The sequence below is a fragment of the Gymnodraco acuticeps genome, unplaced genomic scaffold (genome assembly GCF_902827175.1).
Source record: "Gymnodraco acuticeps unplaced genomic scaffold, fGymAcu1.1, whole genome shotgun sequence".
Lineage (NCBI taxonomy): Eukaryota > Metazoa > Chordata > Actinopteri > Perciformes > Bathydraconidae > Gymnodraco > Gymnodraco acuticeps.
In genome coordinates, this window is record NW_022990513.1 from 1,122,921 (window position 1) to 1,195,009 (window position 72,089).

The 72,089-nt window shown below is 43.2% G+C and overlaps 1 protein-coding gene across 6 annotated transcripts; it reads left to right on the forward strand.

Annotated features, from left to right (window-relative positions):
* The first annotated feature begins 22,703 nt into the window (after positions 1–22,703).
* arntl1a (aryl hydrocarbon receptor nuclear translocator-like 1a) lies at positions 22,704–58,333 on the forward strand. 6 transcript variants are annotated; one of them, XM_034227102.1, is made up of 21 exons: positions 22,778–22,833; positions 31,745–31,816; positions 35,667–35,824; positions 37,106–37,169; positions 38,592–38,739; positions 39,106–39,126; positions 39,345–39,377; positions 40,478–40,507; positions 40,984–41,141; positions 42,244–42,323; positions 43,074–43,166; positions 43,656–43,773; positions 49,722–49,871; positions 51,722–51,968; positions 52,421–52,527; positions 52,610–52,760; positions 52,841–52,920; positions 53,560–53,668; positions 54,131–54,224; positions 57,192–57,285; positions 57,359–57,516. In XM_034227102.1, the coding sequence occupies exons 4-21, from the start codon at positions 37,124–37,126 to the stop codon at positions 57,514–57,516; spliced, it is 1,917 nt and encodes a 638-aa protein (XP_034082993.1). In that variant the 5' UTR covers positions 22,778–22,833; positions 31,745–31,816; positions 35,667–35,824; positions 37,106–37,123. The 6 variants fall into 6 exon arrangements, with proteins under 6 accessions (XP_034082996.1, XP_034082992.1, XP_034082990.1 ...); XM_034227105.1 differs by lacking the exon at positions 31,745–31,816 and having other exon boundaries at positions 22,704–22,833; positions 38,592–38,827; positions 57,359–58,333; XM_034227101.1 differs by lacking the exon at positions 31,745–31,816 and having other exon boundaries at positions 22,704–22,833.
* The last annotated feature ends 13,756 nt before the right edge of the window (positions 58,334–72,089 follow it).

A 72,089-nucleotide genomic window follows, 5' to 3' on the forward strand; every position in this document is an offset into this window, starting at 1 on the left:
ATCGAGTTTAATTCATGTTGTAGGCCTATGTGCTTTGTCCTCTGAACCGAACTCATTTACGGTAAAAAAAAAACTGATTGTTGGTTCCGACGTGCGACATAATAACGTGAGAGAGGCAGAGAGCTGCCTGCAAAATAAATGATGGCTCAAAGTTCACTAATGAACTTTGTTTTGTTTTTTAAAAGCCAGACTGCAAGAAGAGCCCCCACTGCCCTCATCAAGCAGCGATCTATACGATCATTTTCTGATAACGATGAAATAGCCCCGCCTCCCTCTCCCCACCTCTCCTGCTGCTGGGCTGTCAGAAGAAAAACAATGTTAACGGAAACTCTGCCGCACGGTTCCCTCGTCCCTTGGAAAAGGCGGAGAGGTGGGTGTTTTCATCTGCTGGTGGACAGTCCGGAGAGATACACACAGGGTTGGGTTGTAACGGAATACATGTAACGGCGTTACGTAATCAGAATACAAACATCAAGTGTATTCAGCTGGCATCCGCGTTACATTTGAAAAACGAGTAATCTGATGACAGTTACTTTCGTAAACCTGAAGTGAATACATTTTGGAATACTTTGGTGGAAAAGTTTCCTCACAAAATGTAATATTCATTAGATGCAGCGTGTCTGTGAGGCACCGCCCCCGCACGCAGATCGTCGTCCTCGGCCGCAGCAGCAAGAGCGTCTGCTCTCCGCTTCCTGTCGCCCGAGGGGAGACGGGCACAGTGTGTGCATGCTACCTGTTGGTTTAGAGCCGCATACGCGTGCTCTGACCCCAGGCAGGATTCACATACTGCTTTTATCTGTGCTGGTCATAACTCATTATGAACCCAGAGCCACATGAGGGACAATCTCTCACACAATTGTTACTCATGTTTACTCTTGTGCTTCAGTAACGGTGTGCTGAAGAAAAGAGGGAGCAGATTGTCGGGCCTCCTTCCTATTTATAGCGGAAGGGAGCCCGAGGGTGGGGCCCACCTTGCGGGTGGGCGTGGACTACAAATGTTTCAGTGCTGCGCCATATACGAAATAGAACGGGCCGACTATCACTGCCAGTCCCTTAAACCCCTGTTAGTGTTTGTTTATACTGTGTGTGTCTCTCTCTCCCCCCACCTGCCTGCTGGTCTGCTCTACACGGCTAAAGCATTACTTTAGATCCCCTCCCTCTAAATATATCAATAAACATTAGAAAGTGATGCTCCTGACTACCATACAAGTTTAAGAAGATAATATTGGTTTTAAAGAATTCAAAGCTATAAATAAACAGCAACAGGCTCTTTATCCAAGGCACTGTTAGCCTAACATGTAAACTCCTTGTTCACACTAATCCTAATATTATCACTTAATATTAGCAAATTCTATTTTATTTTTTAAAACATATTGATGTAAATACATAAACATATCGATTTGTTGTATAAATATTGCAAATCAAAACCTTTATTCACTAATAATTACCAAAAATCGTAGTTCTATCTCCTGTTATCAATGCATTCACATTGCCCGCCATGAACTTCCGGGGAACGATCCTCGTCTACATGAACCACGTGACGATAACCGTTTTTGGACTTCCGTTGTCGTAACTCTTCTATCTATATGGCGCTGGCCTCAGTACATTGGATACTCGACAGATGTCTTTGATTTACAGTATAAACCATTTAGGACCCAACACTGACCCCTGGTGGACATCACAAGCAATGTCCAAACATGAAGAACAGTCATTTCCCATCTTTACATACTGCTGTCTATTGCTTAAATAGCTTTTAATCCAGTCTAGAACTAAACCCCTGATACCATACCTTTCTAATTGATATACTAGGATGTCATGGTTGATTGTGTCAAAAGCTTTTTTCAATATCTATAAAAATCCCTACTGCATATTTGTTGTGTTCAAGGGAATCTGTGATATCCTCAATTGATTCCATAATTGCCAGTGATGTTGATCTGTTTGATCTGAATCCGTATTGACTGTCCGTGATTAATTTGTGCTTTTCTATGAATGCGTCCAGTCTGTTGTTAAATACTTTTTCTAGTATTTTGGAAGACTAAATGCACTTTTCCTAAATGGGATGGGGCAGTCTCCCCTAGCCGCACCTCTAGTAGCCCTGGTTGAGGTGGACTTTAGGCTGATGAAGCCAGCCAGAGGAGGAGGAGCCAACCCACGAGTGGTTTTATAAACTAAGCAGACATTTTTGTAAACTATGAGATTTTCCCAGTTGAACAGATTATACTTTTTAACAATGTGGCAATGATGATACCGGAATGGCTTTTTGTCTAGTGTTTTGAGTGCTTTTTTATAAAGTGATTCCAGTGGTTTTAGAGCTGTAGAGTGTGCATTAGACCAGCTTATCAGACAGTAGTTGATGTGGGAGAGGACCATTGAGTGAAGGTATAGCTTAGCTGCTGCAGTTGATAGGAAGTTTCTAATGTATCTGCTTTTCTCAGTTCCCTTGTTCCCTTGTTTCTTAGCCTTGCAAATATATGTCTATCATGGGACATCTTTGATTTTATGGCAGTTTTTAAGGCACTGTCCCGCTGCTTCTTTACATTTCTGACATGTCCGTTCATCCAAGGGAGAGTCTGTTTCTGGTTTTTATGTTTTATCATGATTGAAAATTCATTGATTGTGGCCTGTAGTTTTCCCGTAAAATTTTGACTGGTTACTTCTATATCATTTTCAAGTACTAGATCTTCCCAATCTAAGTTTTGTATAGTTGATCTGAAGTCTTCTTGCTTGTTTTTTGGGATGCCATATGCATCTTCTTTATTACCTGCATATGTAGTGAACCGTTTGCCAGTTCGTTTTCTAGATATTATAACCCGGAAGTTGTACGGCAGCAGATGGGGAGTTGTCCATAGGCCACGTTTCTGTTAAACCAAGGTAATCTAAATTAGACTCTAGTAACATATTCTTTATCTGGGAGGCGTGTGGTGCAGTGGACTAGTGTGTTGGTGTTCGGTTTCAGGGGGGCACAGGTTCAAACCCCTCTGCAGTCAGCATGTCGTTGTGTCCCTGAGACACTTCACCCCAAATGCCTCCTGTGGGGATTGCCCACAGTATTGAGTATGTAAGTCGCTTTGGATAAAAGCGTCTAACAAGTAATATGTAATCTGGTCAATTTGTAGACAAGATTTTAGGCTTCGTATCAGGGTTTCCGTTAGCCGGTAATTACCAGTTTTTAGCTGGTAAAATGTATTAAAAACCGGAAAATTCAAAACCTGTCGGTCAAAACGTCTGGTAATAATTAGGGATGCTCCGATCGATCAGCTGCCGGTCATTATCGGCCGATATTCCCTCTTAATAGTTTGATCGGTGCTCTCTATAAAGGCCGATCAGGAGAGCTGGATCTGATCGATATGGACATAAACGCGAGTGAAGTATAACCGGACGCGAGAGAGAGATCAGAGATCTGAGGCCTGGGTTGCGTTCCGATAATCCAAAAATTAGCTCCTAAATTCTAACCCTATCTCCTATTCCTTGACCTCTGAGTGAAACGTCACGGGGTTAAGGGATAGTGGATAGGAGAATTCAAAAGGACTTAGGAGAAGAGACTGCGGTACTTTAGAGAATCGAATGCACTTTCACTATCCGACGTGTTTATGATGCTCCAGCGGACGTCATGAATGTGCGTCTGCTGCTGTGGGGAAACTATGGAAACTACAGTTTTCTATACAGCGGACTACAACATGGATGTTTAATAAGAACGAGGGACTACTGTAAACTCATCTAGAGACTCTGCACCGTGCTCTGATGCTGTTGCTTTATGCTTTATGAACGTGGACAACAGAGAAACATATTCTTCATGACCAAAGTTGGAATTGAAATAAAAAAGGAAAGTGAAACTTATGCTCGTCACCCTCTCCCTCCGGTCCACATTAATACAAATGATCCCAATACGTATGATTGTATGAACTATGAAAATATCTTAAAAATAAATACAGATGTATTTATTATAAACGTTAGTCCTTAACATCTATCACTGTGTATATCACCATTCAAACATCTTTTAAAAGTTGAACAAACCCCACACAGCTCAGTAAAGACTGTGAAATGTTGACTTTATTTGATCATTTCAGTAAAAACTAACGTTCATATTTCTCTTTTTGATTATAATACTGATGAACGTTCAAAACAAAGCACTTTGGCCACTTACCACATACGTTTAAAAATGCTTAATAAGCACCGTAACTTTCATGATATCATTTCTCCGTCATAATCGGTTGTTTCCGTGAACGGCCGACTGTTGTGTGACGTCAAATGCTGCGGCTGCAATGCATTGTGGGGCAGCATTTTCTCCTCTCCTTTCGGTAAGGGAGGTCCAGTGGTTCCTAAGCTAAAGGAGGTTATAAAAGAAGTTTGAAACCTCCTTTCCTTTCATTTGGAGAATTGGAACGGCACTTAACATGGCTGCCACTGACGTACTTCCGGGTCATTTCACTTGGTTAGGAAGGTTCCTAAGCTAAATGGACTATTGGAATGCAACCTTGTACTACGAAGCAGGATTTTCGCCTAGCCGGCTAACTTCAGGGAAAACTCGGGGTTTCCGGTCCTACGAAGCTGGTTCTCTTTTTATCAGGCTAGATCTCCATGGTAATTTATGCTGAGCGGCTAACCTGGGGACTATACTACGAATCAGGATTTTCGTTTAGCAAGCTAACTTCAGGAATTTCCGGTCCTACGAAGCTGGTTCACTTTTTAGCGGGCTAGATAACTTATTCTGAACGGCTAGCCTGCGCCGGAGCAGGATAGGTTCCAGGATAAGAGATCAACTGTGCGGAGTTCTTCTTCTTCTTTGCTTTAATGGCAAATCGCTTCTATGTGGCTTTTATCCTGGATAAAGTGTTTAAGTCATGGATGTTTAAAGTTTAACTTCTTCATATTTGACTAATATTATAGTTGACTTTTCATTCAGGAAGTATGACGCTGCGCTGTCAGTACGCTTCTCCATGTTTGTGATTGGTCGAATGCTCCAGATACCACCCCTTTTATGTGAACGCGCACCTAACTAGATAGGACACGGCTGGCTTGAGCGAACGAGTTGATAGCCAGCGTTGTAGGACAGTTTAGCGAGAGTGGCTTTGTTTTGGATTAAGTCAACCGGATAACTCAAAACATATCCAGGATATGTTGAACTAGATTCGTAGTATAAGCCCCTGCCCCGGAGCAGGGGCCTATACTACGAATCAGGATTGAACAGGATTCTGGACAGCTCTCTGGACAGCTCTCTCATCTGCAGAAGATAACTTCTGGGATTTCCGGTCCTACGAAGCTGGTTCACTTTTTAGCGGGCTAGATAACTTATTCTGAACGGCTAGCCTGCTCCGGAGCAGGATAGGTTCCAGGATAAGAGATCAACTGTGCAGAGTTCTTCTTCTTCTTTGCTTTACTGGCGAATCGCTTCCACTTGGAGCATATCGCCACTATACTGTTGATTTATTTAATGTATAAACTGTGCATATTGTTCATATAGAACAGTGTTCACGTAAGCCTGCACATTGATTTTATTTTTCATTGAATATAACCATTTCAATAAGCAGGGGTGCACATAACTTTTTTGCCCTGGTTCTCAAAGGAGCACCTGGAGATGTTGCTTGGTGCTCATCCTTAAAATGAAATAAACCGTAACTTTTGAGGGGGTCTTGACTTTATTTGCCAGACACACGGCACAGAACACACATGCAGAGGTGAACACAGAACACACATGCAGAGGTGAACACAGAACACACATGCAGAGGTGAACACAGAACACACATGCAGAGGTGAACACAGAACACACATGCAGAGGTGAACACAGAACACACATGCAGAGGTGAACACAGAACACACGTGCAGAGGTGAACACAGAACACACATGCAGAGGTGAACACAGAACACACGTGCAGAGGTGAACACAGAACACACGTGCAGAGGTGAACACAGAACACACATGCAGAGGTGAACACAGAACATGCAGAGGTGAACACAGAACACACATGCAGAGGTGAACACAGAACATGCAGAGGTGAACACAGAACACACATGCAGAGGTGAACACAGAACACACATGCAGAGGTGAACACAGGACACACGTGCAGAGGTGAACACAGAACACACATGCAGAGGTAAACACAGAACATGCAGAGGTGAACACAGAACACACATGCAGAGGTGAACACAAGACAACATTAGCACGACCAGTAATCCTACAAGCTGTCATAACTACCCTCCTGACTGTTCTCCTCACTGTCTTCCTCTCTGTCAGACATGGTAGCTGATGATGTAGGCCTACTTCTTCCTCTCTGGTTGAGTCTGCGATTAGCTGCTTGCATCCACAAGTCAACAGCTGGGTTTGGGTCGAAAGTCTCTGTTGTCATCTTAGACAAGTGGATGTAATCAAATAAGTATGTGAACATAACCAATAACCTACCATAGCCAACAACAAATGAATGTAACTTATTTTATTTGTGTTGTTCATTCATATCTTATTTTACCTTAACATGTATTTATTTATGCATTTTTTTTTTAATCTCTCCAGTTTTAAAGGATATGTTTGGTTACTGTCTTATAGTATACATTGGAATGATTTCACACCTGTTTATCCCAATAATTATAAAGGAGTGCCTTGGAAATATGTAAATTGTGACCAAACCGTTTGAACTTAGACTAAAGTGAACTATCTAAACACTCAGAGTCCTTTACCTCACTGAGCTGTAGTTATCAGCCTCTCAGTCTGACTGGAGAGGACTCTCCCTCCACATTATTGTAGAAACATCTTCTTCTTACATCCGTTAGAGCAGCTAGCACCAGATTCTAATAACAACAGCGCCGGCGCCCGAGGCGAACATCTAAAACGCCAGTGCTAGGGCCGGCCCTGAGTTCATATGCAACTCACAAATATCTTTCTCTCTCTCTCTTCTCTCCTCTCTTTTCTCTTCTCCCTTCTCTCTCTCCCTCTCTCAATTTTGGTACGCAAATGCGCCTTTTTTCAAATGACCAGGTGCTCTTTTTTTGTCGGAGGTGCGCATGCGCACCTGCGCACCAGTTATGTGCAGCCCTGTCAATAAGGATACATCTGTTACAGGTTGAGGTAGAAACCATGGTGGAACAGCTGATAACAACAGTGTGCAGAGTTTAAAGCGATCAAGTCATATTAAACTGTATTTCCTTTAAACATTTTCAGAATGTTGCTTTGAAAATGTTCTTCATTTGTTATCATGTAACATTGAGGGAACGTTTTATAAAGAACATCTTTAATGTGTTACCCAGCAACGTCCAAAACACATCATTAGAATGTTGCAGGCAAAATGTTCCACCTTTGTTAACATATCACATTAAAGGAACGTTTTATAAAAACACTTTCTGTCATCTCAGGCCTCAATAACATCCTCAAAACATCCTCTGAATGTCTTAGTTAACCTAAAACCTTACAGGAACATTATTTGAAAAAATAAACATCCTAAAAAGGTTCTTTGAACATCAGATTAAAACGTTTCTTTAAAACCTTATTATAACCAATAGGTAACGTTAGCCAAAGTTGTGAGAACGTTCCCCGCTAGCTGGGTTATTCGCTGTTTTTGATGTATTTTGTGTAATTACCCCCCACTTACAGGCCCGGCATATGTACTACAGCGTCTCCAGATTTTTCAAGCTTTTTCGTGTGGACGGAAGACTTTTTTGATGTCGACTTCGGTTCGTTTTCGTCTCCGTTTCGTCTCCGAGTTATGACAACAAGCTTTACATGAGTATGTGCTTTTTACTGCCTCTCTCAAACACTTGTGCTGTTGAGACAGACCTGTGAAAAAGGGAAACAAAAGAAAAAAGGTGTATGTTACTTATCATGTAGCTACCACACAAACTGGCAGGTCAGTCTTCATCCAGGCTGTAATTATAAAGATAATTTACTCATAGTAATAATAATAAATATTATACTGCCTCTCCCAAACAAGTGTGCTATTAACACAGACTGGGACAAAGGTTGGAGAAGTACTCAGATTTGTGTAGGAAATTGTGTAGGAATACTCTGTTACAAGTAAACCTTCTGCATTGCACATGTTACTCAAGTAAAAGTAGAAAAGTATTTATTTAAATGTTCTATATATATATATATATATATATATAGTTAAGCAGCAAAAGTCAAAGTAGTCATTGTACAGATTGGTCCATTTCAGAATAATATATATGATATGTTTTATAATGATTGATCATGAAAGTGTTCTCAAAGCTGGTAAAGGTGCAGCTAGTTTGAAGTACTTTGTATACTGCAGGGTAGCTGGTGGATTTACTCCAGGTGGAACTAAAGTCTGATTTAACACTTGATTATATTTCATATCATTATTCAAAATCTGTAAGTAACAAAAAGCACAAAATAAATGTACAGTAGTGGGGTAAAAGTACAATACTCAAGTAAAGTACAAGTATCTCAAAATGGTTCTTAAGTACAGTACTTGAGTACATGTAGTTACTTTACACCTATGGACTGGGAAAATTGTAATTTTCTTTAGGCAATTATAATGCATCTTGTTTATCATCATGCAAAGGAAACTAGATTAATTAGAATGTATAAAATAAACAAATTGACTGCTAGAAATGGCAGATTTTGACTTCAGTGGCACCCATGCCCGGTTCTACGGGGGTGCATAAGGGTGCATTGCACCCTCAGTTGAGTTTTATGCACCCTCATTTGAAAAATGAAAAGTAAAAAAAAAAAAGTGAAAAAAAAAAGGGAAAAATATTACATATATAACAACAATAATAATAATAATAAGAAGAAGAAAGAAGAAGACAGAGAAAGAAGAATAGCAGAAGGAAGAAAAGAAGAAAGAAGAAAGAGGAAGAAGACGGAAGAAGAAGAAAGAACGAGAAGAAGAGAAGAAGAAGAGAAGAAGAAGAGAAAGAAGAAAGAAAGAAGAAGAGAAGAAAGAAAGCAAGAAGAAGAAGAAGAATATAGTTGAAATCAATAAATTGTGGTTAATACATTTGTCTGCTGCATTTATTTGGTCAATTTAAACGGTAAGTAACGTTATTATGTCAGGTGCGCGTGACCTGTGCCGCTGCACGTTTGTCATCTGCAAGGTGCTTACACAGCAGTCAATGATGGACATCAGAAAATGATTAAAACAACCAGCCCTAATCGCCCGCAGTAATACTGCATCTACTGCAGGTAATAACAGTTCAGATCATGAGTGCATTACGTTACCCGCGGCCACTTGATTGATTGATTGAAAAGTTTATTAACAGCTTGTATATTGGGTACAGTACAGTACAGCTCAAAACATACAATTGTTAAGGGGATGCAGACCAGAGAAAGACTTTCGTCTTGTTTACATCAGGGTCCCCCATTTCCAATTCATCATGTCATTTAAGACATATAAGACATATTTGACATACAGATGGCTTATTTACAATTTACATACAGGTGGGTTTTTTACATACAGATTGCTTGTTTACAATTTTCATTTTAGATTTCGTTCTAATACATCCTAACCGGACATTTAAGACATACCAAGTCTACAGATATACAGTTAGTAACAGAGTCTAAAATGCGAGTATATACATAGATGGGGGGGGGAAGCTGTCCATTGAACGACAGGTTGAGATTTGTACCATTACCGGGGCCAGTTTTGCAATGCTCTCCCCCGAAGGTGCTCTTTAAGAGAGGTTTTGAAGGTAAGTATAGTTTTACTTTCCTTTACAGTTGTGGGAAGAGCGTTCCACCTTGATGTGGCATAATTGCGAAACGTGTATTCCCCCTTTTTTGTGCCAAATCTGGGTTTCACATGATTTGTGGAGCTCCCTCTGGTGTTATGATCATGGTATTCCTTGACCTTTGGGAAGAATTTTGACATGTACATGGGTACCATAGAGATGTAGTGGATCTTGTAGACCAGGCCCATTGCAAGTAGCTGTACTCTGTCGTCTACTCTAAGCCATCCTAGGTTATCAAAGTGGGCAGAGGTGAGGTGGGTTCTAGATGAAAGGTCAAGCAGTAGTCTGACCAGTTTATTTTGCGATGTTTGAAGTTTTATTTTTAGCGCCTTGGAGGTGCTATGGTACCATGACGTGCAAGCATAGTCATAGTACCCTTGAATGAGTGCTCCTGCCAGAGTTTTCAGGGTATTCTTGTTTACCAGAGAGGAGATCCGGTATAGGAATTTAGTTCTTTGATTGACTTTTTTTATTACATTGGATGCCATTTTGTCACAGGAGAGGTTTGCCTCAAGAATAGATCCTAGGTATGTAATTTCCTTCTTACTTGTGACAATAATGTCGCCCACTGCAACTGAGAAGTCGTCGGATTTGCTGAGATTATGTTTCGAACCGAAGAGAATGGACTCTGTTTTACCCAGGTGTAATGATAATTTATTATCGGCGAGCCAGGTGCAGATTCTGCCGAGCTCGGAGCTGAGGGTTTTTTCAACCTGCAACCTGTTCCTGTCAGAGACCAGCAGGGCTGAGTCGTCCGCGAACAGGAACAAGTTGCAGTCACATGCTGATGACATGTCATTTACATAAATTAGGAACAGTAACGGACCTAATATGCTTCCTTATGGAACACCACAGCTCACTGGGAGGGGGGGGGACAGAGTACCGTTTACCTCCACCATCTGTTCTCTCCCCTCCAGGTAGGATTGCATCCAGCTCACCGATAGTTTATCAAAACCAATTGCTTTTAGCTTGTCAATCAGAATGGGGTGATTGACAGTGTCGAAAGCCTTTTGTAGGTCCAGCATCACCATGCCGCAGTACTTGCCCTCGTCCACCTCTTGTTTGATGTGGTCGCTCAAATAAAGAAGGCATGTGTCAGTGGAGTGGGATGTTCTAAAGCCAGATTGAAATTCATAGATTAGTTTCATTTCCGCGAGGTACTTTTCGACCTGTTCATATACTATTTTTTCCATGACTTTCGAGATGGAGGTAAGTATAGAAACAGGGCGGTAGTTGCCTGGGTCCAATTTGCTGCCCTTTTTGTCGTGGACACTAACGTCCTCCTGCCTGACGGAGGCGGAGCAGCCGGCAAAACAGAGCCTGCCCGGGTATATGAAAAAAAGTACCCAACTCGCTCATTTTGCAGCTCATGGTTTCAAAACTGGAATATTAATGTAAAAAAGATGCCATCTACTGCTATAGAGTGGCGAAGTCACGTCCATCGGACCTTATTTCGGAAAAATTATGTATTGAAGTCAATGGAGAGAGAAAACTTATCTTTTGATCCCGTTTGAATTGTGCCATGAATTACACATATGATGTTTGTCAATCTTAAAAAATAATTTCCATGTCAAAAAAGTCACAGTTTGTCGTAAAACTGTTGAAATATAAGACTATGCAAAATACGCAACTAGAAAGACTACAAATCCCAGAGTCGCGTAAGTGATGTCATAACTGTTTTCCTCCACTAAGAGATAGCTAAAATCAGCGCCATATCTATCTATATGGCGCTGGCTAAGATAAGATAACTTTAACAAGATGCCTGTGTGCTTAGTACCAGGTTGTTATCATACCAGCAATGGGTCTTGCTCGTTCTTTCGCTTCCCGTCTGATGAAAGGACCAGGAGTGGCTGGATCAAGTTAGCTACCTAGCTAGTAGCAAGCACATTAGTTAGCATTACAGCCTTGTCATTTTTATCAGCCTTAACATGAAGTAACATTAAGTAACCCAAAATGTTAAACAGTAAGAGTAGTAGTCATATTTCGTGAACCCTTTGAAGAGTAGGGGAGACCGGGGCTTGTTCGCCCCCGGGGCACGTTCGCCACTCGCGTTTTTTTCGAAAACCAGAGCCTCGCGATGAATTCCCGCACTTTAGCCTTGTCACGTGATCCAGTCCGCGTGCACTGACCAACGTCAGCCACGACGTCCACGCCCTGTTAGTTTTCTGGCGTAAACAATCGATTTTCTACCCATGTAAGTGAAATTTTCATACGATTTTGAAGTTTAGTTGTTGACCTTGTACCTATAGATTCTGAATATCATCTATATGCACCGTAAATGTTGACATACTTGTAAATCACATTTCAAGTAAAAAAATATATGTGCATGCACAGGTTTTGCCACATCGTCACCAATGCAGGAAATGGTCTTGTGGGGCAGGTTCGCCCACCAACCTACGGGGCACGTTCGCCTTGGGGGGCGTACGTGCCCCGATGCAATTGGTCTTGAAAAAACTTTGTAGGCATGGTCTTTTGAAGGCTTAATGGTAGTTCTGACATGGGTTTAGGATGCATATTATACGGGGGGCTATGGTTATCGCTTTTCAGTTCCTCCCCCTATCATTTGGCTGATCTCTAGCCCTTATATTCCCAATCACTTTTTCTTCTTTTAACCACTCAAAAGTTTGTCCACAAGGCGAGAGCTAAACAAGACTTTATTGTGCGTTTTATATTGCAGAATGGTACGTAAATATGTCAGAAGAACCGACCGGGCTACTAAAGTCCCCCCGGACGTCGTGAGACAGGCTGTCGATCACTACTTAAAAAGCAAAGATGGAACCAAGACAACCGCGGACATGTTCCAAGTCCCTCGATCAACCCTCAGAGGTTACATCGCCAAGATGAGGGCCGCACCGACCGAGGGTTCCACTTCATCGCTTCATGTAGGCTATGTGAGCCATAGACACATTTTCACCGAGGATCAAGAGAAAGAACTTGAAAAATATCTTAAAGCAGCTGCAGATATATACTTTGGGCTCAGCCCGTTTGAAATCCGCGCGTTGGCATATCAGTGTGCCAAACATTATGGTTTGTCAATGCCCCCCTCATGGGCTGAAAAGGAGAGGGCGGGTGCCGACTGGTTCACCGGTTTTCTGAAGAGGCACCCGGCACTGGCAATACGAACTCCCGAAGCCACCAGTATCGGCAGAGCGACGGCATTCAACAGGGCCAATGTAAAGGATTTCTTCACCAAGCTGTCTACTGTTATGCATCGACATAGTTTTGCTGCGAAAGATATTTGGAACGTCGACGAGACTGGGGTCACCACTGTGCAAAAACCGCCAAAGGTGGTTGCATCTACAGGTGTTAAGCAAATAGGGTCTCTGACATCAGCTGAGAGAGGGCAGCTGGTCATATTCTGCGCTGCTATCTCAGCTGGCGGTCAAACGATTCCCCCATTTTTCGTATTCCCAAGAGTGAAATACAGAGACCATTTTGTGAATGGAGGTCCCACTGGGTCCGCTGGAGTGGCACACAAGTCTGGATGGATGACGGAGGAAAACTTCTTCGTGTTCCTTCGTCACTTCGTGGAACACGTCAAGCCGACCAAAGCCGCCCCTGTCTTGCTCCTACTAGACAACCATGACTCCCATCTTTCGATAGATGTCCTGGACTATGCTTCAGATAACGGGGTGGTAATGTTATCCTTTCCCCCTCACTGCTCACATAAACTTCAACCATTGGACTTGTCAGTGTTTGGACCATTCAAAACTAGAATTGCTCAAGCTCAAAGTATTTGGCTAAGAAACAACCCTGGCAAGTCGATGACCATTTATGATATACCTGGTTTGATTAGCCAACCATGGCAAGATTCCTTTACCATTGGCAATATAACGGCAGGGTTTAGGAAGGGAGGTGTATATCCCTATAACCCTGACATCTTTACTGATTTTGATTTTGCCCCATCTGCTGTCACTGACCGACCAAATCCTTCCGAAAACATCATCAGATCTGAACAGCTGGCCACAGCCCATGATGACACAATGACCACTGGTAGCTCGACTGTGAACCATGTAGTTTCAAATGGTTGCCTAGAATCATTGCCGGGTGAGATTGTCGAGGTAAGAGGTGATGGGCATTGCCTTTTATATGCAGCTGTAGCTGCGATAAATGCAGCAGAGGGTGTCCAAAGACACCAAAGGCTCACAATTTCGCAGGCAATCATCAGGGAGGTCTCTATTAACCAGACATATTATGAAGATTTCTCATCTGCAGGCACCAACATCATAAAAGAAGTGAAGGACTACGTCTATAGAAAGATGTACAATACTGATACAAGTGATATCATTCTGACAGTGATATGTAATGCTCTGGGGGTCACAGCCTACGTCTATCAAAAAGTGCATGGTAGCGTGGGTTACCGGGAGACCATGATCACGCCCGGACGTCCAGGAGTTATGTCTCATTTGAACATACGTCTGTATCTAACAGGTGATGGAGTTGCTTCGCACTATACTGCAGTCATTGGTCCATCGCATAGACCCTCCTCACCTCTGCCATGCCCAGATGAACATGATGAAGGACCAGCTCCCACTACTCCAGGATTGAGGTCTCCTCCTCCCGAAGAGAGCCAAGGAATAGGCTTACCATCTCAGCCATGCCCTGATAATGTTGATGAAGGACCAGCTCCCGCTACTCCAGGATCGAGGTCTCCTCCTCCCGAAGAGAGCCAAGGAATAGGCTTAACATCTCAGCCATGCCCTGATAATGCTGATGAAGGACCAGCTCCCGCTACTCCAGGATCGAGGTCTCCTCCTCCCGAAGAGAGCCAAGGAATAGGCTTACCATCTCAGCCATGCCCTGATAATGCTGATGAAGGACCAGCTCCCGCTACTCCAGGATCGAGGTCTCCTCCTCCCGAAGAGAGCCAAGGAATAGGCTTACCATCTCAGCCATGCCCTGATAATGCTGATGAAGGACCAGCTCCCGCTACTCCAGGATCGAGGTCTCCTCCTCCCGAAGAGAGCCAAGGAATAGGCTTACCATCTCAGCCATGCCCTGATAATGCTGATGAAGGACCAGCTCCCGCCACTCCAGGATCGAGGTCTCCACCTTCACATATCCCAGATTTACCATCTTCCCCCATGACAGGACAGGGTCAGGATACTGCACCGGTGTTTTCCCCAGAGACTTTGAGACCTCATCCTAAGGCACCCCCCAGGTCTTCAACGAACAGCAGGAAACGGAGGAGGACAGCAATTCTCACTGACACACCCGAAAAGGAGGCACTGCGTGAGGAGCAAATAAATAGAAAAAAGAAGAAAGCCGGGCAGAAAGTCAAAGACCAAGGCAAGACTTCCAGGAGGGAGCCTAAGACGAAGAAACCAAAGAAGAAAGTTAATGCCAAAAAAGCCAAAAGAAGTTTACAATATGCAGATGATGACACTGAATGCATTGTGTGCATGGGCAAGTGGTCCGAGAGCCTACCAAATGAACTGTGGGTAGAATGTGAGGTCTGTAGAGGTTGGTCGCACGAAGAGTGTGTCTGTCTGGGTGCCGGTAGCAGTTACACTTGCCATCATTGTGACACAGATGAATCTATCTACGCCAGGTAGAATAGTAGATCCATATGTTAACATGTAGGCTTAAGAGGTCCTCAAGGTTTTGCTTATTTTTACTGTTCAAATGTAGCATGTTTGTGTTGTTTTTCCATTGTTGTAACCTGTTATTGTTGTTCTCCATTTATTTCCAACCTGCAAATGTTCAAAATGTTATTAAAATGTTATTTGTATTCATTAAAAGTAAGTAAAATTATAAGATTGTTCCAATCAGGTTTATTGACGGTGAACTTGCCCCGAGGGGGTGGCGAACTTACCCCGGTGCGGGGCAGGTTCGCCTACTTCGACCTTCTTTTTTCAACAACGTATTACTCATAGAAATCAAGGAACTCAGACAAATTACAATACGCTAGCTTATAGCCAAGACCCAGAGCTATGATACAAAAGCATCTGGAAGCTATTTGCTTCTGTATTAACTGCAATATAGCCATTTTAGTGAAAAAGGGGCGAACTAGCCCCGGTCTCCCCTACTGTCACACCGGTGTGATCATTCTATAATACACCATTTAAGTCCGGGGGAGAAATGCTAACGCTACATTAGCATTGGCGATCTTTTCTACTTCATGCTATCTGCACAAATGGTTGACATTAAACATTAAAAAGAGAGAGAATCAAAGGCAGGCAGGCAGGCAGGCAGGCAGGCAGGCAGGCAGGCAGGCAGGCAGGCAGGCAGGCAGGCAGGCAGGCAGGCAGGCAGGCAGGCAGGCAGGCAGGCAGGCAGGCAGGCAGGCAGGCAGGCAGGCAGGCAGGCAGGCAGGCAGCTTGACATTCTTCTGGACGTGTTTCACATACATGCCAACCTTTCCAAATCCAAAAGTCCCAAATGAGGTAATCAGAAGAAATGGAACCCCAGGAATTACATATATAAACCATGTATTTAACATATATTGCATCATTTTATGCATTTTTCAGAAAAAGTGGTAGTTTGGCATCAACGACATGTTTGGTCTGTAAAATGCCAGAAAAGTAAAAGAATGGGAGATAAATATCCCAAAGTCTCCACATTTGATTATATTTGTAATGTGTTTCTGGTCCTCTTTCAGTTGAGACAGTAGATGAAGGATGTGTCAGGATGTAGAACTCTTGTGTGAACATTGGATAAAGCCAGGTTCATATTCTTGTTTCATGTTGTTGACATATTAGAGTCAAAGGTTTGCACAGAGCGAAATATCTTTGTGTTGCGCCATACATCAGAAAATACTGCATTAAAAAAGTCATTTCCTGCATTTTTCTACTGATAAAGTGTGATATAAATAATGTACAGGCTTTCAGATTGCTGTAGTTCACTAAACAGAGACATTAACGACATGTTTGGTGTTAAAAATGTCAGAAAAAGTGAAAGAATGGGAGATAAATATCCCCAAATCTCAAAATGGTATAATATTTTGTGTGTGTTTGTGGTCCTCTTTCAGTTGAGACACTGTAGGTGAAGGATGCTTCAGGAAAAGACCAAACACTGGATGTCTTTCAGTCGCCAACATGTGTTTTCGAGAAACTGATATTAACGGGGAAACCCATGCAGGACTCAAATGCCTCCTTAAACTAATTTGGGAGTGATTACCCATCAGCCCTGGGGGTAACGCTGCCTTTCCTCTGCACGTTGTTTCTCTTTCAGAAAAGATAACTGTTTGTATGATGAGATCACAGACACGCTGCAAACGGTGTCCACCAAAAGTCGAGACCAGTGTCTATGTAGTGTAATTTTTATTTGTTATAGTTTGGGAAGATTGAAAATCGGTAGGGACAGTCAGCTAAAGGTAGGCGGTAGAAACATGTCCAAAGCGGTAGACTATCGCCCAAATCGGTAGGGTTGGCAGGTATGGTTTCATTGTGTTGATAATGAGGGTAGTCAATCCCTTTTTTGGCAAGACAGTAGTGACGGCCATCTTGGTGACGTTTGTTGTTGTGCAAGAGATGTAGTTCATTGAGCGTTTCACAAAAAAAAACGTGTTACTTCACAGTTTTACGACACATTTTTTTTGTTTTGACTTGCAAAATTATCTTTTAAATTGACAAACATCATATGTGTAATTTGTTGCACAATTCAAACGGGATCGAAAGATAATCTTTCTCTCTCCATTGACTTCAATACATGATTTTTCCGAAATAAGGTCCCATGGAGGTCCCCGGAAGGGGAGGGACTTCGCCCCTCTATGCATGTAGACATCTCGGTCTTAAAAGGGGAGTGATTTGTAAAATATCCATAAAGAAAAAGTAAATCTGTTAACAGTTCTGTTTCATATGGGTGTTGAGATGTATCCATAGATCTCAAAGTGCACCAGATTGATGCTTTTAACTTCAATATTTAAAAAAATATCTAGACCCCCCTAGAGGAGGTGAGGACCCCCCTAGAGGGTGTTAGGTCCACTCCCCACTTATAAAAATAGCACTTTACCACTGCACCCTCTCTAATCTCAGATGCCCCCTTGAGTCATTTTGTTCTGGAACCGGGCCTGGTGGCACCACAAACCAGTGTCTAAACCAGGGGTGGGGAACCTTTTTCCTCTCAAGGGCCATTTCAATTTTTACAATATCCTCCGAGGGCCGTATACAAGTTATTGACCTCTGCTTAAAAATACTAAAATCACAGATTCATTTTGCCTTTCTTTCATGCTGTGCAAAGAAAACTTAACCTCTTAATCCAGATATCTTACCATGACTCGCGCACGCACGCACGCATGCATGCACGTGCACGGTTGTGGCATGACCACCAAAACAGAAATATATGGACACAAGATGTGTGCAAAAGTATTTAGTTTCCTATCCATGTGGACATGATTTAACCTCCTCTAGGGGGGTCCGGGGGCATGCTTTGCTGGAAGTTAAAAGCATCAATCTGGTGCACTTTGAGAGCAACAATAGGAGATCTATGGATACATCTCTCAACACCCATATGAAACAGAACTGTAAGCAGAGTTATTTTTCTTTATGGATATTTTACAAATCACTCCCCTTTCAAACTGTATTCTTGTTTGTTAATAACAACTGTTATTTACTGTCATATAGTATTTTATACCTGTTTACTTTATTCTCTTGTTTTTTTATAACTATAATGATCATATAAAGATGTGCCTTTACCTCACTGTTTAGAGAAAAAGCTTCTTATATTCGTTAGCATAGCTAGCTGACCAGATGCTAATAACAACAAAGTTATTGACTGTATGATCAGTATGATAGATGAACAGATCTTTCAGCTAAAGACACAGCCACGCAAAAACTGCGGCATGTGTAAGGCTCCTTATCGGTACTGCAATTTCTGAAGTGCCGGAGCCGCGTTCTTGTGCTCTCCGTCAGAACTGCACCCCTGTCAGACGTGTCAGACACCACGTGATGACCCGTTAGTCTCGTGTTGTGTTCAAGGACCCTGACCTTGGCCAGGAAAAACAGGCACTCGCTGGTTTAATTTTGTTGCGGTCTAGATTTCTCTAATTTTTTTCTTTTTTGCGTGTGTTTATAAATTACCTCCAGGGCCCAATCCCAAACCGCCCCCTACACCCTACCCCTCCGTTTGCGCGTTCACGCGGAGGGTCCGCCATATTGAGGGCTGTTCCAAACCAACGAGTGTGGAGGGGGAGTGGGCTATCAAGCCCTCAAACAGCGAGTCTGCAGCGGTGCTGACTTGAGACGGGTCTCTACCATGGATGTATAATAAGAACTGGATACAGCGTGGGAGGCGGGGCCTCATTAATTCCTATGAGAGCTGCTCATTAGCGCATGATGATAAAATGGCCCAACTTTTGAGAGAGTGAAACGTCACAGATTACCCAGCATGCCTGAGAAGTACCCGTATGTGCACTCATAGAGCATGCGCAACTTTAACCAAAATGCTCGTTCACATCAAGCACGTCAATTTGCGTACACGTAACAGCACCGCGCGTTCATGACAGCATGGTAATGGATTTGTTGTTATCATGGATTTGATATGAACGAGGCGGCAGTTAGCAGCTAGCTAGTAATGATGCTAATGTACACATCAATCGTTATGTACTTATATTACGCTGTAACAGGATCTAGTGATATCCAACAGAGCTTCATTTAGCATGAAATAATTATTGCACTGTATATATATATATATATATTTATATACAGTGCAATAAGCTTCTTAGTGCAATACGAAGCTACAGGGACGTTAATAATGTCGGTAATATTAACTTTATTTAATACAACATTTACGGTACAAGATTTAATCATACAGCCCATGTAGTATGATAATGAATTACAGCAAACATGTGCAATATATCCATTATTACAGCTCCGTGGGATGGCAGTAAGACGATATGGGTCCGTTCTTATTGTGCATCCATGGGTAAAGATAAACGCAACTCACATTGGTTTCTCATACAGCATCTCTGTAAACTACGTGTATTCACTGAATTTCACTCTGCCTTTAACGGCTCGTTGTAGCTCCAATAGCTCCAGCCCCACCCTCCCTGGGAGCACAGTGTGCTCTGATTGGTCGGGACACGTAACATGAACGTGCCGGGCGGCGCGGTCCCGTGGGTTAGATGCGCGTTCATAATGCAGAGGGAAATAACTCTCAGAATAACTTTATTAGCACATTTTTACAACTTGAGGAACGAATGTTTTTAATAAGGGCTATACAAGTGTTCATACTGGATAGTTTATTTAGTTTAAAAAAAATTATCCAACGAGTTACAGACCACTCTTTCCCCATGTAAGTCAATGGGAAAAAGTGTTTCCGGGCCTGGCAACCAAACGGAAGTGTAGTACCGCCGTTTGGCCAGCACGAATATTTTCATCTGAGTCCGGCGCACTTCCTGGGGGCTTGGGTCTCTACCTGACCGGAGTCACGCTGTGTGTGTCCGTCAGGAAACACGCTGTTTACAAGTAGTTCCAGCAAACATCCACTGATAAACTGCGATGTTAACAACCTCATGATAACCTCATATGTTTTAACGTAGGATCATACCTGTGTTTAGTCTAGAAAAAGGTAAATGTGTGCTTTTTATTATAAAGTTGTGTATATTTACAGACTGTTGCAAAAACTAAGAAGCTAAACATCAGGTTTAAAACTAAAAGAGCTTTACAAAAAAGTAACTCAATGAAAGATGTTTGGAGTTTTATTTGAGTTATTAATTTACATTTTTTGTCAAAGAGATGCTGATTTGAAACCGTTGTTACATACAGTTACAGCATTTCCTGTTTCTGCCGGAGAGAGGGGAGGCCGTCCCAAAGCTTGCTGCTGTATTCACTCCCTCCATCTGACAGGAGGGAGCCTCATGTGTCACTCCACGGAGTTCACTCCATCACGGAGGGGGAGTGTGTAGGGTGTAGGGGGCGGTTTGGGATTGGGCCTTAATTCTCTAATTTCCCCTCCTCGACTCTCCTCCTCGACTCTCCTCCTCGACTCCTATCCTCGTGTCTTCGACGTCCATTAATGATGACAGGAGGCACAGCAGCCCTCTGTCTGATGGACAGATGTGTTCATGATGACTTATATATTTACTTTTAATTAATTGACAGTGCGGTATAATGAGACAATAACAGGCTACAGATCAGTGGCGGCGCCAGAGATTTTCTCTAGGGGGTGCTGTGGGGTAGCTTGACGTTTCATAGAGGGTGCTCAAAAATTAAGGGTTTCCCATTAATGCACCAGCACTACAGTTGCATTTTCTACTGCAACACTCCCCACACGCACACAGTGTACCCACGACTGTTACAATGAAGGCTCGATAATCAGCTCACGGCATATAGGTGTAAGCAGGGGTAAAGTGCTATTTTTACAAGTGGGGGGTGGACCTCACCTCCTCTAGTGGGGTCCGAGGGCATGCTTCCCCGGGAAGATTTTTTTTTAATATTGAAGTTAAAAGCATCAATCTGGTGCACTTTGAGAGCAACATTAAGAGATCTATGGATACATCTCTCAACAACATCCATATGAAACAGAACTGTAAACAGATTTTCTATTTCTTTATAGATATTTTACAAATCACTCCCCTTTTAAAACAAACCGTTTGAGACCCACTGAGATAACTAGACTAAAGTTAACTATCTAAACACTGAGAGTCCTTTACTTCACCTGAGCTGAGGTTATCTGAGACTCTCAGTCTGACAGGAGAGAGTTCTCCCTCCACCTTATTGTTGAAAAAGCTCCTTATATCCGTTAGCTTGGCTATCTAGCACCAGATGCTAACCACAACGATCTCCAGTAGATACCCACCGGTGCACACAAAATGGCTTGTGCCACACACACACACAGCAGAGCTTGAATGAAACACAGAGACCCAGAAGTAAGCTACTTGTACTCACGAGGCTATTATGTGCAGAATCCCTCTCGCTTTCAGGTGGTTTTTATTGAATGTCCACACGTGGACGTTTAAGGACAAAAAACAATCAATTTTTCACTTTACTGTTAGCAAATAATTTGGCGCTCTAGCTAATCAAGTGTCACAAAGTAATTTAGTTTGTTTCACATTTGCATTGATGTAATCAATCATTTTTCTAATTTAATTTAATAAAAATAATTATTATTATTTTCGAAAAAAAACAAAACATATTTCTTGGGGGTGCTTAGGGGGTGCTTTGGCAATCCTTGGGGGTGCTTCAGCACCCCTAGCTACCCCCTGGCGCCGCCCCTGCCTCTGAGTGAAACGTCAAGGGGTTAAGGGATAGTGGATAGGAGAATTCAAAAGGACTTAGGAGAAGAGACTGCGGTACTTTAGAGCAGTGGTTCTCAAACTTTTTTCAATAATGTACCCCCTTTGAAAAAAAGATTCAGCCAAGTACCCCCTGATCAGCGCAACAACTATTTGTTAAGGAAAACATGCCTATATAAAGAGGTACAGTACAGCGCTGCACCATCATTGTCTGATTTATTAAAACAACAACCTTGTAACTGAGAAACACTTAAATGCCACATTTCAAATGTTTACAATCCATCACTAAATTCATGGCAAACCAATTTTAACATCATGCAATAACACTAAGACAACATTACAGTACATATATATAATAACAGTTGCATTGAACTGATCTTTTTAATAAGTTGTACTTACAATGTAGTGAGAAACATGTGGTTGTGCTTCACTGAGGATCTTTGTCATGCTGACAGGGAGGCAAACTGCAGTTATTACACTTCGCGTTTTGAAATATGTGTAACTCTGTTAATATAAAACCCACACTGCTCAAACTTTGTTACTTTTCCTAAAATTGGTATATTTATTTATTTTGGGGCGTGGGGAATGAAGAGAAACAAATATATGAGCATTTTATGAGCATGGGATTTATTTTCTTTTTTTAAAGAATTTTTTTATTGCAGAAATGTATTGTACCAACCGCATTGGTATAATGACTCACAACACAAGTAGCCTCTGTATTCCGTTCGACACTAGCAATCATTGGTCAACTAGCACGTCCATCATAGTTTCCCAGCCTGAACTATTGTGTGATTGGTTGGAGGGGCAACTACGGCGGTAGCACAAACGCTATTGGTTGAAAAACTAGGTTAGTGGTCCGACAGGCATGACGGTGAAGAGAAACTGGGTCACCGATCGAAAATCGTTTATGTCAGAGTTTTGTGGGTTGCTATTACACATTACCAGCGCCTTTCAATGGAGAGACCAATCTCATTTCCTATGCGGTAAGTATACAACTAAAAGGAGCCTGCTGCGAGGTATCAATATTGCATCTCGGTGACGCTGCTGGGTTTTAAATCATGATGGATAACGTCGATGTTTTCCCAGCTCTGTGGTTATGTCAGTGTGGTTTTCTGGACCAGGAGGAGGGACGTTTGCTCTCCGGTCTTGACAGTTAGCTAGCTGCTGTATGCTAATATAAGTAAACCTGCTGTTATGGACCAGAGGTGGTCCCACCGCCCCCAGTATGTCCCTCCAGCGGTCTCTGCTGTCAGGTACTGGGGTTCGGAAGAAGCTCGTGCACAGGTAGGTGCCGGTCCGCAGGCTGCTTAACTTAACGTGACCTAGTGCGAGCGACTAAACAAAGCTATGCAATGCTATCACGCTAGCTATGTAGGTTGTGGCCAGTGTTGTGTGTAACGCGTTACAAAAGTAACGGAGTTACAGTAATGCAGGGCCGGACTGGGACAGTCAGGCCGGGAATTATACACCCAGCCCGGCCACTGCCAGTTTTTTTTTGTGTGCCATTTTTGCTTGATTTATTTGTGAATATTTACAGCGTTGCTGACCATAGTGATAGCCCTATAGTTTAAATCTACTACCCAATAATAAACGTATGGACAGGGGTTACTATTTTTTTTTTTTAAAGTGCAAATGTATTTAGGAACCTATCCATGTGAACATATTTTAAGTGGGGGTGTTAAATGCATCAATCTGGTGCACTGTGAGGGGAGAATAAAGAGACTAGGGTGCATTCACACCTAATAGTCCGCTCTCTGGTGCGCACCAGACGACAGTTTGTTACATTGTTTCATTTTTCAGAAGGTTCGGTTTGCGTTCACACGGGCAAAACTCAAACGAACTATAAACTTTAAACAGGGCCGGCCCTGACCAATTTGCTGCCCTAGGCAAGATTTTAGCTGGCGCCCCCCCGTCCCCCCCCCCCCCACCCCCCCCCCCAAATGCAGACACTCACTATGACTCGTGCGTGCACGGTTGTGGCATGACCACCAACACCGAAAGATATGGACACAGGATGTGTGCAACTGTATTTAGTTTCCTATCCATTTGAACATGATTTAGGGTGCATTCACACCTAATAGTCAGTTTTCAGCTGCGCACCAGACCACAGTTTGTTACATTGTTTCATTCTTCAGAAGGTTCGGTTTGCGTTCACACGGGCAAAACTCAAACGGACTATAAAATTTAAACACAAGTCATGTGCACGGAAATGCTGTTCAACCATTGGTCAGACATTAAAAGGGTAAAAACGCAAATCCCGGCAATTTCTACCGGAGCCTCCGCCATGGAGCATCGGCACTTTCGGCAGGTTATTCTCATGCTGCTGTTAATCTGGAGATCAACAGACACTAGCGGCCCGCGCATATGATTATATCATCAGACAACGTCCGTTAAAAAACATTATAACATAATGAGAGACGTTCTGCAGTAAGGAGGCGCGTTTCACCGACGACAGGTGTTCTTACTTTTATGTAGCTGACGGAGAATTCTTACTTTACACAACACAGTTCAACACTTCATTCTGCTTCACTCTTTAACTAAACAACTGCAGATGTCTTGAAAGACTCTTTCGCTAAAGATTTTGAAGATATCCGTGTTCTTGTGACACGTAAATACTACGCTTCCTATGTTTTGGTGCGGGCTGCATTCACACCAGCAATGAACCGCTCCAGAGTTCACTAGCAAGCGCTCCGAAACCACCTATTTTAGCGGACCAGAGTCCGGTTGTTTAGTTCACTTCAGAGGTCTCGGACTGCGTTCACACCGACCCAAATGATCCGCACCAAGCGGCTAAACGCACCAGGGTTCGATTCAACCGGACTATACAAGGCTGGTGTGAACGCACCCTTAAGTTGGCGGGGGGGGGACCTATTTTTTATATTGAAGTTAAAAGCATCAATCTGGTGCACTTTGAGAGCAACATTAGGAGATCTATGGATACATCTCTTAACACCCATATGAAACATTTTCTTTTTCTTTATGGATATTTTACAAATCACTCCCCTTTCAAACTGTATTGTTGTTTATTAACAGTGTTGTGCTAGTTACTGAAAACCAGTAACTAGTTACCATTACTAGTTACTTCATTTAAAAAGTAACTCAGTTACTTTACTAGTTACTTACACCAAAAAGTAATGCGTTACTGTGAAAAGTAACGTTTTGGTTACTTTAAAAAAATGTCTCCCATTAATGCCCTTATAGCCTTCATTTCAGTACTGTTATTGCATTGGAGAATAATACAATCTGTTGATCAACTTGACATGCCTTATCTGGATTGCATCGATATTAGCTGGCTTTTCATTTTTGTATATTCTTTCTCCAGGTAGTTGGAAAAAGTTTTCCGTCCCATATGCCGTGTGCCGCCTGGACATGGTATCATGCTAACTAGCTCCCTGGAAGCGGGTGACTCCACTGTAGCAATAGCCTGCATGTGTTCTACAACATACCGTGCATTGGCTTTATCGACTTTTCCCTGGCTAGCAGTCCCTTGGTTAAAATCCAGCCGCTGTTGCTTAGGTGGAGGTGGAGTGGCGTCGGCTGAGTCTCTGTGGTCTTAGCTACTAGCATCGTCCCAGCATGTTGTTTTTGCAGATGTTTTAAGAGATTTGAATTACTGGTTTTGGCAGTAGATAGGATCTTTGACCCGCCAGGACACAACTTACATTTAACTAAAACGTTATTTTCTTTGTGCTCGACAAAAGTGAAATAGTGAGAATATCTCCAGGTGGAGAAACTAGACTTGAGCTCCGCCGCCGCCATGATAGTCTTGTTAGTATACAACACAAACACGCCCACAGCCCGTCTCCGCATGTGACACAGGAAGTATCTAAGTACATTTACTCATCTCTGTTCGCCTGGCTGTTGACTATATAAAAAAAACTAACGCAGTAACAGAGTAACGCACCATGTAGTAACGGTAACTGAGTTACTGAATTAAAAAAGTAATGGGTTAGCGTACTCGTTACTGCCAAAAATAACGGCGTTACAGTAACGCGTTACTTTGTAACGCATTAGTCCCAACACTGTTTATTAATAACAACTTTTTTGTACTGTCATATAGTATTTTATACCTGTTTTTCACCTATTCTCTTATTTTTTTATAACTATAATGATCATATAAAGGTGTGCCTTTACCTCACTGAGCTGAGGTTATCAGAGCCTCTCAGTCTTTCAGGAGAGAGCTCTCTAAAGCTCTGCCCCCTGCGACCGCTTACAATGTAAATTCCAATGTTAATAAAAGCACACAGAAGCTGTGTACGTTTTTTGGGAGTTTGATTTATTTTAAATGAATACAAATACAAAAATAAAACCTATAATTGCACACTAAAACCATTATTTCAAAAAAAGAACAATTTCACATAAACCTCTGTTTTTCACTGGGGCTGGGGCAGTTCAACTTGATTTTCGGCGCCCTTAGCATTCGCCTATACTGCCTATGCCGAGGGCCGGCCCTTACTTTAAACCAGTGGTTCTCAAAGTGGGGGGCAGTAAATCTGTTTCCAGTTCTGTTTCATCTGGGTGTTGAGAGATGTATCCATAGATCTCTTCATTTTGCTCTTAACGTGCACCAGATTGATGCTTTCAACTTCAATATTTAGAAATAAATCTTCCCGGGGGAGCTTGCCCCCGGACCCCCCTATGTTAGGTCCACACATCACCTATAAAAATAGCACTTTACCCCTGCTTACACCTATATGCCATGAGCTGATTATCGTGCCTTCATTGTACACTGTGTATTTGCGTGGGGAGTGTTACAGTAGAAAATTCCACTGTAGCGACCGGTACATTAATGGGAAACCCTAAATGTCTGAGCACTCTCTATGAAATGTCAAGCTACCCCACAGCACCCCCAAAAGAAATCTCTGGCGCCGCCACTGAGCCTGACTATTTGTGTTGGGGGGGCCTGACTTTTTTTTTTCTCCAAAGGGGGGGCTTGACAGAAAAAGTTTGAGAACCACTGCTTTAAACACAAGTCATGTGCACGGAAATGCTGTTCAACCATTGGTCAGACATTAAGGCGCATATGGCGCATTTCCACTACAGCGCGGAGCTCGCTTTAAGCGTGCCGAGCCGTGCAGGGCCCGTTTTTGGTTGCGTTTCCACTTGGCGTAGTTCCGGCTAGCGGGTACTATTTCACAGTTTTCTGGCCCCATAAAATAGAGGTTCTTTCCGGGCCAACAACCAGGCTGAGTCGGGCTGAGTATGCTAAACTAGAGAGAGAATCGCTGGCAACATACTGATACCGGTTAGTAAAAACCATGAATTAATGCTTTAACAAGTCTGCAGACAGATGGCAGGCGAAAAACCTTTTAAAATGCGTGTTGTCTAAATGGAGATTGGCTAAGCTAACGCAGTATATGTTCCGACCGTCCACACTCACAACAACGGCCTATACAGACATAAATAAACCAGCGACTGTATTCGCCATGACACAGATAGTCTGTGGTTTGTACTTGTTTAACTTGTGTCTAGTTTCTGAACAGATATGAGGAGCTGTGAGCTTGAGTGCTAACAGCTAACGGCTGATGCTGGTTTTCTGTGGTTCTCATTGAAGATGACGCCACGCCTCCGCCTACACTGCGTTACTATAGATACTGCCCCTGTTCCTAAACTGTAATGGAAATGTGCCATAAAGTGAGCCAGTCCTAACGAGGCCTAGCCATACCAAGCGAGACCGTGTAGTAGGGGTGTAACGGTTCACAAACATTTTGGTTCGGTACGTACCTCGGTTTTTTGGCCACGGTTCGGTTCGGTACGTTTTCGGTACAGCAGAATTTTTTTTCACAAAACAAAACATATATATATATTTTTTATTATTATTAAACTGTAAATAATGTATTCACTCAAATAAATACAAAATATAATAAAATAAACATTAAGGTGCAGCATTTCGATGAACTGAAATAATCTGTATTTGAACTTTACTGTACTAGTACTCACAAAACATAAACTATTAGTTTTGGGTTTTTAATTATTATTAAACTGTGAATATTCACTCAAATAAATACAAAATATAATTAAATGAACATTAAGGTGCAGCATTTCGATGAACTGAAATAATCTGTATTTGAACTGTACTGTACTAGCACCTAAGCAGCCAGTTTGACATTAGGACTTGCTTGTCATTGTATTTTCATGTTTTTTTAAAGAAAGATGAACTTGTCCACATTGCTTGCTGAAAGGGCAGATCTGCTGGCACTAACAATGTCTCCTGCTGTGGAGAACACTCTCGCTAGGGACAGAGGTAGCAGATACAGCCAGGTAGCGCTTTGCTAACATGGCAACATAAGGATATTTGGCGTTTGTAATAGCTTTGGCTCGGTCTGAACTCTCTGCGAGTGGTGGAGGCTTAAATGCTAGCGGGAGTTGGGTTTGCACTTCAGTAATTTTTCTTTTGGTACCAGTGATATTCACGTTCGGGTGATGCCTTTTCAAATGAGTGTGCAAGTTTGATGTATTGCCAGCCGCGTAACCAATGTTAGTTGAACAATGCCGACAAACAGCTTTGGTTCGGTCCACCTGTCTTTGTCCGTCATCCTTGTACGTAACTGCGAAACCAAAATGTTCCCAAACCGGAGACTTCAATGATGCTGGAGGATTTTCGAGCTCAACTTTATCTGCGTTCGCCATTAATTTTCGACAGTTCCTCGAATTACTGACTACATTTGAACGCATCCCTGTGACCAGCTCTCATAGTATGCCTCTCGTCCAATGAAATGACTTGCTCGCTCTATGACGCATTGAACCCAATGTGAGCAAATTACTCTGAATGCTGCGACGCAGCACCTGAGATTACTTCCAAAAAGTTGTTAAATTTCTTTTACGTTTAACGTTATATTCGTTCGGTACACTTCGGTACACACCTGTACCGAACCGAAGGGCCTATACCGAATATTTTCGGTACGGGTACGTGTACCGTTACACCCCTACTAGTGGAAACGCGCCATAAGTTAACTATCTAAACACTCACCTTGTTGTTGAATCAGCTCCTTATATCTGTTAGAGCAGCTAGCTAACCAGATGCTAACAACAAAAATACAAGTAACCGGTGCGCACTCTCTCTCTCTCTCGCTCGCGCCACACATACACACACCCTCCCGAGCTTGAATGACACACAGAGACCAATCGAGGGCTTTGATTTATGATCGGTATGGAAGTGGCCATGTCGGCAGGCCACATCATGTAGACAGACAGTCACCCTGTGTGAGGCAGACCCACATTTGTGCAGCGTTGTGTTCACAATACATACAAATAAAACGGCCAGGCCACTGGGAAACCTCCCAGTCCTCCCGATGGCCAGTCCGGGCCTGCAGTAATGTATTACTTTTTGCTGTAACGAAGTAATGTAACACATTACTAATGAAATGTGGGTAATATACTACCCGTTACAATTCTCAGTAACGAAGTTACAACACATTTTAATAATTAAATGGTGTTTTGTTTTTTAAGAATGTACCAACATCGCAAGACATTCCGACACCAGAGAAAATGTGTTTGGGTAGATTAGTAAGCCTGGTGTTTACCCTTCAGGCTCATCAAGATCCCTCTGCTTCACGTCGGGTTCCCTGATCAGCCTGTCGGGTGTTCTTTTCCCCATAACCTCTTTTCCTTTCTCTTTCTTGATCCTCCTTAGCAACCTTCATTATAGTCCTTGACAGTGGTCTGTACTGTATTAACAACGTGTCACAATTTACAATCAGAATCGAGTATTCAACTAAGCCGTGTAATAAAAGTTGTTTGTAGCCTTAAGGGCCTACACAGTTGTTATGCTATACCACATCGCCCTTCACTGGATGTACAATGAGCTGCACTAAACTACATTTTAGCATTTAAAATACCTAGCCATTCTTTTGCGGTTATTTTGGTAAAGTAATACCATGTTTGTTCAAATAACACAGTAACGTGTCATTTAAACCTGATAGAGACCAGCTCACAGGTCCATCAGATCCCTTTTAAAACAGCATCAGCCTGGTTAGGAGCTGTTGTGGCAGGGTTCGAGTGTTTGGCGCTGCTCGAGCTCTGCAGGCTCCGCAGTGGGTGCCAAAGATGATCCTGGGCTTTGGGTTATTATGGTATGCATTTTGTTGTATGATCTGCTGAAAGGGATCCACACCTTGGGCTGGAGGATGCCCAGGAGGGGGGTTCAGGTCTCTGACAGGAGGAAGAATACGTGCTTTTCATATTGCTGTTTAATCAATCCCAGAAGGATCTGTTTCTTTATCTTGGAGAACAGTCTTTTCCAAAGGGGGGTCGTTGGCTGTGGGTTCATTTCAGGACCGTTGATGGGAACATCCACAGTGGCTTTATGTTGACCTTGAGATATTGGGGATTTCAACTCGAGTAACTACGTGGGACACACACTTTAAAAACACTGTAAACAATATACAAATGTTTGTATTTTACAAGATTTTTTTTCTTCCGGTGAGGGAAATGAATAAGACAGTCATACAACAGTGACGACAATGTAGAATGTGTTTGTATTTGTTAGATTTTTTTAAACTGTTATGGAATTTGAGCAAACATGATCTGGCACCGTTTGGCTTACTTGTGCTAAAATCAGATCGATTGTATAGAATTTTGAATATCCTGAGTATATAACATTGTTTCTTTATGGTAGAGGGGGATTAAACATGTACAACCAAGCTTTAAAAATAAGCATTAGCCCTTTTAAATGCAAAATATATGATATAATGTCTTTGGGACCAGGCAACGAATGCTAGGAATGACCCAGTTGGGTATTTATTCATTTTTTTGCCAAAATGTTCTTATAGTCTGCCTGTGTTATCAGTTATTGTGATATACCTTTTCATGGCGGGAAAAACATCCGGTGTGAACTTCAGCCTCAGCCTGATTTTTATTCTGCTCATGAACAGGTAGCCACCTACATTAGTGCTTATCAGTATTGATTGGTCTCGCAATGAAGCATTTTGATATAACAAATGATAACAAATGTGTTGTGGGAGTTTAGCAGGGCTGCGGTTAAGCACCCTGTTTATCACTATAACTGAACATCGAAAAAGTAATTTCTGTAAAGAAAGTGTCAATGAATGTTTTTAAAGTCTTAATTAGATGAAAATAAACAAGCGGAAGGGAAAAGGGAAGCAGAAGTAGCAGAAAATGGAAATTATTGTCTAACCCTATTTTTACTTAGAATACTCTGAAAGTTTTTTTGTATCAAATGATGGATACTGAAGTTTTATTGGTCATATGTATTTACTGCAAAAACAAGGAACTACTCCAACACACACAGAATGGTAGAGACATTAGCAAGACATCACATGTAATTAAGGTCTTAATGTAAAGACATCATTTTTTAAATTATGATGTTTCTCATACATAGACTTTACTTAGGCCGCCCAGGATTATTGACTTTCGCCAAATATCCTCCAATATAGTGTAAATTAGGGATGCCCTTATACATCAGTGTATGCCTGTTTTCTTTCATGTGTACATTAGTAAACAAGATGACATGGGGGATGGCAGTAGGCGATGTTTATCTGTTTTTCTGGCCTTTGCTATTTTATGACTTGGTACTGTTGGAAAATATCAAGTTAACCTTAATCTGTTGAAATTCTGAGGGCCATCTACAGGTTGAAGGATAACAACACTAACTGGGGCAATCTACTGTAACTTGAAAGTATTCCAGAGGGTCTTCTGCAGGGTTTCCTCTCTGTGAACACTAGGGGTGCACGATTCAGGAATTCTCACGATTCACAATTCAAAATCAATTCTCAATTCAATACATTCATAGATTTGATTCTATATTGCTGTTTTGAGTTACTCTTTCTTAAGTTAAACTTGTATAGGTCTCAAAGAAAAAAAATCACACTGAATCACTGAAATTCACATTTGCTACTCAATGTCAACTTGAGTACGTTTTATTTTTCCTTTTAGTCCACTCAGTCGATAGAGGGCCGAAGTCCCTCCCCTTCTGGTGGACCTCCATGGGACCTTATTTCGGAAAAAGTATGTATTGAAGTCAATGGAGAGAGAAAGATTATCTTTCGATCCCGTTTGAATTGTGCCACAAATTACACCCATTATGTTTGTCAATTTAAAAGATCATTTTGTAAGTCAAAAAATAAAAATGTGTCGTAAAACTGTGAAGTAACACATTTTTTTTGTGTGAAACCGCTCAATGAACTACATCTCTGGTCTCGCACCACACACCAAGATGGCCGTCACGTTAGCACATTTCACTTCTTTCTTTCAGAATGAGGCGAAAAATATTAAAAGAGGTGAAAATCACTCCAAGTCTGGGCATGTTGAGAACTGTAAACACAAGGGGAGTTAGTCGGTTCCGTAAGAGCCAGCATGCGGGACCGGGATTTTGGGATTTGTAGTCTTTCTCGTTGCATATTTTTCATAGTCTTATATTTCAACAGTTTTACGACAAACTGTGACTTTTTTGACATGGAAATGATTTTTTAAGATTGACAAACATCATATGTGTAATTCATGGCACAATTGAAACGGGATCGAAAGATAATCTTTCTCTCTCCATTGACTTCAATACATACTTTTTCCGAAATAAGGTCCCATGGAGGTCCCCGGAAGGGGAGGGACTTCGCCTCTCTATAGACACCAAGGCAGCCCTGAGACAAAGGTTCAAATGAATACTTAATACAAAATAAAAACTGATTGCAAAGATAAACTAAGTGCGAAACTCAAATAATAACTTAAATTCATACTCCAAATAACAAAATCAAACAAATAATAGCTGCCTGCTACATTTAGCTGTAAAGTGCTGTAACTAGTGGTTGACTTTTAAAATGTGAACTAAACTTCCCTGGAGTATGGACTCAAATAAAATCAACAATAAACACTGTTAGGCAGAGCTCTCCATCTGAAATCCTTCTTTGTCCTACTGTTCTTACAGACAATAAGTCAGGAGCACACAGTAACACAAAATAGGCGTATTATAATTCCTAGCATCAGAAGTAGCCGAAAAATATATCAGGCAAGTTAACTTTACTACACTTCCTCAATAACGCGAGTCCTCAAGTTTGTAGTGTTTTCGAAATATTTCACCTTCGCTTTGCAAAGCTTGCATATTGCATTCGTCTTGTCGAGCTCCTTCTTCCCTGCGAAAATAAAATCCAAAATATGTCCAAATTAAGGACTTCATTGCCGATGGGGCAGGTTGCAGCAAGACTGAAAAATGTGAATCGATTCTTGTAATTTCTTAATCAATTCTGGATCGGCAGAGATAGAATCGCGATTCTTATGTGAATAGATTTTTTTTGCGTACCCCTAGTGAACACAATATTTAGATCGGTAAATTAATCCAATGTTCAGAGAGGTTCTGAGGTTCAGAGAGGTTCTGAGAGGTTCAGAGAGGCTCAGAGAGGTTCTGAGGGGTTCAGAGAGCTTCTGAGAGGTTCAGAGGTTCAGAGAGGTTCTGAGGGGTTCAGAGAGCTTCTGAGAGGTTCAGAGGTTCAGAGAGGTTCTGAGAGGTTCAGAGAGCTTCTGAGAGGTTCTGAGGCTCAGAGAGGTTCTGAGGGGTTCAGAGAGGTTCTGAGAGGCTCAGAGAGGTTCTGAGGGGTTCAGAGAGCTTCTGAGAGGTTCTGAGGTTCAGAGAGGTTCTGAGGGGTTCAGAGAGGTTCTGAGGTTCAGAGAGGTTCTGAGAGGTTCAGAGAGGTTCTGAGGTTCAGAGAGGCTCAGAGATGTTCTGTGAGGTTCTGAGGTTCAGAGAGGTTCTGAGGGGTTCAGAGAGCTTCTGAGAGGTTCAGAGAGGTTCTGAGGGGTTCAGAGAGCTTCTGAGAGGTTCTGAGGTTCAGAGAGGTTCTGAGGGGTTCAGAGAGCTTCTGAGGTTCAGAGAGGTTCTGAGGGGTTCAGAGAGGTTCTGAGGTTCAGAGAGGTTCTGAGGGGTTCTGAGGTTCTGAGACAGTCCTTGAGCCACGGGAACTGCAGTCGGTGGCTTCATTGTTTCGAGTTCCACCTTCCCCAATTATTGCATTTACTTCAGTCATTCAAACAAATGAACATTTATACAGGTGGTGTTTTTTTAACTACAGTAATATAAATGTCTAATGAAGTAAGCTGGTGTTTTAAGAGATGCAGCATTGAACATATTTTTTAAAATCCTAGTAGTTCAGTCAAAAAGCCAGCTTTTCTCAACACAGCTATGTTTGTTATTCATTTGCCAACATTATAAAAAGTAACAGTTTATCAAATGTATAACATCACCCCCCCCTTTTTATTCTAATGTTGGTCAGGATGGAGGTGTGTGTGATGGTTTGCCTGGATGTGTCCTGGCTGAGTGGGTGTAGAGCAGGGAACAGAGCTGCATGCTGACTCACTGAAGTACAAGTAGGTGGAGGATGGAAATTGAGGCTGGCTGGTTTTGAGACCATAGAGACTGGCTGACCCAGTTTCCACTCCAGCACCAGTTCTTTTCATTGTTCAATCATGACATAGTGGTTTCCCCCCCAGCGCAGAGCTTTGTCCCTGTGTGGCTCAGCGAGCTGTCCTGACCAAGAGCTGAGCTGCTAACTGTGCTTCTTTACCTCTGCATTCTGTGCTCCATGTACATTCGTTTTTTCTAGGTATTTTTTGGGCCAGAGAGTGCCTTTTTATTGTATGCTTTAGTGTAGAAAGGGGGAGACAGAGGGGAGGACATTGCCTGAAATGTTGGGCTGGCCCAGGATTCAAACCGGCTTACTAGCAGCAGAATCTGCATACAGCCGCCCGTTCTAACCACTGAGCTGTCCCCCAGCCCATCGCTGTACATTTAACATTTAGATGGAACCAACATGTTTAGAACTCCATCACATGTTAAGACTAGCTTTTATTGCATTTTCATTATTTTTCAATCAAGAGTTCAGCTAAGACCTGCAGTTGAAACCTGCGTGGAAGCTAGATGCTGTCAGAGTCCAAATCTGCGTCTCTGGTCCCAGTTTACAGTCCACTAACCCCAGTCAATGTGAAATAGGAAAGCATTTAGCCAAATTGTAAATGGACCTTATACACATTTATTTACGAACACTGTAATTGCTTTTCCAACAGAAGTCAGCTAAACACTGGGGCAGAGGCAGCCTTACAAGGTGCCACCTCCTCATCAGGGACAAATACATGAACAGGCCGTTGACTGTGCCATCAGGAGCAATGTAGGAGTTAGGCATGCTGTCCACATGGGCCGGGTATCAAACCATCCACCCTCCGATAAGTGTCCGAGCTTCAGATCAGCCGCTCCTCCTCCTGAGGTTTCTCCTTAATCCTCTCTTCTGTTTTTAATAGTGAAAGCATAGTGTTTTATAATACAAACAATTAGGTAAGCTTAACAGCATATCTTGGATAGGAAATACATTTAGCTTCGGCCTGGAAGTAATCCGGAGACGGCTTACAGGTGCGCAGAACAGTTGAGGTGCAGTTAGAGCCTCGTAGCAATCGTTAAAAATAAAAAGATGACCGGAAAGGAAATATCTTTAGTGTAGTTGTTCTAAGCTTCAGCCACTATAGCTTATAAAGTCACTTAAAATGTATTAAAAAAATGTTTTCCATTAGGGGTTATTTTGCCATTATAGTATTACGGGTGTGTGAGTTACTACTACTACTAGTACTACTCATTACTACGGAGTAGTAGTACTAGTAGTGCTTCCGAGTGCTTAAATGGAAGAATGAACACGCTGCAAATTCAGCTTTGCATGCAAGTTAAAATGGAGAATAGAACAAATCTTGTAGCTTTCATAATTTAATTTCCAATGGCTCATCAAGTAGAATCCAATTAACCCAGAATTATTAGTTAGAATTAAGGAATTTGATTTAATTTGAGATTTGATTTGCACTTGACTGATTTTCCCCTGCCTCTCTCCAGGGGTAGATGGGTTGCACCAGCTGTTTGAGGATCAAATTATATCGGGGCACAGCGACCACATCAAACCGGATGAAACTAGGTCAGGCTGAATCAGAGCAGACTGAGAGCAGACCCCGCTGATCCAGGCGAGCCCCGGCCCCTTCCAGTTTCATATCCAGGTAACTGAAGCAGCTCTTGTGCAGCCTGATCCACTCATGTTTCACAGTGGGGGGGGGGGTCGTATAGATCAGGCTGACTCATGTGACAACAGCCTGCGAGAAGAATGCATGGTTATTGGTCCTTATTCACCCTGCTGTCTGCTCACATTCACTCAGCTACAGGGTCATATCATGATTTCGGGACCCCCTTGAAAACGAGATCTCAAGGGGTTTATCCCAATAAATACAATTTCTAAAAATGTATGATATCTGGCACTATTACACTGTTGTTCATTGAATCTGAGGTTTCAGAATATTTACTGTAGTATTGTATTTGAGTGGTTATTGTAAGTGTTTTAACTGATGGCATTGTGTTTGTAAAAGTGAACATTTACCTCCTGAAGTAAAAGACAATGCGTAACGAAATGAAAAGCTGTTTGTGGTCACAGGGACAGAACATATCACATGATGGATTCAGCTTATTATACATTTATATATCTGAGGCTCAACATTTAGCCATTTGCCATGTTTGGTGCTAATGAATTGTAATCAGTACTATGCAATGCAGTTACACCAAGCACACCAGCTTAGTTTGCATACTATGAACGTCTGATGAAAGATTCTCGTGGTCTAACTCCACATGTTGCCCAGTGATGTAGAACTGTACAGCAGGGGGTGTCTGCACACTGAAACTGCTACTTTGTTACTAAGAGCACACTTCTTGGTCACTTCCTGGAACAGACCTTTGAAGAACTATTCAACCCGAGCGCTATGGTCAAGTTACTCTTAAGTAAAGTAACTCAATAATTAGGTAGCTCGGTGAAGACGAGCCTCAGTAAACTCATAGTGTGTTCAGTAGTTGTCATCTAAATAAGTGCACAACATTTGGTCCCATTCAGTTGTTCATTGAAATACTTTTCTTGGAAATGAGGGAATTGCACCAAATGATCACAATGTTTATTGTTTGGCAAAGATCTGTGCAAGATTTTAATATATTCTTAACTTGCATTTTGACAAAAAGATTTGCCTTGGCTGAGATTTGGATATTGTACTAGACTAGTTCATATTGCTATTTCCATCAAATGCGGTTGAATTGTTAAGCCATAATACACATGACTATGATTCAGTCTTTCATGGAACAGATATGGTATGACATAATCCTCTTTAAAGAAATGACTGACAGAGGCAGTGTCTTCCTTTTCACTCTGCCTCCACACTGACCTACATGTCTGTACACCTGTTGATGCTTTTACAATGACTCCTGCTCTGAATGACACTTGATTACATGTTATTTGTTCACAGTTGAGGGCCCAAGAGTGGATGGAAGGAGATGATTTTAACACAGAGGCTGTGATGAACATCTGTGGTGAGACTGACTTCATATTAATGTTCCTTTAAACACAGACTGTCGCTCTTAACAACCTCAATGTTTTTGACCCATCATAATGAAAGTGTCTGAAACATACCTGTGGATATTTCCATTGAGACCGCTTTGAACCTTTGATTTCATGTTTAGAGCATGACATTCAGCAGTACTGCAGTTCAGTCAGACAACAACGTGTTCCTTTAACATGTTTATTAGAAGCAGCATATAGTTGAGTTTGGCGACTAGGCTCGGGCATCATCACTCCATAGATATACATAGCACCATGAGTGATGATCAAATAACTAACCCCCGAGCCTACAGGTGGAAGCTGGGGTGGAAGCTGGGGTGGTGGTGGGGCAGCGAGCAGCAGCGACGTAGAGGTATCTGCAGCAATAGCAGCAGCAAGCAATGCATGGAGAGAGATCTGGCAGGTTAAATAGAGCGGCATATTAAGGAGACTCTGGTTGGTTGGTTGTAGAGTGGCAAGGGGGCGTTATGTATGAATGCAGCATAAGTGCTCGAGTTGACTGCCTGAACTAGCTCGCAGGCTTCGCCTCATTTAGTAACAAGACTATTCCTCCACATGCCTTTGTCATTGGTTGGCAGCAGAGGTCGTGTTAACCGAATATTTTCCGTCTATGACGGATTTTTTTTAACAATGACGGACAAATCTGAAAGCAGTCGCTCATTTTGACAGATTAGAACAAACTCGGAACAGCGCCACAGTTTCCCCGCAGCGAGGCTCCGGTGTTATGCCGTGTTACGCACGCCCTCCAAAAACGAAATGACACCGTTTCTAAACCTAACTGTGCCGTACAAATCAAATCATTGAAATGTCTGAGTTTTGGCTTTACGCTGTGCACGCTCCCGCGAGGTGCAGCAGCCATGCATAACACGGCGCATGTGAACTGTCTCCCCCCCGTTGGCAGTTCACGAGCATGCTTCCCCCCCCCCCCGTCAGAGTTGTGTAAAGGCCGATGGGTAATTCTGGTTTTACGATCCTGTCCGTCAAAATGACGGGCAGCGGAAAAGTCTAGCGCAACCTCTGGTTAGCAGTTCATTTACATATGTGAACAAACATCGGTTACAATACACAGGCCCAGCTTGATACATACTGGAGTGCTTACAGATATTGCTCACTGTTTGTCTGTGTTATTTACATTTGATTCTATTGTCATGCATTTGAATTCTCCATGGAAACAGTCTTCACTGTATAGTTTCCCCTCATCTGTTGACATATAGCCTGCACAATGAATGTTTCCGGGCAATTTAAACCACATTTAAAGAGCGTATTTTACAAACAATATAAATGTTTTCCGCGGAAACATAAGATTACAATGATCAGTTATTACAAAACCCAGGTAGCCCAACCGTTTCTAATGAACTCCATAGAGTGAGAGAGCTTTGGTGTTCTCTCTGCAGATGACCTGATGGCAGACCAAAGGATGGACATCTCGTCTACAATGACTGACTTCATGTCGCCCGGCTCCACCGACATCATCTCCAGCTCCATCAGCACGCCCGGCATGGACTACACCCGCAAGAGGAAGGGCAGCACCACGGATTACCAGTGAGTCCCCCAGGAGGAGAGAAGGAAGCACAGAGGATATCAGAAAAGAGGATGAATCAGGAACATTTACATGATCACAACAGCAGAGGTATAGTGCCGAGGAAGTGAAGGGGAAAGACTTGCATATGAAAACATATTAAAGGAATAAGAAAGTAGGCACGCATTATTATTACAAATATCAAAAACTTAAAGTAAGTATAAAAACAAAAAACAACATGAATGGCAAAAATGAAAAAAGGCAGCGAGGAGAGAAGGAAGAGTCAATAAATATAAATACATAAAATGATGTGTACAATGTCAATCAGTTCTTTGTTTACATATTGTAAAAAGATGCACACTGATTCATACATGTGTTTTTCCTTTCAGAATTGATGGCTTCTCCTTTGAGTAAGTTCAAACATGACTCCATGTGAATAATAGTAGCACCATTTCATTGATCAACTTCTGAAACATATAGGACCCACTGTTGATTTTGCAATATGCCATTTTGAATCAACTGAAGAACAAACGTGTTAATCCTGTATGCATGAAACGGAAGTTCTGTGGTTCTTCTAAAGGTCTGTGATGTTCTTATTGAAATGTAACCTCCTGTCTTTCCTCTTCAGTGACATGGACCCAGACAAAGATAAACTGGGAGGGTAAGCAGCAGCCACCATGACTGTGATGATGAAGAGGGAACTTTAACCATCAGTATTGCTGTGTTTACTTCGTCTGCTGCTGAAATGATGCAGTTTCTGCTTTGAATCAGTTAACCCCAACTTGAAGGGTTGGTTCACCCAAATCACTTCCAAACAAATATCCTACCTCCAGTGATATGTCTGCAAGCGGGTGCTTTCCACTGACTCTTAAGATGTCTGATGGCACACCGATACAATGATAGTTTTGGTTCATCTGGTTAAGGGTGCTCACAGCATTGAAAGAATGACACTTTTTTTTTAAAGTCATTTTTTTACAGAAAATAATGTTCCCTTTTTAAGAAACTTGGTCAAAATAACTGAAGCGTTCACTGTCAGCAGCTTTCATTGGACCTGCTTTCTTTTGTGTATTTAAAGACTGAAATCAATAACTACATATTCAACTCTGTCTTGATTTATGACAATGACCCAATGTTGACATCTGTAGTTCCATATCCTGTCCCTGCTAAACTGTGTAGGTCTTCTGATTTCTAACTGCAAGGACTTAGCGCTCTGCACTGTAACAGAGTGGGCCTTTCTTTCCATGGATCTAATCTCAGATACTCACAAAATGTAAAGGTCCTTGCTTAGATTTCAAACTAAAGCAGCTCGAATTTGCCTTGAAATTCAATCCGGCCTTATCAAGCTAAACAGTTACAGTCTGTCCAGCGACAGTAACCTCTGGTGACAGTAGGCAGGTGCAACCATCCCTCATCAAGTTAACATTTGTATGCGGGAGGATTTGCTCGGTGAGACTTGGAACACGCGTGTAATTAAACTTGTTCTTGAGGCCCAGTGACGTTCAACTCACATCATTGTAATGGTTTGTTAGCAGAAGCCTTGGCAAACCACTAGATATTACTCAAGCTAAAGGAAAATGCATTTTCATGATTGCAACCCTGGGAGCAGAGCAATCATAAGAATACAATATTGAATTCTCATCCCCTCTGTTCATCATTCCTGTGTATTTCAAATACCTGCTCCCTCATTCATTTCAATCTCAAGCTTTGACCTTCATTCCTCTCAAATGTTCTCCTCAAACATTTCTCTGTCTGTCTTTGCAGTGACCAACAGGGCCGGATTAAGAATGCCAGGTATAAACCCTCCCAGTCCTCTCTCACTCCCCCTGCCTTCTAGTCTTTCTTACATGAATTAAATGTCCCTCTGTCTGATTGGAACAGAGGGAGCTTTGTGCACGGTGATAATAAGAAACGTTATACATTGAAATGTATAGATCTGAACATAATGTGTGTAAGAGCATACCGAGCGGCTAATGACAAGCTCCCTCTGTGGAGAGAAGTCCCTTTTATTAGCAGCTACAGAACCATTTGACAGACCAGAGAGATGTGTTCAGTCCTGGAGGACGCACTCAACAGAGAGACATTTCATCTGTAGAGGACGGTCCGTTCTGAGCTGCATTTCATATATCATGTTAGATTAGACTGGGAGCTGTGCACTTTAAGGATTCTGTCTTCCATACTGAAGGTGAAATCAACCAAAGTGTATTTTCTTTGCATTCATGGCAGTCAGATGAGTTGTGTGTTCTAACCCTCTCTGCTTCTCCCCACAGAGAGGCTCACAGTCAGATCGAGAAGCGGCGCAGGGACAAAATGAACAGCTTCATCGACGAGCTGGCCTCTCTGGTGCCCACCTGCAACGCCATGTCCCGCAAACTGGACAAGCTGACGGTGCTGCGCATGGCCGTCCAGCACATGAAGACCCTCAGAGGTTAGCAGACCCTGAAACACACTCTATCGACACAAGTCTGTACAGCAGACCACCTCTGCTGGCAGAGAGCTCACTGCTCCATAGTTTCTCTGTACTGGACATACACCTTCTAACTGGACCTTCTTCACACTGTACATTTTACATTCATATGTAGTTGATATACTATTCCATGCACACTTACTGTAAAGTACATCATATCCTACTTTAACATTGGTGTACTTAATAGTGTTTATTTGTCAGACAGATGTTTATCTTTTACAGTCAACTTGTATATATTTGGCTTTTTATAGTTCTGTTTTATTTTCTATTTTGAGATGTTTCTATTCTGTTTTGTCTTTCTTCAAATGATGTGCAATGCCTTTGTTGTAACATGCTGCTGTAACAACATGTGTACAGCTTCACTTATCTTTCATCTGCTGAAGAAAAGAACAGGTTTGTAGGCAAGCTAAAACATCTAACAGACCTTCTGCCTGAAAACAGTCCATACAGTTACCTCTCACAGGAGGCACAGCAAGTGTCAGTAAGAAGTGCACGTCATTGATATGTGAGGCTCTGGCACAGCTGAGTGTAATGAAGGGGGACATGTCACAGTAGAGTGATCACAAGTGCATGAGTTTGAAAGGGAGGCATTCCAGCAGCAGGGACACGTCTATATCCGTTTCATCTTAGACAAAGGAAAGCACACTTTATGAACTAATGTGCTCACCATGGAAATAAAAAAAGAATCCTGAAGAAATGTAAGTGAATGTATTGAAGGAGCCAGTAACAATAACAGATTGTAAATAAATAAATTGTAAAGTAAGAAAAATGTTTGAATGCACATAACTCTATAATGTACCAAACATTTGTAATTGTACTACACAATGTTATTTATATATATAAAACATTTTTTGTATCATTAATTGATCAGGACAGGCTTGTTAGGAGGCAATATATAATAATACAACTCTGTACTTCTTTTGAATGACACTTTGTCACTGGAAAGAGCGTCTTTGAGCATCTAAGCAAATGAAGGACTGGGAGGAGAACTTGTTCCAAGACAATGGGAAAAGTGTGTCAAATAATGAATAGAGGTGTGACCTGTGTGTTTCCTGGTGTGCAGGAGCAGCCAACCCGTACACAGAGGCCAACTACAAGCCCTCCTTCCTGTCAGACGATGAGCTGAAGCACCTGATATTAAGGGTGAGTCAAAGGATCCAGTCCGTCAAACCCTCTCAATTATTCATTTTCATCATTAACTGCAATTCATTGTTTTGTTTATGTTTTATTGTATTCAAAACATCAACGTATTTATTATGTTAATATCATAAATAATAATGTTCTGCTCAGGTCTAATTTGACCTGTTTCAAATCAGGATAAAGGTTTATTTTATGTTTGTCCCAGAAAAAGAACATGCTTGCTTGTATACTACAGTTTTCCATGAGAAAATAATCTTGATCACTTTCATTAGGCTTTGGGTTATATTCAAATGTATATAATCTGTGGTCTTCTGGGATTCATTTTGTAAAATCATTTCAACTTTTGTTCCTTTTAAAATCAGAAATGAGGTTTGATTTTGGGTAAATGTGTTCTTAGTGACTATACATTTCAAAGAGAAGAGTACAACTTGTGGTAATACAAAGGAATAAAGACACATTTGGGGGATTATTTATACTAAATTTAAGGCAATTTGTGTTTGGTAGATGATTTCTATGTTGTAACAATGCTTCTTGGCAATACATCTTATACCGTTGGAAAGCCTGTTTTCCTACCTTTCCAATTTTGCCACTTTTGTGAGGAACAAGCATTTGTGAGATGAGCAACAGAGCTGGGTATGTGGGGTGTGCCCATGGGAAGACGACAAAAGGGTTAGGAGTGACTTTCCTTAACAAGGAAGATGTATTTGTGAGACTCCCCACATTGATCCCAGTGTTCTCTGTGTTTGAAACCAGGCTGCTGATGGTTTCCTGTTTGTGGTTGGGTGTGACCGCGGGAAGATCCTCTTTGTTTCTGAGTCCGTCTTCAAGATTCTCAACTACAGCCAGGTACGCTGACTCATGTTAATGTGCTGCTGTTTACTATTATTTATTATCATTTATCCCAGCCTCTCCGCGATGAACGACCTATAGTCTGTTTTATATTTTAAACGTTTTATATCCTTCTGTCAGTCACTCACGCTCATGATTTCATAGTGTTGACCATTTGGAAGAATTCAAAACGTTTATCACAAATCAGCAGAATTTCCTCAGTATAAATAATCAAATCCCAGCAGCAGATCATCCCAATTTCCTGACTTCAGTTGGAAATTCTGTCTCACAGTTAACTTTAGATTGAAGATTTAAATTGCCTTGCAGTTTTCTGAAAAAAACCATGCATGGTAATGGAAGAATAATTGATGGCCTTCAGAGAATTAGATGTTGGAGATGTTTTTAGGTCTGTCCTCGACTGTATTGTTTATGTTCTCTGCCTCTGTTCACCTCTCACTTAGTTCCCTCTGTTCCTGCTGTCTCTCACATGTGACCTTCTCTCTGCAGAATGACCTGATAGGTCAGAGTCTGTTTGACTACCTTCACCCGAAGGACATCGCCAAGGTCAAAGAGCAGCTGTCCTCTTCAGACACCGCCCCCCGAGAGCGGCTCATCGATGCTAAAAGTAAGAGTCCGAACACATCACCTCATGTGTGGCCGTTAACATACAAGAGTACTAATGGCGTGTTTCCACTGCAGCGGGTAGCTCGCTTTAAGCGTGCCGAGCCGTGCGGGGCCCGTTTTTGGTTGCGCTTCCACTTGGCCTAGTTTTGGCCCGGGGCTACTTTTTCACCTTTTTTCTGGCCCGACTAAATCGTGGTTCTAGGGCCAGGAACAACCAGGCTGAGTCGGGCTGAGTATGCTAAACTAGAGAGAGAATCGCTGGCAAGGGGGCTACAACTACAACAAGATGAACATATTTGACCGTGATTTAATTCTAATACACGTTTCTAAATGATGCCGAAGTAACAACATACTGATACCGGTTAGTAAAAACCATGAATTAATGCTTTGACAAGTCTGCAGACAGACGGCAGGCGAAAAAACCTTTTAAAATGCAGTGTTTTCTAAATGGAGCTTGGCTAAGCTAACGTTATATATGCTCCGACCGTCCACACTCACAACAACGGCCTATACAAACATAAATAAACCAGCGACTGTATTCGCCATGACACAGGCAGTCTGTGGTTTGTACTTGTTTAACTTTTGTCTAGTTTCTGAACAGATATGAAGAGCTGTGAGCTCTGAGTGCTAAGAGCTAACGGCTGTGTTGTTTTTCTGGGGCTCTCATTGAAGATCACGTCACGGCTCCGCCTACACTGCGTTACTATAGTAATTACCCCAGTTCCTAAACTGTAATGGAAGCGCAGCATTAAAGTGAGCCGGGCCTAATAAGGTCTAACCAAACCGAGCGAGGCCGAGCGAGGCCTGCAGTACTGGAAACGTGCCATTACACTTCCTTTAACATAGGTCCAACCATCATTTATTAACAGGGTTCCCACGGGGTCTTAAAAAGTCTTACATTTGATATTATCTGAATTTAAGGGCTTAAAAAGGTCTTATATATGACCAAAAAAATAAGAATGGTCTTAAATATGATTTAGAAGGTCTTAAAAATGATGGGATTTGAAAAGTACTTTGTACTGTGTTGCGATCACGTCTAAATGTGTTTTGGGGGAAATGTCCGGGCTGCAAAGTAACCAGTACGGTAATAGCCTTTCAGTTCCCCCCAACAATTTGTATTGAATTAAATCAACATGGAACCAGTAACCACTAACTTTGTTTCCCCCGGCCCCTTATCGGAGAACACCCAGCTAGTAACCTAGCAACCAAGCTAGCGGCAGTCAGAAACTCAGGTATCTTCGAATCTATTTACAAACAAATATGGGGAAGTGTAACTTCAACCGTATTTGGTTGGAAAACATCAAATTTAGTGCTAGGTTGAAACCAGTTGAGGGGAACGTGTTTGAAGCCCGCTGCACCTTTTGCAACAAAAAAAAATAGCGTTTGTTTTGCTAATGTAGCGTTAGCTAGTGCAGCAGCGGCTAGATCCCTTCCTGGGTTTTAGGCGGCGGAAGTGACGTAATCTGCCACCCAGGACAAGAGACGAGCATATTACATGTATTATTTTCGGTTTTGTATTTTTGTTTCCAGCAGTGGCGAGCCGTGACTTTTATACCTAGGCCCTCTGATGTGCATTTATCTAACAGGTTCGTTTTCCACAGACCTTATTTCGAGCTATTTTCCAAAATCCTATGGAGAAATCCCATTGCTTTCTGTCGAGGGAATCCCATGGATGTATAATAAGAACTGGATACAGCGTGGGAGGCGGGGCCTCATTCATTCCTATGAGAGTTGCTCAATGGCGCATGATGACAAAATTGCCCAACTTTTGAGAGAGCGAAACGTCACAGATTACCCGGCATGCCTGAGAAGTACCCGTATGTGCACTCATAGAGCATGCGCAACTTTAACCACGCCGCCCAAAAGGCTCGTTCACATTAAGCGCGTGAATTTGCGTACACGTTACACGTAACAGCACCGCGCGTTCATGACAGCATGGTACTGGATTTATATTAACGAGGCAGCAGTTAGCAGCTAGCGGCTAGCTAGTAAATTATGCTAAGTTACACATCAATCGTTATGTACTTTTATATTACGCTGACATCAGGATCTAGTGATATCCAAGCAACAGAGCTTCATTTAGCATGATACTTGTGTGGGTTGTACATGAAACCACTTGGTAATATATCAAAATGTATATGTTGAAGCCTGTTATGATCAATTGTGAGTTAAAACTTTATCTAAAAAGTAAAACTGATGATGGATTACTGTGGTGGAGTTAAAATAACAATATCCTATTTCTTTTTGAAATGTGATGGAGTAAAAGGATAGTAACTGTGATTATTCATGTTAAGTAACCCACAAGTAACTAAAACAATTGCAAGTGCAATAAGAAGCTACAGGAACGTTAATCTACGTCGGTAATATTAACTTTATTTAATACAACATTTACGGTACAAGATGTAATCATACAGCCCATGTTGTATAATATTTTATAAATGATGAATTACAGCAAACATGTGCAATATATCCATTATTACAGCTCCGTGGGCTGGCAGTAAGGCGATATGGTCCGTTGTTATTGTGCATCTATGGGTAAAGAGAAACTCATGTAGTACTGAACACGTAACATGAACGTGCCGGGCGGCGCGGTCCCGTGGGTTAGATGCGCGTTCATAATGCAGAGGGAAATAACTCTCAGAATAACGTTATTAGCACATCTTTACAACTTGAGGAACGAATGTTTTTAATAAGGGCTATACAAGTGTTCATACTGGGTAGTTTATTTATTTAAAAAAAATTATCCAACGAGTTACAGACCACTCTTTCCCCATGTAAGTCAATGGGAAAAAGTGTTTCCGGGCCCAGCAACCTAAAGGAAGTGTAGTACCGCCGTTTGGCCACAACGAATAATCTCATCAGACTCCGGCGCACTTCCTGGGGGCTTGGGAAATCCGAGCGAAGCTTACTTCCGGGTTTTAGGATGCGTCACTGCACCACTTGCATAGACCTCACAGCGGGCGGAACTTGTCATAAAGTCCGCGAAAATAAAGCCCGCCCATTTAGAGGGAAGATATGATTGGTCAATTGTACTGTCATTTGACATTACTCTCTCATTGAGTTACTATAGCTGGCCCTCTGTGAATGTAGAGAGGGACCAACAAGCTCTCCCGTCTTCACATAACTCGCAGAGACGGCATTTAACCCTTCACATTCCAACAGAAACTGAACAGGCAGATTCGAAGGATTTATTTCTTTGGAAATGTTATTTTAAATACAATTAAATCAAGTTATTTTGGTAAAACGAATTAAACATTTAACAAACAAATATAAAAAATAATATTTAAATATATATATTTTTTTTTAATTTATGTTTTCAAATATTATTTTGTAGAATATCTTAGGCCCTCACAGAGGGCCTAGAGGGCCCTGACGGCTTGCCACTGGTTTCCAGGTATAACATTTAAGTTATAACAATCATAATTTGTGGATTCATTTCATTATGGTATTTGAGTTTGTTTCAGATTAACTTTTGTATTTGATGTTGCAATTTAATTTCTCCAAGAGACAAAAATCACTAAAAGATCTGGTGGATATCTGACCAGTATTTATATATATATCCTAAATGTTCTTTGGGTTTTATCCACAAATGCAACACAAATAAGAACTGTAAGTTATTATTTAATAATCAAACCATTATTATTGAAATGTAAGTATATTTCACACATTTTAATGTTGTTATAGAGTATGATCTCATTATTCGTTAATGAACCTCATATTTGTGACAAGACGTGCATAAGCGGAACTCTCCTCTATTTAGGGTCAACTTTAAACTTTTAATACAAAAGTTGCCGACTTCTCATCCACGATTACGTCACTTCTGCCGACTAAAACCCAGGAGGTATATGATCTAGCACACACACACACACACACACACACACACACACACACACACACACACACACACACACACACACACACACACACACACACACACACACACACACACCACACACACACACACACACACACACACAGAGACACACACAGAGACACACACAGAGACACACACACACTTTTTGTGTGTATGTAAGACACTTTTTTTTTACACGCTAACACAGTTCTGTGTGCTGTTATGCTGTTATGTTCAGTCATCGTTCATTGTCAATTTTCGTATCAGGATTTCTATCAGACTTTAGAATGGAGAAAGCTGACTCACAACTGAAAGTCAATCAGAACTTGGTCATGGTATAGTGCTACTTACAACAGATAGATTAAAAAAAATGCAATACGTCGTCTTGCTTATAGTATTGAAATACAGCACAACATATTGAATCACTACATGTATCTTGGCAACTGCCATTGTTAGTTTTCCCCTTTGGATCTAGCCCTGTGTGACTGTTTTTAAATTGTATTTTTACTATTGTACAAAAATAAACTGTTCTATTTTTGACAATTGAAACACGTCTCTTGTTCCATGAGTAACCGAACCTGTGTGTCCTAGTGACTTAAAACGTGTCATATTTCCCTGGGTGAAATTCCCGGGGTGGCGTTGTCGGACTTAGTGGTTTAACCAAACTACTGTTAAATAAATACCTTTCATCTGCGGCCGCTGCCACCGGCAGTGGCTCAGTCAGTAGGGGCTTGGACTGTGAGCCGTAGGGTCGCCGGTTCAAGTCCCCAAACAGACCTAAATATGGAGTGTGGACTGCTACTTGGAGAGGTCCCAGTTCACCTCCTGCCGTGGTGCCCTTGAGCAAGGCACCGGACATCCCCCTTCCCCCCTCATTCCCATTACTCCCCTGGGCGCTGTACAATAGCTGCCCCACTGCTCCTAGTACTAGACTCCTGGTACTAGGATGGGTTAAAAGCAGAGAACACATGTCACTGTGTGTGCTGTGTGCTCTGCATGTGTGACCATTAAAGAGGGTTTCATCCCTCCCATTCTATTCTATCTTGGAGCGATCGTATCACCATATGTTCCGAATACACAGCCCAGTGTTATGTCCATTTTTTCTGTGATTTAAAGCAATGATATAAGGATCATAAGGCATTTACATTGTTCATTCAAATACCCTTTTAGTGTAGACTCATCTTGTGAAAGCAGAGATTATGGGTTGCCTTGAGTTGATCTGATTTTCTGCTGAGATATATCAGCTTCCACTTTCTAATTTGGCTAAAAGAATTTACAAAAAAGAGAGAAGTCTGATTCAAATATTGAACAGAAAACAGCTTTTACAAGGATGCAATGCAATAATGATGCAACATAAGTACAACTACAGACAATGGCTGGTATAGTTTTAAAGGTTAGATAATGGAACAAACTATTACAACAAATCTATGGATCGATACATGCAGAAAGGTTGAGCTGGGCATCATTAAAAAAGACACTGAATAACAATACAACATTATATTTAACTACAGGAGTTTCATGCTGGTGGGACATTATTAGAATACACACAAGTTATTGTTTTGCTTTGGAGAATGATGAAAATATTACAATAATGCCAATACATAAAAATAATACCAAAGAAGGACAACAAACACATTGTTTTAAAGGTGTGTGTGTGTGTGTGTGTGTGTGTGTGTGTGTGTGTGTGTGTGTGTGTGTGTGTGTGGTGTGTGTGTGGTGTGTGTGTGTGTGTGTGTGTGTGTGTGTGTGTGTGTGTGTGTGTGTGTGTGTGTGTGTGTGTGTGTGTGTGTGTGTGTGTGTGTGTGTGTGTGTGTGTGTGTGTGTGTGTGTGTGTGTGTGTGTGTGTGTGTGTGTGTGTGTGTGTGTGTGTGTGTGTGTGTGTGTGTGTGTGTGTGTGTGTGTGTGTGTGTGTGTGTGGGTGTGTGTGTGTGTGTGGTGTGTGTGTGTGTGTGTGTGTGTGTGTGTGTGTGTGTGTGTGTGTGTGTGTTGTGTGTGTGTGTGTGTGTGTGTGTGTGTGTGTGTGTGTGTGTGTGTGTGTGTGTGTGTGTGTGTGTGTGTGTGTGTGTGTGTGTGTGTGTGTGTGTGTGTGTGTGTAGCTGGGCTCCCGGTGAAGACGGACATCCCCCCCGGCCCCTCCAGACTCTGCTCTGGAGCCAGACGCTCGTTCTTCTGCAGGATGAAGTGCAACAGGCCTTCTGTCAAAGTGGAGGACAAAGACTTTCCCTCCACCTGCTCCAAGAAGAAAGGTACAGAGTGTTCTCTAGAACGTGATGAAATGTAAAGCTGCATACACCAAGCTCTGTGCGTCTTCACATCAGGTTCTCCAGTCCAGGACACTCCTCTGCCTTCTGGACTCAACACACAGCATTCTGTTTTTCTCCTTATGAGATCAAAAGCTATCCTGGTGGCGAGGCACATCCTTATTAGGACCAGGAATCACACTTCAGTTAGCAAGACACCATCTCCATTACACAACGTGGCCTAAAGCGCATATATTGACCGATATTCATTTAACGCTCCCTGAACCCATCCCAAAGAGCAATAGAACAGCTGGATTCTTGCTCAGGAGCAGAGGTGGATAAAGGACTCAGATCCTGTACTTGAGTAACAGTAGAAATACTAGTCTTTCAAGTTGCTGTGCTGTTACTAAGTAAGAATACAAGCACTACACACACCTCAGTTTGAAACCCTTTTATACTTTCAGACACTGATGTGCTGATGTTCAAACACGTCAACATGGTTACGAAATGAACCTGCAACCGTTCACCATGAGAGGATGGATCAGATTGAAGATGGGATGTTAGCATGAATTCAAAATACTAACACACAAAGAGATGGTCAGTGTTGCTTTCAATCCACATCCAAAGGGCCCCACAGTGGAAGTACTGGGAAGTGGAGCGGGGAGTCCGGTTCTTTAGGCCCAATTCCAAACCCTCCGTTTGCGTGGAGGGTGTGCCTCATTAAGTGCTGTTCCAAACCAATGAGTGTGGAGGGGGAGTGGCTTATCAAGCCCTCCAACAGCGAGTCTGCATCACCTGACTTCACCTGCTGCTCCACCTGACCGACTCAACGCTGTGTGTGTCCGTCAGGAAACACACAGATAAACTGCATAACAAGAGACATTTAACATCGTCATACAGATGTTAACAACGTCATGGTTACCATCATATACCCGTGTTGAATCTAGAAAACGGTAAACGTGTGCATTTGATTGTAAAGTCTTGTATATTTTCAGACTCTTTTCAAAAACTAAGCTGCTTATAAACATCTGATTCAAAAACTAAAAGAAGAAGTACAGAAAATGAAACGCCATTTAAAGATTTTTTGAGTTTTATTTGAGTTATTCTTTTTTGTCCAAGAGATGGTGATTTTGAACCATTGTTACAAAAAGTTACGGCATTTCCTGTTTCTGCTGGAGAGAGGGGAGTTCATCCCAAAGCTGGTGTATTTACTATATACAATACAACAAATACCATATTGAAAGTGGAGTGCTGTGCAGATTTAAAGAGGTGGAAAGGCTTTTGAAACAAAGATCTTCCTGCTGCATTATTCACAGCAACAAGTGAAGTCTGCTCTGCTCTGCAGTGGTTACAGATTAGGGGAAGCATGTACTCTATCTAGCTGCTGCTTAGTTTACTCTCCCCGACCCCAGCATTGACTAAGCATATTTCTAGTCCGAACATTTTTTTGCAGGCCATTCAAGCACAGTCACGCAGCCCAGAGTAGCGTCACCATTCATGTTCAATCTTTTAGTGTTAGCTGAATATTTCATGATGCTGTGTTTCAGTCACTTATAAACCCCTCCATAGTGATACAATACCTTTTCATTTGATGAAGAATATTTCATCTTTTATTGAACTTTTATAACATGATTTAGAAAACAAATCATTCTTATAAGGACCCAAGATAAAGTGAGTCTTTTTTATTATATGGACCAGTTACCCTCTAAAGAATTATAATATATGAACTGTTTCCAAATGTGCCTAGCCAATCAGAGGAAGTTTAATAATTCTGAATGGTCTTTAAACTCTGATTCCACTTCCTGTTTAACTCTAACCCTGTCTTTGCCCCCCCCCCCCCCCCCCTCTCATTGCAGCCGATCGTAAGAGCTTCTGCACCATCCACAGCACGGGCTACCTGAAGAGCTGGCCCCCCACCAAGATGGGTCTGGACGAGGACAGCGAGCCCGACAACGAGGGCTGCAACCTGAGCTGCCTGGTGGCCATCGGCCGGCTGCACCCGCACATCGTCCCCCAGCCCAGCCTGGCCGACATCCGTGTGAAGCCCACCGAGTACGTGTCCCGACACGCCATCGACGGGAAGTTCGTCTTCGTCGACCAGCGGTGAGAACTGTCAACCAGTGTGTGTGTTTACTTGATTTTATTCTTATTTACATATTTATATTTATCATCTATGTGTATATTACATTTTCTAGGTTTTACATTTGTTTGCTTTTTGGAATCTACATGCGTACGTTGATTGTTCTGACAGTAAGAGATTACTGCTGACCTTATGGAAGAATCTTAAATGCTTTTTTAGTGCGTTATTTTAAATAATTGTATTGATATGAATTATCACAAATAGTTTATTATACCAATGCTCATACCAACACATTTCAGTCCCACCTAAAACGTTATGAAGTTTAGATGGGTATATTTTCCAATCTGAAAAACAGAGGACTCCTTACACAGTTATGTGAGAGGAGGGAAGGTTGTCCTCATGAACAGAGAGTCAGTATCACTGTAATCCAGCATCATTTCTTAAGACATGCATAATAACCCTCTGTGACCCACAGAGCCACAGCCATCCTGGCCTACCTCCCCCAGGAACTGCTGGGAACCTCCTTCTATGAGTACTTCCACCAGGACGACATCGGACACCTGGCAGAGTGTCACAGGCAGGGTGTGTGGCAGACACAAATACCTCCAGATGTTAATGAACCTGAACGCAGCAGAGCTCTTCAATATGTTTGATGTGTCCACAGTGCTGCAGATGAGAGAGAAGATCAACACCAACTGTTACAAGTTCAAGATCAAAGACGGCTCCTTCATCACGCTGAGGAGCCGCTGGTTCAGCTTCATGAACCCCTGGACCAAGGAGGTGGAGTACATCGTGTCCACCAACACCGTTGTGTCGTAAGTCCACAAACACCCCCACCTCTGAAACTGATGGAGCGTGTCCTACTGTGAAGTATTAAACGTGTCTCTTTGTGCAGGTGTCCTATGATGGAGGGATCCGACTACCCTCAGTCTGCGGCCTCCCCACAGAGCATGGACAGTGCTCTCACCTCAGAGGGTACACACACTGCTGCAAACAATGCACACCATCACAACAACAACAACCACAATCTGTGCCAGTGGTGCAACGTGTGAAAATGACATTCTTTTCACAACTTCTATGTATTCTGTATGTACACGTTATACATTAACAAGGCAGCGGGATAGCTTATCCTTCCTCATATTTCCTCATTAGTTTGTATGGTGGTGTCAGGATTACTACACAGATGTGGAAATGAATGTAAAATCATTTCTATATCTTGACAAGTAGTACTTGTAAGAAATACTAAAATATGATATTGTTCAGCTCCAGACACCGGTTACTAAATGTTTGTAGACACACTGTGATCTGATTGAATGCACATGTGTAAATGATAAACTGAGACATCATATTGTTGGAATTGCACTTATATTTCTTAAGAGATTTCAGGTTGTAGTTAGTTGATAGATAGTTCATTAAATGTGAACATTTTCAGAATGTACTTTTTTGCTCTAAATCAACAGTTATTGGTTATTTCTAGGTTATTATGCTATGATTCTACTGGGCCGGCCTACTTCATCAAGTTGGGCTGTATGTGGCCTCTGAACTCAAATGAGTTTGACACCCCTGATCTATGCTGTGAATCCTTTCAATTGTCCTTCTCCTGTTGGCTGGCAGGAGGAGGGAGGCGGCCCCTGCAGACCGTCCCTGGCATCCCTGGGGGGACGAGAGCAGGAGCCGGGAAAATAGGACGCATGATCGCAGAGGAGGTGATGGAGATCCAGAGGTGAGAAAGACAGAATCAGAACCAGAGAGGTGAGGAGGGGGTCCGTCCTCCACCGGAGAACCCCTGTCTGTATTTAGTGTAGATTATGGTGGAGGCGACACACAGACGTTATGGCATGACTCACAAATGATGGCGACATTCTTGGCAAATAAAAAGGTTGCACCTCTTTAGAAAACATGTTATGTATGTGATAATCTAACAGACGGGGTGTGAAATAGAAACTCCCACTGAGTATTGAATCCTAAATAATGCCGACTCAGACAGCTGCTGTGGTGCTAGAATTATGCTGAAACAGTCTGCACTGACAATATCTACCTATCGTCATGGCAACGCTTACACCTCACACAGAGTTGTTAAATGTAGGCTGCACGCCCTAGGGTCTGGATGTTTCTACCTGTGAGGAGAAGTGACTCACAGCTGGTGTGTGCATGATGAGGGAATGACCATGTGTGTCTCTGTCAGGATCCGAGGCTCCTCCCCCTCCAGCTGTGGCTCCAGCCCTCTGAACATCACCAGCACCCCCCCGCCGGACACCTGCTCCCCAGGGGGCAAGAAGGTAAGACACACACACACACACTCTCCATAGTTGTTGTTCTTTTAAATCTGACTGAATCATATTGTGAATCTGAATCATTCCTAATAGAGTGGTTCAGGAATTAAACCTGGGAATGAGTTAGCATTCTAGCAATTCCTGTTCCCTCATCTCAATATTTACCTATTTTTGGTTCAATGCCCAAAATAAGTTCTGTGGTTGTGCTGAAGAGATTTTCAAATGTTGTACTACCACATAAAACACGTCAGTAATTACCCCACTGGTGGATTTAAAAAGGGAGGTTGTTAACAAATGTCTAAATGAGACGACTAAACGCCATCACGCCCAACATTAGCCGCCTTTAGCTTAGCGGTGGTGAGGTGAAGTCATGTGACCGTGCTGTAGTTCCTTTATAGCCCAACATTAGCCACCTTTAGCTTAGCGGTGGTGAGGTGAAGTCATGTGACCGTGCTGTAGTTCCTTTAGCCCAACATTAGCCACCTTTAGCTTAGCGGTGGTGAGGTGAAGTCATGTGACCGTGCTGTAGTTCCTTTAGCCCAACATTAGCCACCTTTAGCTTAGCGGTGGTGAGGTGAAGTCATGTGACCGTGCTGTAGTTCCTTTATTGCCCAACATTAGCCTCCTTTAGCTTAGCGGTGGTGATATGAAGTCATGTGACCGTGCTGTAGTTCCTTTAGCCCAACATTAGCCACCTTTAGCTTAGCGGTGGTGAGGTGAAGTCATGTGACCGTGCTGTAGTTCCTTTATAGCCCAACATTAGCCACCTTTAGCTTAGCGGTGGTGAGGTGAAGTCATGTGACCGTGCTGTAGTTCCTTTATAGCCCAACATTAGCCGCCTTTAGCTTAGCGGTGGTGACGTGAAGTCATGTGACCGTGCTGTAGTTCCTTTATAGCCCAACATTAGCCACCTTTAGCTTAGCGGTGGTGAGGTGAAGTCATGTGACCGTGCTGTAGTTCCTTTATAGCCCAACATTAGCCACCTTTAGCTTAGCGGTGGTGAGGTGAAGTCATGTGACCGTGCTGTAGTTCCTTTATAGCCCAACATTAGCCACCTTTAGCTTAGCGGTGGTGAGGTGAAGTCATGTGACCGTGCTGTAGTTCCTTTATAGCCCAACATTAGCCACCTTTAGCTTAGCGGTGGTGAGGTGAAGTCATGTGACCGTGCTGTAGTTCCTTTATAGCCCAACATTAGCCGCCTTTAGCTTAGCGGTGGTGAGGTGAAGTCAGGTGACCCGTGCTGTAGTTCCTTTATAGCCCAACATTAGCCACCTTTAGCTTAGCGGTGGTGAGGTGAAGTCATGTGACCGTGCTGTAGTTCCTTTATAGCCCAACATTAGCCACCTTTAGCTTAGCGGTGGTGACGTGAAGTCATGCGACCAGTGCTGTAGTTCCTTTATAGCCCAACATTAGCCACCTTAGCTTAGCGGTGGTGAGGTGAAGTCATGTGACCGTGCTGTAGTTCCTTTAAGCCCAACATTAGCCACCTTTAGCTTAGCGGTGTGAGGTAGTCATGTGACCGTGGCTGTATTCCCACTTAGCACCCTTTAGCTTAGGCGGTGGTGAGGTGGAAGTCATGTGACCGTGCTGTAAGTTCCTTAATTGCCCAACATTAGCCTCCTTTAGCTTAGCGGTGGTTGATTATGAAAGTCAATGGTGACCGTGCTGTAGTTCCTTTAGCCGCAACATTATGCCACCTTTAGCTTAGCGGGTGTGAGGTGAACGGTCATGTTGAACCGTGCTGTATTTCCCTTTATAAGCCCAACATTAGCCACCTTTAGCTTAGCGGTGGTGAAGGGTGAAGTCATGGTGAACCCGTGCTGTAGTTCCTTATAGAGCCCACCATTAGCCGCCTTTAGCTTAGGGCGGTGTTGACGTGAAGTCATGTGACCGTGCTGTAGTTCCTTTATAGCCCAAACATTAGCCACCTTTAGCTTAGCGGTTGGTGAGGTGAAGTCATGTGACCGTGCTGTAGGTTCCTTTATAGCCCAACCATTAGCCACCTTTTAGCTTAGCGGTGGTGAGGTGGAAGTCATGTGACCCGTGCTGTAGTTCCTTTATAGCCCAAACATTAGCCACCTTTAGCTTAGCGGTGGTGAGGTGAAGTCATTGTGACGTGCTGTAGTTCCTTTATAGCCCAACAGTAGCCAACCTTTAGCTTAGCGGTGGTGAGGTGAAGTCATGTGACCGTGCTGTAGTTCCTTTATAGCCCAACATTAGCCGCCTTTAGCTTAGCGGTGGTGAGGTGAAGTCATGTGACCGTGCTGTAGTTCCTTTATAGCCCAACATTAGCCACCTTTAGCTTAGCGGTGGTGAGGTGAAGTCATGTGACCGTGCTGTAGTTCCTTTATAGCCCAACATTAGCCACCTTTAGCTTAGCGGTGGTGAGGTGAAGTCATGTGACCGTGCTGTAGTTCCTTTATAGCCCAACATTAGCCGCCTTTAGCTTAGCGGTGGTGAGGTGAAGTCATGTGACCGTGCTGTAGTTTCTTTATAGCCTAATATTAGCTGTGTGTGTGTGTGTGTGTGTGTGTGTGTGTGTAGTGTGCTGTAGTGTGTGTGTAGAATAATATTAGGATGTGTGTGTGTGTGTGTGTGTGTGTGTGTGTGTGTGCTGTGTGTGTGTGTGTGGTGTGTGTGTGTGTGTGTGTGTGTGTGGTGTGTGTGTGTGTGTGTGTGTGTGTGTGGTGTGTGTGTGTTGTGTGTGTGGTGTGTGTGTGTGTGTGTGTGTGTGTGTGTGTGTGTGTGATGGTGTGTGTGTGGTGTGTGTGTGTGTGTGTGTGGTGTGTGTGTGTGTGTGTGTGTGTGTGTGTGTGTGTGTGTGTGTGTTGTGTGTGTGTGTGTGTGTGTGTGTGTGTGTGTGTGTGTGTGTGTGTGTGATGTGTGTGTGTGTGTGTGTGTGTGTGTGTGTGTGTGTGTGTGTGTGTGTGTGTGTGTGTGTGTGTGTGTGTGTGTGTGTGTGTGTGCGCGTAGATTCCGAACGGAGGGGCACCTGACCTGCCGAGCACTGGGATCCTTCCTGGACCTGACTCAGTGGGCTACCCCTACTCCAACCAATCCATCATGAGTGAGTTCACACCACACACACTCCTCTCTGTGATGTTTTTGTGGATTCTCATAGACTCCTCCCCTCTGTCCAGGTGACAACTCCCACCTGAGTATAGACATCATGGACGAGCCGGGCTCCAGCAGCCCCAGCAACGACGAGGCGGCCATGGCGGTCATCATGTCCCTGCTGGAGGCCGACGCCGGGCTGGGGGGACCCGTGGACTTCAGCGACCTGCCCTGGCCTTTGTGAGGAATCTGGGGGAGGGGGGGAGGCAGGGACTCCGTCAGCAGAGCCGTGGAGAGAGTTCAGGCAGGGTGAAGTCTGGCTGTCCCCCCCCCCCTGACCACACAGCAGAGACATCATCTAACACATGTATGGTCCAGTAGAGAGGTTGCAGAACTGCAGGAGGGTTTTTCAGTCTGAACACTTCACACCTGCACTTCGTTCATCATTCCTTGTAGCTGAAGGACTGACCCTGAATTTCATCAGGGTTTTTATACAGCGATCCTCCGATGTGTTAGGATGATCCTTTCTGCAGTGTTGGCGTCTGCACACTGTATCAGCCTCGGGGGGTGGGGGGGGTCTCCAGGACACAGTGCTCACGGTGGTTGACTGAACTCTGTCTCACTCTGGCTCTGGCCCCCTCCCTGTCGGCCCCCTCCACACCAACACAGGACTCTGAGGCGTTGACTAACACTGGTTGAAGTTTGTTGTGGGGGGGGGGGGGGGAATCGCCTCTCTAATACCTCATTCACACCAACGGTGTTTCAGTGCCGGTTCGGAGCTGGAGCTTGAAAAGCACCAGATTTTCCTCTTCACACCAGCAGCGGAGCAGCCTCTTAGCTCCGGAATCCGGTTAGTTTCGAGCACCAAAAATGTTTCCTGCCAGAGCAAAAGCACCACATACGTCACGCTTACGTCGAGGCGGGGGCGGGGGCAGATCAACTCCTGAACAACAACAAAAAGCCCGCGTTTTATCCAGTTTGTACAACGATGGAGAAACTTAACAAGAGTTTCAGAGTTTCAGTGTTTCTGCCATAGACTGTATATATAAAGGTTTCTGCTCATGGTGAAGCAACGTGTCTGCGTGTTAAGGTGGAACCTGAGCATTCACGTTGATCACCTCTCATTATAACTCATTATAAATCTATAAAACTATAAATATTCAACTTTACTTCACGTGTTCATTTGAGAACAGCTGTTACATACCTGGGGGAAGGTTACAGTTCATTTAAATGAAAGATACAACGTTACTCCGCACTCATGGTTCAGTCCACCTTAAGAAATAAGACCGACCTCGGAAGCGGTTGTGTTTTAAAAAAACCTTTATTGACACGAGTACACTTTTTTATAAGAATATAACTAAACCACAGAAATGACTCCGGAAAAGCTGCAGATAGAGCCATAAGAAATGAATGCAACTGATTTCATCCGCACGGTTTGGCTTTATGAAGCAGGCACGCGAACGGTTACGTCATGACGCAAACGATGACGCAACGACGCATTACCAGTCGGACTCTGGGCGGTGTGAAAAGAGCCAGAGCTAAACCGAAGAACTGGTTCTGAACCTGAAAAGCTCTAGCACGGAGCTTGAACCGGAGTTGCGTTGGTGTGAATGAGGTATAACTGTACGCTTGAGGCTCCTCACAAGAAGTTGATGCCGTACACACACGGCTAAGATGCCTCCCCCAAACATGCCTGTTGTACCGGCTGATGGAAACAAACACACAACAGTTCTCCTCTGGAGGCTCCCCTGGGAGAGAGGACTTTATTCCCAAACCACAAACCACGATCTGTTTCAGTTCCTGCTTTTTCCTAAACCAACATGAACGTTTGTCATTTTTCTAAAAGCCACTCTACAGCTCATCCTCACTAAATCATCGATCAAGAGTGTATTCTGAATTCAAGTATCAAATACGTTTTGAGTACACATTTGAATGCTGTCCAAAAAGAATACTCCTTAAGCTCAGTACAGGTTTTCACAAGTCCCAATGATGGAGTCCATCAATATTAAACCAGTGGGACACCTAACATGAGGTACAGAGCAGTAGCTGAGCCTGTCCCTCTCACAGGTGGTCTGGTCACGGGGTCTCCCTCCTCCATCACAGCAGAACTACACGCAGCACCCAGTGATGCAGTCACACTGACTGGGTCAGCGTTCTGATGGAAGTATTTCTTTGCCTTAGTGATCTGAATATTTAAATTGTAATGTATATCTCTGTACCTTGGCTAGCGTTTAGCTCTGAGAAATGAACAGCGCAGACCTAACTTGTTTTGCCAAGTTTGGGAAAGATGAAATACCTCCAAGTTAATTTCTTCGCAGATATTTACAGTATGTTGACAAATATCTGTTTAGCACTAACATACACTGTAGTAGTACAACTACATACAAACTACCTAGCGGAGAGGAGGATGGGGTGAGGGCAGAAATATGTCCCAGAGATGCAGGGAGGGGGGGGAGTTGTGTGTGTGTGTGTGTGTGTGTGTGTGTGTGTGTGTGTGTGTGTGTGTGTGTGTGTGTGTGTGGTGTGTGTGTGTGTGTGTGTGTGTGTGTGTGTGTGTGTGTGTGTGTGTGTGTGTGTGTGTGTGTGTGTGTGTGTGTGTGTGTGTGTGTGTGTGTGTGTGTGTGTGTGTGTGTGTGTGTGTGTGCCCCGCCACGCCCCCTCCGGTCCTCCTCCAATCAGGCAGCAGCTGGCAGGTCTCCATCTGTTCTGTAGTTTTCTGTTTTTACAACACACTACAATACAGTGCTCCCTCTGTTGATACGCCCCCCCCCCCATCTGACAATAATGTATCAAATCTTTAAATATGATCATGTTAAGAGTATACTTTATGCAAATATATATGAGTATAATGAGTGTATTGTATGTATCAGCAGTGAAATATTTTTAAAATAAAATGATTGGTTTCTGTCTTTGACATGATGGTCTCTGTCCATACAATGTTCCTTTCCTGTTTAGTCATCAAATACATATCATGCTGCACAATTTGAAAACATTTACCTATTGGCTGATATCACAATTGTAATAAGATTTGTTGTATTGGATCTGTATCAAACATATCTGTGTGTATGAATATATATATATATATATATATATATATATATATATATTTGTTCAGTCTGTAGAATAGGATTTGTATGATACCTTTTTAGCTCAACAATACGTCACTTATCATTCAATTTGGTTTCCTCTAAATTCATTTATGGGATATTTTATAAAATGTAAATTGTGCAGCCTTTCATGATACAGTCATCGCTTACACCTGATGTTCTCTCAGCCAATCAGAGCGGCCCGTGGTATTTTTACATGAGGTTGCCACCCAGCGCTTGGCAGTCTGCACGCAGAGGAAGAGGCGCTGCTTCACAGTCTCCTTATTAAAGAGGTCAGGTCTAAAGAAAACGGAGTGAAGAGAACTCCAGAAGCCCTGCTGCTTATCTGTCGTCTCATCATGTGACTTAAAACATTATTTAAAGCATGACCTTACTCTGCATGAAATTATGATTTTAACTGGACGCATTTCCATATTTAATCTCCATCCTAGAGTCAGGTCATCTTCAGATGTTGGACATGTTTGCATCTGTTGCCAAACCTTCAGAAAACCCCTGGTGTTAGTTTAAAAGTTAAAAGTCAAAATGTGGCCTGCTTCAAAAACACTGCTGAGTTCTTTGTCCTTTTAACAATCTTATGTAAATGCACAAATATATTGGCGAAAATGAATTCATTGTTCTGTGGTTATTCGTGTGTATATTCCTACATCTTAATACTATTAAACGAAGGAGCTCCTAAACTCCCAGGACTCTTTGTTGATGTCACAGCTGTTAGATATGTATCAATAATATTCATCATGTGATTCCACTGTGATCACATCACCAGACACCCATCATATCAAGACCAATATCAAAGTGATGCCTTATACACGAGAGGACACATATTTGAAATCATATAGTATTTATAATCATGTATAATACAAATAAATGGCTGTAACTCAGAAGGAGCAGTCAGTTTGTGTCTGAATTTAACAAGAGGAATATCTGAATTTCACACAATCAAATAAAATCATGGAGGATATTTAATAAAGTTAATGCAATTGTATTTCGTATTTTTTCCAATACCATATGAAAGTGTATTTCTTTATTTTATCAATAACTGTATAACCAAATAAACCATGGGTCCAAGAGCTCACAGTACAGTATAATGCAAGACGTTTAGAATATCACACATAACCAAAATGAAAAACTATTTTCATCTAACAATTATTTTGAGATTTCACAAAGCAACACCAGCATAATAAATATTGATTTTAAGGACTTTAAAGGTTGGTTTCACAATTGTAATACAATCTATGAGGACCTTGTTTTTCGATATCAAGATTTAAATCCTCTTAAGACTTGTTAGGGATACCTTAAAACCTTATTTTCTTTCTGCCTCAAGCTGAAGAACACACAACAATAAAACACAGCTCTAGGGGAACCTGGTAGTGTTGCCAACACTGAGATCATATTACATTGCATTTAGCTGACGCTTTTATCCAAAGCGACTTACAATAAGTGCGTTCAACCAACAAAATACAACTTGAAGAAAACAGAATCATATAAGTACATCAGGCTTCATAGAGCAAAAACATTTCAAGTGCTACTCAACTGGCTTTAGATAAGCCAGTCCTTTATTAGTATAAAAGTGCTTCGTTAATAGTTCTAACGCTCGAAGTGGAGTCGAAAGAGATGAGTTTTCAGTTTGCGCCGGAAGATGTGCAAGCTATCTGCCGTCCTGATGTCAATGGGGAGCTCATTCCACCATCTTGGAGCCAGGATAGCAAACCCACGTGTTTTCGCCGATGGGAACTTGGGTCCCCCTCGCAGCGAGGGCGCAGCGAGTCGTTTGGCTGATGCAGAGCGTAGTGCACGGGCTGGGGTGTACGGTTTAACCATGTCCTGGATGTACGAAGGGCCAGATCCATTCGCAGCACGGTAAGCAAGTACCAGTGTCTTGAAGTGGATTCTAGCAGTTATCGGAAGCCAGTGAAGGGAGCGGAGGAGCGGAGTGGTGTGGGAGAATTTAGGAAGGTTGAAGACCAGACGAGCCGCTGCATTCTGGATGAGCTGCAGAGGTCGGATGGCACATGCAGGTAGACCAGCCAGGAGGGAGTTGCAGTAGTCTAGGCGTGAGATGACGAGAGCCTGGACCAGAACCTGAGTCGCTTTCTGTGTCAGCTGGGGACGTATCTTCCTGATGTTGTAAAGCGTGTATCTGCAGCAACGGGTTGTAGCAGCGATGTTTGCAGTGAAGGACAGGTTGTTATCTAGGGTCACACCCAGATTCCTTGCAGTCTGAGTCGGGGAAACAACTGAGGTGCCGATGTTGATTGTTAGGTCAAGAGTGGGACAATCTTTTCCCGGGAGGAAGAGCAGCTCAGTCTTGTCAAGGTTGAGCTTGAGGTGGTGAGCAGACATCCACTGAGAGATGTCAGCTAGACAAGCAGAGATGCGTGCGACGACCTGGGTCTCTGAGCGGGGAAAGGACAGAATTAATTGGGTGTCGTCAGCGTAGCAGTGGTAAGAAAAACCATGCGGGCTAATGACTGATCCGAGCGAGTTTGTGTACAGGGAGAAGAGGAGGGGACCAAGAACAGAGCCCTGAGGGACCCCTGTAGTTAATTGACAAGGGTCGGACTCAGACCCTCTCCAAGTCACCCTGTAGGCAGTGCTGGAATTGGGCCGGTACTCACCGGTACGCAGCACCGGCACTTCTGGTTCTGACCCATGGAGTACCGGCACTTCTTGCTCAGTACCGGCATGCTGGCGGTACTCCGGTACTCATGCACCGTGCCAGTACTCAACACTCTCCCGCCGTTCTTATTATACATCCATATATATATATATACAGCCGCCCGGTACTCAGTAGATGCGTCATGAGGTGCCGAACGGACATTCTCATCGCTCTAACCGCTGGAGTTTCACAGCGGCTGTCAGCTGTTTACTCCTGTCATTCAAACAGAACGTGCTGGAGAGGGGGCGGGGCTTATCTTCTCCATGTAAATACTGTGGTGGAAACGACTATGTCAAAATTAACCTATTTGACCGTGATTTAATAGTAATACACGTTTCAAAATAATAATAATAATAATAATAATGCCGAAGTAACAACATACTGAAAACTGTTAGTAAAACCATGTTTTAATGCTTTACAATTTACATACCTAGATGCACGTGTGTTGTGTTTATGCAGTGCAACTCCCACCCAGTGGGTGGCTATGTAGAGTGATAGAACAGAGCAGGCACGCCCCCGAGAGAAGGAAAGCACGTCACAAATTAGCATTTCTAAAATGTTAGCGTGGATTAATAAAAGTGCAAAAAGACAGCGGTTGTCGCCGGAAGGAACTTCAAATACAGAGAATACTGTGCCTGTGTTGGAAATTGTGTCTGATGGGGAGCTTTCTTTGGTTGATCCTCCTGCTCCAAGTTCTAGTGCATTAGCATTAGCACTAGCTCCGCCGCCTCCTCCAGAGCCTCTAACGTTAGCTGCTGCTGGCGCAACTGCCACCACCAACACCGGGCAAAGCGATGCACCTGACTGCTGGACAACGGACCAGGTGCAATATTTTTGCAAGACCAATGCATGGCTCCTTCTTAAAGATAAGAAGCTAGGATGTCGGATATGCAGAGATGTCAAATCTTTGGGAATACACACTGGACAAGGACTGAAACTGTCAACTGAATGGGGTGAGTGTGCAGTGTCTCATTTCGGTGTTGACAAGGGCAAACAACAAGCTAGCCTGAGAAAAAAAATCAAAGAACATAAAGAATCACAAGCCCATGTAAAAGCTGCTGACATCCTTACATCTGCTTCACGTGAAACTATTCAACATCAAGTGCAGTCTATGCATAAATCTGAATTAGACACCACTATCAGAGTTTTTCGAACGGCATATAAAATTGGCAAACATAGCCGGCCATTCACAGACATGCCAATTAATTTGAATGTACAGAAACTGAATGGGCTGAACGTGGGCAGGGTTTTGCACTCCAATAAAACCTGTGGCGAAATCATCGACCACATAGCTCATGAGCTGAAGAAAAAAATGGCAAAAGACATTACAGAAAACCAAAGAAAACTCTGTGTTTTGGTCGATGAATCTACCACTATTAGTGGTAAAACGGTGCTTGTTGTGTGTCTACGCTCAGCATTAGCTGATGCTGAGCCCGAAACGTTTTTTTGGGAGCTGATCGAGTTGGATGGAACAACGGCTGATGACATCACAAAGGCGTTAATGGAGTGTCTTGGAAGAGATTTTAACGAGGACTTTTTAGGTCAGTGTTTCGTTTCTTTTGCATGTGATGGGGCTTCAGTCATGCTAGGGAAGAGAACAGGCGTTGCTACCCAGTTGTGTAGTAAATTCCCAAGCCTGTTTGTGTGGCACTGCTCCAATCATCGTCTAGAGCTGGCAGTTGGGGATGTGGTCAAGGAGGTCTCAGGGCTCAATCATTTCCAGATCTTTTTTGACAAACTCTATTCCTTGTTCCATGCCTCCCCCAAAAATCAGAGGCAGTTAGCGCAGTGTGCGCAAGCAGTCGGACAGCGTCTCCTGGTGATAGGGCGTGTTTTGTCCATCCGCTGGGTGGCTTCAAGTGAAAGGAGCGTCAGAGCAGTCTGGGAAAACTACCGAGTGCTTCATGATCACTTCACAAATGCTGCAAACGACACGAGCAGGGATTCCAGAGACAGAGCAAAGTACAAGGGCCTGGATGATGTGCTCACATCTGCAACGTTTGTCAGCAATCTGGGACTGATGTACGATGCGCTCACAGAGCTCAGCGACCTCTCTCGGCAACTCCAAAAAAGAGAGATGACACTGCCTACAGCAGATAGGCTCTTAACTCGAGAAATACGAGTTTTTGAATCCATGGTCACCATGCCTGGCCCACACATGACTACAGTTCATACAGCTCTAGCTGAGAAGTCCTTCAAGGGTGTTGCCCTGCGTGAGAATGGCAGGCTTGTACAGATTCATGCAGGTCAGTTTTTCCGCAGTATGGTAGAGAATCTGAGATACAGAATGACTTCCACAACCTCCTCTCATGTCAGCACAAGAGAAATCCCATTACATGGCCGGGAGGCCCGGGACAATCAGCTAATCCAGGACATGAAAGTTATCCATCCTGGAAGTTGGCCTGAAGAGGAGTTAGACGTACAGTATGCGGACGTAGAGGTGCTACGTTTGTGCGAAGTGCTGAAAGTGGACAGAAGAGAGACTGTTCAGGGCTTTCGCGAATACAAGGAAACCAGGGCATCCCGTACACCTGCTGCCATGGAGCCTCTACTGAAAACAGTCCGAACCATCGCTGTCTCCACTAGTGAGTGTGAGCGGGCATTCAGCTGCATGAACGATATCCTTACTGCAAAAAGGAATGCTCTCTCTGTCAGCCGACTGTCCAGCCTGGTTTTCATTAAATGTAATGGACCATCACTAGGACAGTTCAATCCGGAACAGTATGTGAGGTCCTGGCTGGCAAAGGGAAGGAGAAGTGCTGATGAAAGAGCCTGTCCAGCTCCAGTCCCTGATACTGATGTCCCCAAGGCCTTCTGGAGCCTTTTCTAACAATGTGAAGTATATTGCAAAGCAGCTCACCCAGTGAGAAGACTTTTGGCATAATGTGCCGATTTGTACAGATCCTGGAGATAGAAGGACTTCAGACCAACCAGGGAGTTATCTGATCAGCTTGGTGTTCAATGTAACTCTTTACCATGGCTCAGACTTTGTTACTTGCAGTTACAGTTTCTCATTTTAGATTGTGCAAATTTTGCATTTGTTTTTACATGTTCTTTGTTCATGCTCTTTATCATTTTTCTGAGTTGGAAAGTTAGATTGCATCATAGTTTACTTTATACATATTTGTATTCTTCAGTGGTGAAGTATATTGCAAAGCAGCTCAGCCATGTGAGAAGACTTTTGGCACTTTTTCGTTTTTCGTTTTCTGAGTTGGAAAGTTAGATTGCATTCAAAATGTACAGAAATACTTAATTTTGTTAAAGCTTTTTATAAAAAATGCTTCTGACCAGAGCTTTGTTTCCTTGTCATTAATGTTGAACACCACCAGAGGGGCTCTCATCTGAAAGGTCTCTGCTTCATGTGTCTTCAGCAGAAGATCTAGACTTTGATTGCTATATTTTCAGTTAATATTGACCTTACTGAGCTTTAGCCATATCCGCTGCCTATCATAAAAAATGTTAAGTACAGTGAACCTTTCTAAAATATACAGTAGTAAAGAGACAAACCCACCAGCATTATAGTAGCCAAATTCTTGTTTGTGGGCTGTATATATAAAATTGACTTGAAAAAGTTGCTGATTTTAGAGTACTGGCACCTTTTTCATTCCAATTCAAGCACTGCCTGTAGGTACGGTCTTTTAGGTATGAGGTGAGGAGGGAAAGTGCAGAGCCTGAAACTCCAAGTTTTTGGAGAGTGCGAAGGAGGATCTGATGATTCACCGTGTCGAATGCAGCAGACAGGTCCAACAGGATGATGACATATTGTGTTAGAACCTGTAAGAGGTTCATATTCTGCTGAACATTACAGTGAAGCCAGCACCACATTATTTTATCAAACTAACATGTATAGCAGGGGTGGGGAACCTCCAGCCCCCGGGCCGTATACGGCCCGCGATACCATTTGGTGTGGCCCTCGAGGTAATTTATAAACACACGCAAAAAAGAAAACAATTAAAGAAATCTAGACCGCAAAATAATTAAACAAGTGAGTGCCTGTTTTTCCTGGCCAAGGTCAGGGTCCTTGAACACAACACAAGCCTAACGTGTCATCACGTGGTATATGTATGGGCATAGATATGTCTCATAATTATTTGTGTGAACATAAACATAATTTGTGTGTAAATATGTGATTTGTAAATGTAAAACAACATCCACAAATGCATTTAAAAGATTTGCAAACTCACAAATACATTTGCAAGTGTAAAACGGATCTGCAAATACGCTAAATATGTATACAAATAAAAAAAAGATCTGTGAATATCTCTTTAACATTTACACCTTTCGATCAGGCATTTGTGAATCCAATTTGTATTTGTGGACCAAAAATGCGCTTGCGGATCTCAAATCTCTGTTCGCGGATCGTCTTTTTACACACACGGAATTTTGAGACATATTTTCCGCCGGTCTCGGCTAAAATCTACTCGTGTCACTCGGTTATTTTCGGAAACCACGTGATGGCCAGCTGATGGCCACATTTCCGCATGATTTCAAAGTAAGAGCATGATGGTTTGTTTAATGCTGTTTTTGTATTATAATGAACAGCAGAACGTTAGATGCATTCTTCATCACCATCATCATCATGTTATAGTGATACAATTAGTTTGTGTTATTGATTCAATATAGCATATATCGAGCACTTTCGTTGAGTTGAAGTGCAGGCTATACGCCACTTTCGGGTCCCGGAGGAGCAGCTGCATCTAACGTTCCGCTGTTCATTATAATACAAAAACAGCATTAAACAAACCATCATGCTCTTACTTTGAAATCATGCGGAAATGTCGCCATCAGCTGGCCATCACGTGGTTTCCGAAAATAACCGAGTGACACGAGTAGATTTTAACCGAGACCGGCGGAAAATATGTCTCAAAATTCCGTGTGTGTAAAAAGACGATCCGCGAACAGAGATTTGAGATCCGCAAGCGCATTTTTGGTCCACAAATACAAATTGGATTCACAAATGCCTGATCGAAAGGTGTAAATGTTAAAGAGATATTCACAGATCTTTTTTTATTTGTGAACATATTTAGCGTATTTGCAGATCCGTTTTACACTTGCAAATGTATTTGTGAGTTTGCAAATCTTTTAAATGCATGTGTGGATGTTGTTTTACATTTACAAATCACATATTTACACACAAATTATTTGTATGTTCACACAAATAATTATGAGACATATCTATGCCCATATATATGTCTCGTCTGACAGGGGTGTAGTGCTGACGGAGAGCACCAGGACGCCGCTCCGCTCCGGCACTTCCAAAAATTGCAGTACCCATAAAGAGCCGTACACATGCTGCAGTTTTTGCGTGGCTGTGTCTTAGTTGAAAGCCCAGTGGCGATCTGTTCATCTGTCACACTGATCATACAGTCAATAACTTTATTGTTATTAGCATCTGGTTAGCTAGCTATGCTAACGAACATAAGAAGCTTTTTCTACAACCAGTGAGGTAAAAGGCACATCTTTATATGATCATTATAGTTATAAAAAAACAAGAGAATAAAGTAAACAGGTATAAAATACTATATGACAGTAAAAAAAAGTTTTTATTAATAAACAAGAATACAGTTTGAAAGGAGAGTGATTTGTAAAATACCCATAAAGAAAAATAAAATCTGCTTACAGTTGTGTTTCATCTGGGTGTTGAGAGATGTATCCATAGATCTCCTAATGTTGCTCTCAAAGTGCACCAGATTGTTGCTTTTAACTTCAACATTTAAAAAAACAAATCTTCCCGGGGGAGCACGCCCCCCGGACCCCCCTAGATAAGGTTAGGTCCCCCCCCCCCACCCCCACTTAAATCATGGTCACATGGATAGGAGTCTAAATACATTTGCACACATCTTGTGTCCATATCTTTCTGTTTTGGTGGTCATGCCACAACTGTGCACGTGAATGCATGCGTGAGTCATGGCCAGATATCTGGATTAAGAGGTTGCTTTTTCTTTGCACAGCATGAAAGAAAGGTGAAATGAGTGGGCTGTGATTTTAGTATTTGTAAGCAAGGTCAATAATTTGTACGGCCCTCGGAGGATGTTGAAAACATTGAAATGGCCCTTGAGAGGAAAAAGGTTCCCCACCCCTGATGTATAGTAACAATAGATAGATAGGACCTAAACCAGCCTAAAGCAGTTCCCTGTATGCCAACTAAGTGCTCTAGTCTTTGCAATAGGATATCATGGTCGATAGTATCAAATGCAGCACTGAGATCGAGCAAAACAAGAATAGAGACAAGTCCCTTGTCTGAGGCTATTAGAATGTCATTTGTGACTTTAACCAGAGCTGTCTCTGTGCTATGATGTGTTCTAAAGCCAGACTGAAAATCTTCAAATAAATCATTGTTTTTTAAGTAATCACACAACTGTTTTGAAGAACCAGCACCTTACCGTGGTAGAGAGGTTTGTGTGCCCTGATGAACCTGGGGGCTGTGTTGTCTGGAACCTTGTGTTCCTGGTAGGGTCTCCCATGGCAAATTGGTCTCAGGCAAGGGGCCAGACTAAGATTGGTTCAAAAGACCTCATGAAAGACGACACAGGAAGTGAGGATACCCGGCCCGGAGGAAGCCCGGGGTCCCCTTCTGGAGCCAGGCCCAGAAGGAGGACTCGTCGGCGAGCGTCTGGTGGCCGGGCTTGCCACGGAGCCCGGCCGGGCCCAGCCCGAAAAGGCAACGTGGGCAACACCTCCGCTTCTCCGTCCCGCGGGCCCACCACCTACGGGAAACATCGATGGGGTCGGGTGCGCTGCCAGAAGGGTGGCAGTGAAAGCGGAGGGTCTCGACGGACCAGACCCGGGCGACAGAAGCTGGCTTTAGGGACGTGGAACGTCACCTCTCTGGGAGGGAAGGAGCCGGAGCTTGTGCGGGAGGTGGAGCGTTACCAGTTGGATCTGGTTGGGCTCACCTCTACGCACAGCGTCGGCTCTGGAACCTTACTTCTGGATAGGGGTTGGACTCTATTCTTCTCCGGAGTTGCTCAAGGTGTGAGGCGCCGGGCGGGTGTGGGGATACTCACAAGTCCCCGGTTAGGTGCTTCGTTGTTGGAGTTTACCCCAGTGGACGAGAGGGTCGCCTCCCTACGCCTGCGGGTTATGGGGGGGAAAACTCTGACTGTTGTGTGTGCTTATGCACCCAACAGCAGTTCAGAGTATACGGCCTTCTTGGAGACCCTGGAAAGAGTCCTGTATGGGGCTCCTGAAGGGGGACTCTTTAATCTTGCTGGGAGACTTCAACGCACATGTGGGCAATGATGGAGACACTTGGAGGGGCGTGATTGGGAGGAACGGCCCCCCTGATCTGAACCGGAGTGGTGCTTTGTTACTGGACTTCTGTGCTAGTCATGGATTGGCCATAACAAACACCATGTTCGAACATAAGGATGCTCATAAGTGTACGTGGTACCAGAGCACCCTAGGCAGAAGGTCCATGATCGATTTCGTTATCGTATCATCGGACCTGAGGCCGTATGTTTTGGACACTCGGGTAAAGAGAGGGGCGGAGTTGTCAACTGATCACTGTCAACTGGTGGTGAGTTGGGTCGAGTGGCGGGGGAAGCCTCTGGATAGACCTGGTAAGCCCAAACGTGTAGTTCGGGTGAACTGGGAACGTCTGGAGGAGGCCCAAGTTCAGGAGGCCTTCAACTCACACCTCCGGCGGAGCTTTTCGGGCATTCCTGTGGAGGTTGGGACATTGAAACCAGAGTGGTCGGTGTTCAAAGCCTCTATTGCCGAAGCCGCGGCGGGGAGCTGTGGTCTCAAGGTCCTAGGTGCCTCAAGGGGCGGTAACCCTCGAACCTCCTGGTGGACACCGGTGGTCAGGGAAGCCGTCCGACTGAAGAAGGAGGCCTTCAGGGATTTGTTATCCCGGGGGACTCCCGAGGCAGTTGCAAGGTACCGACAGGCCCGAAGGGCAGCAGCCTCATCCGTGGCCGAGGCAAAGCAGCGGGTGTGGGAGAAGTTCGGAGAAGACATGGAGAAGGACTTTCGGGCGGCACCAAAGTTGTTCTGGAAAACTGTCCGACACCTCAGGAGGGGGAAGCAGGGAACCATCCAAGCTGTGTACAGTAAGGATGGGACGTTGTTGACCTCAACTGATGGAGTGTTAGGGCGTTGGAAGGAACACTTTGAGGAACTCCTGAACCCGACAACTCCGCCCTCTATGTTAGAGGCAGAGCTGGAGTATGACAGGGGATCAACACCAATCTCCCGGGGGGAGGTCACTGAGGTCGTCAAACAACTCCACAGTGGCAAAGCCCCGGGGGTGGATGAGATCCGCCCGGAAATGCTGAAGGCTCTGGGTGTTGAGGGACTGTCATGGTTGACACGTCTCATCAACGTTGCGTGGAAGTCGGAAACAGTACCGAAGGAGTGGCAGACCAGGGTGGTGGTTCCCCTTTTTAAAAAGGGGGATCAGAGGGTGTGTGCCAATTACAGAGGCATCACACTACTCAGCCTCCCCGGGAAAGTTTACTCTAAGGTACTCGAAAGGATGGTCAGGCCGATTGTCGAACCTCAGATTGAGGAGGAACAATGCGGATTCCGTCCTGGTCGTGGAACGACGGATCAGCTTTTACTCTCGCAAGATCCTGGAGGGGGCCTGGGAGTACGCTTATCCGGTCTACATGTGTTTTGTAGACTTGGAGAAGGCGTATGACCAGGTTCCCAGGGAGTTACTGTGGGAGGTGCTGCGGGAGTATGGGGTGAGGGGGTCTCTACTCAGGGCCATCCAATCTCTGTACTCCCAAAGCGAGAGCTGTGTCCGGGTCCTCGGCAGTAAGTCGGACACATTTCCGGTGAGGGTTGGCCTCCGCCAGGGCTGTGCTTTGTCACCAATCCTGTTTGTAATATACATGAATCGGATTTCGAGTCGTAGTCGTGGGGGAGGGGGTCTGCAGTTCGGTGGACTAAGGATTGCACCACTGCTTTTTGCAGATGATGTGGTTCTAATGGCTTCATCGGTCTGCGACCTTCAGCACTCACTGGATCGGTTCGCAACCGAGTGTGAAGCGGCTGGGATGAGGATCAGCACCTCCAAATCTGAGGCCATGGTTCTCAGCAGGAAAC

What these genes read in the sequence shown, in the direction of transcription:
- arntl1a (XM_034227099.1), top strand. Translation starts at nt 22,716, where the DNA reads ATGACGGTGAAGAGAAACTGGGTCACCGATCGAAAATCGTTTATGTCA. An exon ending in GCTCCCCAGGGGGCAAGAAG is followed by an intron (nt 54,225 to 57,191) that starts GTAAGACACACA and finishes GTGTGCGCGTAG; the next exon opens with ATTCCGAACGGAGGGGCACC. An exon ending in CTCCAACCAATCCATCATGA is followed by an intron (nt 57,286 to 57,358) that starts GTGAGTTCACAC and finishes CCCTCTGTCCAG; the next exon opens with GTGACAACTCCCACCTGAGT.